This window comes from Dendrobates tinctorius, unplaced genomic scaffold (assembly GCF_039654945.1).
Source record: "Dendrobates tinctorius isolate UK_male_01 unplaced genomic scaffold, ASM3965494v1 ptg000125l, whole genome shotgun sequence".
Lineage (NCBI taxonomy): Eukaryota > Metazoa > Chordata > Amphibia > Anura > Dendrobatidae > Dendrobates > Dendrobates tinctorius.
The window spans coordinates 2,060,595-2,132,683 of record NW_027361793.1 but is presented as its reverse complement, the minus strand read 5'-3'; the positions used below and the strand labels follow the sequence as shown (position 1 = coordinate 2,132,683).

The following is a 72,089-nucleotide window of genomic DNA, read 5'->3' as shown; positions in this document are numbered from 1 at the left end:
CTACATCTGCAGTGTAGAGTTCCAAGGCAATGTGGCACCACATACCAGTCAGTGAGCCAGAAGCAGCAAGCGATGCTGAATCAGGTCAAGGGCGGATGAAGCTGTATCTGACTTTCTAAAATGGGTATTTAGAGCATTGTATTTTTATCAGCAGATCTGCCAGCTCCGTGTCACTTTTCAAAAATCATTGACCATTTCGGTTAAGCACATGAGCCAGGCATGGCACCTGTGTGAGCCAAAGAGCAGCCACCAGGTTCCACCCATTGTCACACATAAACATGCCTGGCAGTGGGTTCAACGGCCTCATCCACTGATATGCTTGCTGTTTCATAGCTGTCCACAACTCTTCAGCATTGTGGCATTTTCCACAGAAGCATATTAGCTTCAGCACAGCCTGTTCCCGCTTTGAATAGGCAGTGCTGCAATGCTTCCAGCTTTTGACTGATGTGCTACCTTTTTGAGCTGGAGGCTGAAGAGAAAGCGAAGGGGGGCAGAGCACTATGCACCCAAAGGGCCGACGCTGCGGCAAAATGCAGCAGACAGACCCGGTGACCTAGAGGCGTGGAGCCAGCTTAAGAGAAATCGGGCAAGACATGAAAGATTTTTGGCGTGGACAAGCAGCGTGTAGGAGGCTGAGTAGCATGCTCCGTCCTTAGAGCAATGGCGCTGCAAAGGACAGTTCCCATTGTCTCCCGCTACTAAAAGCGGTACTGCCATTTACCAAGGCGCTGCTTGGCCAGTAACCACCAGAGAGCGAGGCGCCATGTGCGCCTTGACCATGAGTACTGCACACATGCACAGTAGAGAGAGCCAGTTCATGCCACGTGTTCAGCGTGGATAACGAATAATGTGAAGGCACAGAGGAATGGCAGAGGATGTTGGTACGGTCAGGAAGGTACTCCCTCAGCATTTTCAAAAACTTGAACTCCATGTGAGAGTCCCCTGCGCCTCAGGGACAGGACGATGGGAGGGTCTGAGAAAACTCTCCCCAAAGTTCGCCAGTGTGCCACTGCCTTTGTTGGCTTGGAGTTGTGTCTCTCTCACCTGTAACACTTGCTTGACCAACTTGCTGCTAACGTTTTCAGATGTGAATTTTTTGGAATAATTCTGCAAGAAGGGCCCTCTGTTCCTCCAACATTTTAGTACACCTGTCTGCCTCTGGAATAAGAGATGTAAAGTTCTCCTTGTAGCGTGGGTCTAGAAGTATCACCAATCAGTATTGGCCATCACCCAAAATTTTGATAATGCGAGGGTAACAGGAAAGGCAGCGTAACATAAACGCAACCATGCGTGCAAGACTGCTAACAGTCAATACTTCAGTGTCCTCACCAAGAGGACGACTGACCATGCTCTCCTCCTCCTCCTTGTCCTCAGGCCTCTAACACTTAGAACTAACCTCAGTAATATCATTGTATAAACATCATTGTAAATACCTTCTTGTAAATACACCCCTGCATTTTTTATCTCACCTAACTCATTTTAGTTTGTAAGTTGTAACGAGCAGGATTATTTTGTTTTGGTTTAATTATTGTTATCGTTGTTACTTAGTGACAATTGTAAGCTGTCACAAGCAGGGTAGTTTTGTTTTGGTTTCATTATTCGATTATTGCTGTTGTTCTTACTGAGGATTGTTGTGTTTGAAACTGTTAAACTATACATATGTTTTCGCTCTATAATAACCCGCAGTCTTCAAATTTGAACACAGATAAGCAGGATGGAGATGATAATTATGGTGTCATTTACGCTCACCCTCTTTGTGGATTTATCAAAGTTTTGGAGGATGTTACATTTGCCAGACATGTCCACTCCTCACATGTTATGTGTGAAGACAGAACTGAATACCGACAAACTTGTTGATGATGGTAGACTATTCACTAACTGCCCTCTTCTGCTCACAAATCCTTTCCAACATCTGCAGGGTATAGTTCCAAGGGCTGGGGGCATCACACACCAGTCGTTGAGCCATAAGTTGCAAGCGCTGCTGAATCACGGCAAGAATGAATGAAGCTGTAGCTGAGTTTCTAAAATGTGTATTTCCAGCGTTGCACTTTTCCAAGCAGATCTGTCAGCTCCATGTCGCTTTTCCAAAACCATTGACCAATTTAGTTAAGCGCATGAGCCAGACAAGGCATGTGTGTGAGCTCGCCTCGCCACAAAGCAGCCATTCTGATGAGCATTAGAAAAATGCCGGAGGTAGGATGTAAGGATCTGGTTGGTACGTTCCACCTGCCCATTGGTTTGGGGGTAATAGGCGGAAGAGAAATCCAATGACACTTTCATGAGTCCGCATAGAGCTCTCCAGAACCGGGAGGTGAATTGGACCCCTCTGTCTGACACGATGTGCTGGGGGAAGCCGTGAATCCTGAAGATATGGGAAATGAAGATCTTCGCCAAGTCAGGAGCAGAGGGTAGTCCGGGAAGAGGAATGAAGTGGGCCATCTTTGAAAATCGGTCAACAACCACCAAGACCACAGTACAACCGGAAGAACAAGGCAGATCAGTAATGAAATACATGGCTATGTGCTGCCATGGAGCCGACGGAACGGGAAGAGGGAACAGAAGACCGGAGGGTGGTTGTCTGGGTATCTTGTTCTGGGCACAGGACGGGCAAGATGCTACAAAGTCTTTAACATCCTGGGAGAGTGAAGGCCACCAATAATTTCGAGAGATTAAGTCCAAAGTCTTTTGACACCAACGTGGCCGGCAATCTTGGACGAATGTCCCCAATTTAGCACTCGTTTTCGGTTATTCTCAGCCACAAAGGTTCTTCCCGGAGGTAACGTGGTTAACTTGACAGGAGCCACAGTAATTACTTTGGATATATCAATGATATGAGAGGGTTCTTCCTCTGCATCAGACGACAGGAATTATCTTGACAACGCATCCGCTCTAACGTTTTTATCGCCGGGCCGAAAATGTAGCTCAAAGTCAAAGCGGGCGAAGAATAGGGACCACCTGGCTTGCCGAGGATTGAGCCTCTGTGCGGACTGGATGTACGCCAGGTTCTTATGGTCTGTGAATATCTTGAATGGATGTATGGCACCTTCCAGTAAGTACCTCCACTCCTCCAAGGCCAACTTAATGGCCAATAGCTCTTTGTCGCCAATGGAGTAGTTCTGCTCAGTGGAGGAAAATACTTTAGAAAAGAAGCCACAGGTGACAAAACGTCCAGAAGAGGATTTCTGCAGAAGGACTGCGCCATCCCCGGTAGAGGATGCATCCACCTCGAGAGTGAAAGGTCTACTAACCTCAGGTCGGTGAAGCGCCAGAGCAGCGGCGAAGGCTTGTTTCAACGACTGGAAGGCCTCTTCAGCCTCAGAGGGCCAAGCCTTTGGGTTAGCTCCCTTGCAGATAAGGGACGAGATGGGGCGAACCAACGAGGAGAAATGAGGAACGAACTGTCGGTAGTAGTTCGCAAAACCAAGGAAGCGTTGGATTGCCTTCACCCCATGAGGCTGTGGCCAATCGAGGACGGCGGACACCTTTGCCGGATCCATGCGTAGACCTGATTCTGAGATAATGTACCCCAAGAATGGCAGGGACGTTTGCTCGAAGGCACATTTCTCGAGCTTGGCATAAAGGCGGTTCTCCCTCAGGCGCTGGAGGACTTGACGCACGTTCTTTCTGTGGACGGAGAGGTCTGGAGAAAAAACGAGGATGTCATCCAGATAGACTACCACGCAGGAGTACAGCATATCCCAGAAGACATCATTCAAAAACTCCTGGAACACCGCTGGGGCATTGCAGAGGCCAAAGGGCATGACCAAGTACTCGTAGTGACTGTCTCTGGTGTTAAAGGCGGTCTTCCACTCATCCCCGGAATGAATGCGGATCAAGTTGTAGGCCCCACGAAGATCCAGTTTGGTGAAAATTAGAGCTCCTCTAAGTCGGTCAAAGAGCTCCGGGATCAATGGCAATGGGTACTTGTTCTTGACTGTGATATCGTTCAGGCCTGGGTAGTCTATGCAAGGACGGAGGGAGCCGTCCTTCTTTTTTACAAAGAAAAATCCCGCTCCCGCGGGCAAGGAGGACTTACGGATAAAACCTCTCACAAGGTTCTCCTGGATATACTTAGACATAACTTGGGTCTCAGCAGGGGATAGCAGGTATATCCTACCCCTGGGTGGCGTAGAACCAGGAATGAGGTCAATCGGACAGTCATATGGCCAATGGAGGGGCAGAGTCTCGGCCTCCTTCTTGTCGAAGACATCTGCAACGGACCAGTAAGCCGACGGCAGACCTGTAGGTGCCGGGGATGGACCGGCAGAGTTCATCAGACGGACGGGCAACAGGCACTTCTCCTGACAGAACGGTCCCCACCGGAGTATCTCGCCCGACCGCCAGTCCAGGGTTGGCTCATGAGTCCGTAGCCAAGGGAGGCCTAGAAGAAGGGTGTAAGACATGGTAGACAAGACGAGGAAGGAGATCTTCTGCAGGTGCAGGGCTCCGATCTGCAGCTCGATCTCTTCGGTGGCCTGGGAAACGGTCTCCTGCACGAACGTACCACTGACCGAAACAATCGACCGAGGAGTCTCCAGGGATCTGACAGGAATCCGGTATTTTTTAACAGCCTCGAGTGTGATAAAATTCCCCTCCGCGCCAGAATCCAGAAAACCCTCCTCAGGATAACGCTTGGCACCGAGATTCAATAATACGGACACGAGCAGGGGAGGAGAGGAATCACGTACACCTAGGGAGGCCTCTCCTATCAACCCTAGGCGGAGAAGTTTCCCGGCTTCTTGGAGCAGGAACGGAGGAGGTGAGAGGAGCTCCTCTCTCTGGCTAATTCACAGGCACGTTCCTGAAACTGCAGGTCAATGCATGTCGCCAGAGAGATCAGATCCTCTAAAGAGGTGGGAGTATCCCGACCTGCCAGTTCATCTTTGATCCGACCGGACAGGCCACGCCAAAAGATCCCTACGAGAGCCTCGTTGTTCCAACCGAGTTCGGAGGACAAGGTACGAAAACGGATGGCATACTGTCCCACCGATAGCGTACCCTGATGGAGGTTAAAGAGGGACTCGGTGGTAGAAGCCAGACAACCCGGCTCGTCAAACACCTGGCGTAAGGTGTCCAAAAAGGTGGAAAGCTGAGAGACGAGTGGGTCATTGCGCTCCCAGAGGGGGTTCACCCATGCTAACGCCTCCCCCTCTAAGTGTGAAACAATAAAGGCAATTTGGGCGCACTCAGTGGGATAGTGCTGCGGCAAAAGCTCAAAATGTAACCGGCATTGGTTCAGAAATCCTCGACAAAACTTAGGGTCCCCGCTATATCGGGGTGGCTTGCCGAGGCGCGGCATCGGGTGCGGGGCTGAGAACTGGGCAGAAATGGATTGTATGGAAAGAAGCCGACTGTCTACCGACGCCATATAGTTGAGGATATGGGCCTGGGTGTCGCGTTGCTGAGTGAGTTCTTGCTGGAGGCCGGCCAGCTGGGAAGCATTCCCAGGGTCGGAGGACTGCATGGCCGACAAACGGGACTCCATGGATTTCAAAAAGGCCATAATCCTGGTCTGACTCTTCCGTAGGAACACCAGTTCCTTTTGGATGGAGGCGGTGATACCAGCGGGGTCCATGGCCTGATTATACTGTGACGACTCCTGGAATGGACCCTCTGGGTCGTGACACCAACCCTCCCAGCGAGCTGACCAAGTGAAGACCACCCCCTATACAGGGAGTGTCAGGGGAAAGCCCCAGGGGGTGAGGCACCATGACTGCTGGCACCAGGCAGCCGGCTCACAGGAGACACGAGTGGGTGAGTGTGTCTGCAGGAACGTGTAAAGCGTGGACACGGGAACACGTGGTATACAGAGACTACGTTCGTCTGGGTGTGAGTGAAGCAGGATGCGTGCAAGGAGCACGTCAGAGCACAGAGTCAGGCAGCAGGTGTGCCAGGAGGTGTAACAGAGTACAGGAGCAGGGTGTGTGCCAGAGAGCACAACTGAGCATAAGACAGAGCGCAGGATTGGTACGTGTGCCAGGAGGCACAACAGAGTAAGAGACTGAGTACAGGATCAGAGCATGTGCCAAGAGGCACAGCTGAGTATGAGACAAAGCACAGGGTCCGAGTGTGTGCCAGGAGGCACAACTGAGTATAAGACAGAGCACGGAATCAGAGTGTGTGCCAGGAGGCACAACTGAGTATAAGACAGAGCACGGAATCAGAGTGTGTGCCAGGAGGCACAACTGAGGATGAGACAGAGTACAGGGTCAGAGCATGTGCCAGGAGGCACAACCGAGTACGAGACAGAGCGCAGATTCAGAGCGTGTGCCAAGAGGCACAACAGAGTGCAAGGCAGGGGACCTGAATACAACGCACAGCCAGGCAGGGACACGGCAGACGAAGCCAGGAAGCACAACAATAATCAGGCACCTCCCCTAGGGGGAGGTCGTCTGATATAGCACATGACTACTACTGGTTCCGGGTCAGGACCTAGCCAGAAAGCACATGACCACTACAGGTTCTGGGTCAGCTCCTCCATTACCATAGAGAGGACCGAGCCCTATACAGTACTGACAGGAGCGCACAAGCGCAAACGTGACATGGAGGAGGAGACCCGGGGACGAGAGCTGCGCGTGCGCACCCGACAGGACCCCCGGAGTGACCGCGGCTCCGGAAGAGATGACGTCGGGACCGAGGTCCCGCCTCCAGGTGAGCGCGGCGTGACACGATCTCCCATTGGAGATCAGGAGTCATGTGCCCAGGTCCTGCTCCAGATCTCATTGGTCCATCTCGGAAACCTGGAAGGTCCCGCACGGCTATAAAAAGCGCGCATGACCGTTCGGCCATGCGCTAGTATAGACTATACTTGCTATGTGTGAATGGTGACGGATGTATGATTCTGGTCACTGACTCATTTGAAATCCCTTCCCTCTGATATTACGCATGTGGATAGGAAATTAGTGCAGCAGTCAGCGCCAATCAGTGGCAAGCCTTAGGCAACTGTGCACACCGCACCTCTACTCTAGCGTCCGACATTGCGCCTGCCTCCTAGCTTTGTCGACTAGCGGCCGTGCCCTACGCCACACTGCAGTTGCAGCCCTACTTGGCGTCTGCAGTAGCGACACCGCACACACGGTAGTTCTAGACGGACGCAGCTCCTCTGCCTTGGGTCCTGCTCCTGTGACCAGATACCATCTGTGCATTTCCCTGTCGTCTATGACACTAACAGGCTCAGCATTTTCGTATGTTTATGTTGCGGCACCTCTGTGTGTGAACAGAGCCCGCTTTGCGCACTTCAGGTGAAGTCTAACCCGTGTGCATTATACCACCATATTGCTTGTCTGTCATTACCTAGCAGCGGTGTAACGCCTACTGCACGGTGGACCTCGAGCGGTGAACGCACTTTATTATTTATTTTTATTTAGTGCGTTCCACCATTCCTAACACGCAGATCTCCCTATCTGCACCTGACATCACCTCCTTACTGACCAAAATCACACCATCTTCCCGCCTAATCATCCTTCTTTTCTGCTCGCTTTCAAAAAACGGACATGGACAAATCAGAATACTTCATCTTTCAAGCATATCATGCTGAGTACACCTGAGAGCTCTGTATGCCTCATTCGGTACCACTTTAGGCTGGTTTCACATTTGCGTTTTTTAGCGCTGGAAAAAAACGCATACCTGCGCATGCGTTTTTTCCCCTATATTTAACATGGGTGCGCATACCTGCGCGCTGGTAAGCGCATGTATGCGATTTTCATGCGCTGCGTTTTTTTGGGGTGTGCGTTTGGATTTTCCAGACGCAGCATGTTGCATTTTTTGGCCCTGCAAAAAAGCGCATGCACACAATATGCACACGTTTTGCGCTAAAAATGGCCATTATAGCCTATGGATGCGCATACATGCGCACTGGCATGCTCATGTATACGTTTTTTTGCACATGCGTTTTTTTTTTTAACCATGGAATTTAGGGGTTTAGGGTTAGGGTTAGGGTCAGGGTCAGGGTTAGGGTTGGGGTTAGGGTCAGGGTTAGGGTTAAGTATGGTTTGGTTAAGGGTCAGGGTCAGGGTTAGGGTTGGGGTTAGGGTCAGGGTTAGGATTAAGTATGGTTTGGTTAAGGGTTAGGGTCAGGGTTAGGGTTAGGGTTAGGGTCAGGGTTAGGGTTAAGTATGGTTTGGTTAAGGGTTAGGGTCAGGGTTAGGGTTAGGGTTAGGGTCAGGGTTAGGGTCAGGGTTAGGGTTAAGTATGGTTTGGTTAAGGGTTAGGGTCAGGGTTAGGGTTAGGGTTAGGGTCAGTGTTAGGGTTAAGTATGGTTTGGTTAAGGGTTAGGGTCAGGGTTAGGGTTAGGGTTAGGGTTAGGGTCAGGGTTAGGGTTAGGGTCAGGGTTAGGGTTAGGGTTAGTTAGGGTTTAGGGTTTGGGTTAGGGTTAAGTATGGTTTGGTTAAGGGTTAGGGTCAGGGTTAGGGTTAGGGTTAGGGTCAGGGTTAGGGTTAGGGTTAGGGCTAGGGTCAGGGTTAGGGTTAGTAAAGTCATGGTTTGGGTTAGTGTGAGGGGCCAACTAATGTTGGAAAAAAACGCAAACGCGGTAAAAACGCACTAAAAACGCATACAAACGCATAAAAACGCTGCGTTTTTTTCATGCATGCTCATAAAAATGCTTGAAAAAAACGCAGCAGTTGTATGCTTTTGTATGCGTTTTTTCAATGCGTTTTTTTGCGGGAAAAACGCGCTGCAAAAAAAAGCAAGTGTGAAACTAGCCTTAGTAAGAGGTTAACTTTGCCCTAGAGAAAATGATTTTCCAGACATTTACTGCCTTTTTTGAACATTTTTTGCAGCTGTGATCTCCATCTTCTTGGTGTGGATGTGGAAATTTTCTAAGTCGTCATCAATACCATCATCGTCCATATGTTGTAAAGAGGAAATCAGGTTTTTCAAAGGGTCGGGGTTATGTACGTTTTGTGGCATTCCTTTAACAATGTTGCTTACACACGGACAATTAATTTTAGACTGTGATATTTGTATATTATTGGCAATATGTATGGGTGAAGATGAAGAAGCTTGTGCCACGGGTGTGTTTATAGATACGGACGGTGCTCTCCTCTTTAAACTTAGTTTTTCACGAGCATCCATCAGTTTGTTTTGTTTTCCTCCGACACTAATCTGCTTTATATAATTCAGCATCTCACGAACATGTTGCACTTTGCCCTTTATACAGACATGTGCGTGTTTGGCATCATATTTATGCAAATTGTCTCTTCAGAGAGGAAGAGGACTAGAACTCTAGTGCCACCTATTGGAGGTAGCAATCCTAAAAGTCAATGTTGACCCTTTAACGAGCCTAGTTACATGACTTAGGATAAAAGCCAAGCTAGAATCTCCATTTACAGACACTGTGTTTCGGGGTACTGCCCCTCATCAGTGCAAAGTGACAGATCTGGTTTGGCTGTGAGAGAGGCGCAAGGAGAAATGATACTTCTTGGATATTGGTCAGACGCCTCTCTCACAGCCAAACCAGATCTCCCACTTTGCACTGATGAGGGGCAGTACCCAGAAACACAGTGTCTGCAAATGGAGATTCTGGCTTGGCTTTTATCCTAAGTCATGTAACTAGGCTCGTTAAAGGGTCAACATTGACTTTTAGGATTGCTACCTCCAATAGGTGGCACTAGAGTTCTAGTCCTCTTATTCTCTGAAGAGACAATTTGCATAATTAGCATATTTCCCAGAGGAGCATTGCGGCTTTAAGTCTCCTCACCTCGACATGCTTAGCATGTCATTCTCCGCAAGGAGAAATGATACTTCTTGGATATCGGTCAGATGCCTCTCTCACAGCCAAACCAGATCTCCCACTTTGCACTGATGAGGGGCAGTACCCCGAAACACAGTGTCTGTAAATGGAGATTCTAGCTCATAGTGTGGCCTTTTTTGGAGGGGCATCAAAAACACCTTGCAAAACTGTAACTTGGTTTCATACACAGTTGCTGCTGAGAAGGTGCAGGTTTTTTGTAAAAATATGACGAACGAATCGTTGGATGAATTGATTTGGAAAAGGGGCATGGTGATGACAGCAATGTGAAAGTACATGATTAATAACAGCAGTGGCTATGGGAGGTATGACATCCAGGATACAGCCAACATTGATTTGTTGTTTAGCCACCATCAATTACCAGAATCGGTTTCATGCCCGTCAGAAGATCGGTGTACCAGATGCGTGTGTGAGACTCTCCCTAAGAAATGCCCGTCCCAAATATGATGCCAGAAGTATCATTTCTCCTTGCGGAGAATGACATGCTAAGCATGTCGAGGTGAGGAGACTTAAAGCCGCAATGCTCCTCTGGGAAATATGCTAATTATGCAAATTGTCTCTTCAGAGAGGAAGAGGACTAGAACTCTAGTGCCACCTATTGGAGGTAGCAATCCTAAAAGTCAATGTTTCCCAAGGGGGAAATGTTTGCCAGCCCATACACTTAGTGTATGGGCATTCCAAGTCTAGGAAACCGGATCTTTTACATTGGGCATAGTTTTAAATCAGGCCTTCCTCCACGTTTCATGATCCGCCACCACTAGATCACCAGCGTTAACGTGTTCTGTGCTGCTACATCTAGTGTTGAATTCTGAACAAGGGTGGGTGTTTTTGCTGGTCATTAAATACTTGTTATGGAAAAGGTTGAGGTGTACTCCACAGGGGAAAATGTTTGACAGCCAACATACTTAGTGTATGGGCATTCCAAGTATAGGAGACCCGCTCCTTCAAATTGGACATAGTTTTTAATCAGGCCTTCCTCCAAGTCTCATCATCTGCCGCCACTAGATCACCAGCATTAACGTGTTCCATGCTGCTACAGCCAGTGTCAAATTCCGAACAAGGGTGGGTGTTTAAGCTGGGCATAAAAGAATTATTATACAAAAGTTTGAGGTGCACTCCACAAAGGAAAATGTTTGACAGCCAACACACTTAGTGTATGAGCAGTCCAAGTCTAGGAGACCCGCTCCTTTAAATTGGGCATAGTTTTTAATCAGGCCTTCCTCCAAGTCTCATCACCCGCCACCACTAGATCACCAGCGTTAGCGTGTTCTGTGCTGCTACATCCAGTGTTGAATTCTGAACAAGGGTGGGTGTTTTTGCTGGTCATTAAATACTTGTTATGGAAAAGGTTGAGGTGTACTCCACAGGGGAAAATGTTTGACAGCCAACATACTTAGTAGAGTTGAGCGAAACGGGTCGAAAAATTTCAAAAGTCGCCGACTTTTGGCAAAGTCGGGTTTCATGAAACGAAACCCGACCCTAGGATGAGGTCGGCCACGAGGTCGGCGACTTACGCGCCAAAGTCGCGTTTCAAAAGTTTGTTTTGTGCTCTTTTTCAGCCAATCAGGATCCACGGACACTGTGGGCAACGTGATGACATAGGCACGGGTCACCACCATCTTTCAGAAGGGCATGCAAGTGATTGGCTTGCTTTGGTGGGCGTCACAGGGGGTATAAAAGGGCGTGCACGCCGACCGCCATCTTACTTCTGCCGATCTTAGCATAGGGAGAGGTTGCTGCTGATTCTGTAGGGAGAGTGTTAGGCAGGGAAGAAGAAAAAAAAACTGCTTCTGCTGCTAGCGATTGTGCCTGTACAACACACCAGTCACTGTGTGTGCAGTGCAAGGGGAGGCTATATTGTGGTGAATCAGTGGTGTTGGTTGTTGGGCTGCCTTCTAAGGCTTCCTGACAGCTGCATTGCTGTTTACCCACTGCTCTGCAAACTGCTTTTTTAAAAGCAATCCCAATTTTTTTTTTGTCCTGCTGAGGTACTGAGCTGCAAACTGCTTTTTTAAAAGCAATCCCAATTTTTTTTTTTGTCCTGCTGAGGTACTGAGCGTGCATTTTTTCACACCATACAGCGGTGTACGCTCCTCACACAGTACCGTGTAACGGCTGTTATCACAGCCACAGTGAAGCTATCTGTGTCACTCTGTGAGAATAAGTCCAGGACATGTTCCGTTCTTACAGACCTGCACTCTAGGGAGATTCCTACTCTGCCCAACTCTACATACACCTTGTAGTTTGTGATACACTAGCCAATTTCTGCCTGTGACATAGCGCTGTGATATTCAGTGGGCCTCACACAATCCAAAAGTGTCCAGTGTCTGCAGAAATTCAAAATCTCCCTTATCCTCTAGTCACTTTGGTCACAGCTGAGCCATCGAGCCTGTGACATAGCGCTCAGATATTCAGTGGGCCTCACACAATCCAAAAGTGTCCAGTGTCCACAAGCGTCTGCAGAAATTCAAAATCTCACTTATCCTCTAGTCACTTTGGTCACAGCTGTGCCATCGAGCCTGTGACATAGTGCTCAGATATTCAGTGGGCCTCACACAATCCAAAAGTGTCCAGTGTCTGCAGAAATTCAAAATCTCCCTTATCCTCTAGTCACTTTGGTCACAGCTGTGCCATCGAGCCTGTGACATAGCGCTCAGATATTCAGTGGGCCTCACACAATCCAAAAGTGTCCAGTGTCTGCAGAAATTCAAAATCTCCCTTATCCTCTAGTCACTTTGGTCACAGCTGTGCCATCGAGCCTGTGACATAGCGCTCAGATATTCAGTGGGCCTCACACAATCCAAAAGTGTCCAGTGTCCACTAGTGTGAGCAGAAATTCAAAATCTCACTTATCCTCTAGTCACTTTGGTCACAGCTGTGCCATCGAGCCTGTGACATAGCGCTCAGATATTCAGTGGGCCTCACACAATCCAAAAGTGTCCAGTGTCCACAAGTGTCTGCAGAAATTCAAAATCTCACTTATCCTCTAGTCACTTTGGTCACAGCTGTGCCATCGAGCCTGTGACATAGTGCTCAGATATTCAGTGGGCCTCACACAATCCAAAAGTGTCCAGTGTCCACAAGTGTCTACAGAAATTCAAAATCTCACTTATCCTCTAGTCACTTTGGTCACAGCTGTGCCATCGAGCCTGTGACATAGCGCTCAGATATTCAGTGGGCCTCACACAATCCAAAAGTGTCCAGTGTCTGCAGAAATTCAAAATCTCCCTTATCCTCTAGTCACTTTGGTCACAGCTGTGCCATCGAGCCTGTGACATAGCGCTCAGATATTCAGTGGGCCTCACACAATCCAAAAGTGTCCAGTGTCCACAAGTGTCTGCAGAAATTCAAAATCTCACTTATCCTCTAGTCACTTTGGTCACAGCTGTGCCATCGAGCCTGTGACATAGCGCTCAGATATTCAGTGGGCCTCACACAATCCAAAAGTGTCCAGTGTCTGCAGAAATTCAAAATCTCCCTTATCCTCTAGTCACTTTGGTCACAGCTGTGCCATCGAGCCTGTCACATAGCACTCAGATATTCAGTGGGCCTCACACAATCCAAAAGTGTCCAGTGTCCACTAGTGTGAGCAGAAATTCAAAATCTCCCCTGTCCTATAGACACCTTGTACCTTGTTTTACATTACTATATAGTTTGTTGGATTTTGTGTACATTTCTACCAAAAATGAGGAAGGCTGGTGGAAGAGGCTGTGGAATTGGGCGGGGGTTGGCAGCTGGTAATGATGGTGTTGGTGGTGGATCTGATGGTAGTGGCAAGAGCAAAATAGGACCGAATGCAGGAGTTGTTGAGCCTGCGTCATCGTCTGGCTCCATAAGGCTTCGAAGGCTTAGTTTTCTAGGAGTTGGCAAACCGCTTTTAAAGCCAGAGCATCAGGAAAAAGTTTTGTCATACATTGCTGACTCAGCCTCCAGCTCTATCGCCTCCTCTTCTTCAGTTGTAAAAAGTAAAAGCACTGAGTCGTCATTGGAGACTCATGTTCATGAACCACACCTTTCCTTGTGTCCTTCACCCCAACCAAGATTGAAGGATGACGCAGGCCATACTACTGATTACTCCATGGAGCTGTTTTCACATACCATGCCTGGATTATCAAGTCAAATGGTGAATTACCCAGGCCAAGATGAATCTGACTTGGAGTGCACTGATGCACAGCCGCTGATGGATGATTCTGCTGGTACATTCACTCAGAGCACTACATTGTCCTCGCAGTGTACAGAGCCAGATTCTGACCCTGATGAGACTCAGGTGCCCCTTCCCGCACACTATACCACCATACACGGTGACAGAGAGGAAGGTGCACATGACATTGAAGAGGAGGTGATGGATGACCCAGTTGTTGACCCAGATTGGCATCCATTGGGGGAAGAGGGTGCTGCTTCCAATAGCTCAGATGAGGAGCATCCACAGCAGACATCGACATCGCAACAGCTGTTATCTGGCAGGCCCGGAGCACTCCAAAGACAGTTTCCAAAAATCAAAAGAGTTGCTGGACAGCTTGTCCAGAGGGTCAAAACATCACAGCGTGCTAGGCCACAAAATGTCTGCCAAAGTAGGAAGAGTGCAGTGTGGCACTTTTTTGAACAAAATCCTCATGATCAGGCCAAGGTTATCTGTAAGAAGTGCGCAAAGACCTTTAGCCGAGGGAAAAATCTGAAAAATTTGAATACCAGTTGCATGCTTAGACATTTAACCAGCATGCACTTGCAAGCGTGGACACAACACCAAACCTCAAGTGCCACATGTGCAACTGATCACAACGAAGGTAGTCAGCAACGCTACATTGTTTCCCCCACTGTAAGCCCAATGGTTAGCACAGCAGCAAATGTTGAGGTGTCGTTGCAAGGCCACAGCAGTCAGGGAATCCCACTGTTATATCAACGAAAGACTGATTCTAGGCCATCAGAAAGAACACCAACTCCATCACCATCATCAACCCTCTCTCAGTCCGCCCTGTCCACCGCTACTTCCACCATATGCAGCTCTCAAGTCCAGCTCACCCTCCCAGACACTATGAGTAGGTCAAGAAAGTACTTAGTCTCTCATCCGCGTACACTGGGTTTGAACGCCCACATTGCCAAACTAATCTCGTTTGAGATGATGCCCTTTCGGTTGGTGGAAAGCGCAGCTTTCCGCAAACTCATGGCCTATGCAGTACCACGCTATGACCTACCCAGTCGCCACTTCTTCTCTCGCAAAGCCATCCCAGCCCTCCACCATCATGTGAAAGACCGCATTGTCCATGCACTCAAGCAGTCAGTGAGCGGAAAGGTGCACCTCACAACTGATGCATGGTCCAGTCGGCATGGCCAGGGCCGTTACGTGTCCATCACTGCGCACTGGGTTAATGTGGTGGATGCAGGGTCCACAGGGGACAGCGGTGGTGGGACAGTGCTGCCTAGCCCACGGTATAGGAAACAGTTGGCTGTAGGCATTCGACCCTCCTCCTGCTCCTCCTCCTCCTCCAGAAGCGAAAGCTCGTCCACAGAGCGCACTCGTACGAGCACTCCATCTGCAGCTGCCACTGTTGCACACGAGGTGTCCCCCTATCGAGCAGCTAGTGGAAAGCGTCAGCAGGCTGTGTTGCAGATGATGTGTTTGGGCGACAGACACACCGCCCAGGTGCTGGCCGAGTACTTGAAGCGACAAACTGAGTCATGGCTGGGCAGTGTACATCTTGAGGCAGGCAAGGTAGTTAGTGATAACGGCCGTAATTTTGTGGCAGCCATAGCCCTTTCAAAACTCAGCCACATACCTTGCTTGGCTCACACCTTGAACCTGGTGGTGCAGTGCTTCCTCAAAAATTATCCGGAGTTAACAGCCCTGCTCCAGAAGGTGCGAAGACTGTGCGCGCACATTCGCCGGTCGCCTGTACACTCCGTTCGTATGCAGAAGCTGCAGCGATTGCTCCATCTTCCCAACCACCGCCTCATTATCGACATTGCAACAAGGTGGAACTCCACCCTGCACATGGTGGAGCGGCTGTGCGAGCAGAGGCAGGCCATAATGCATTTGTGGGAGGATACACGGCCAGGCACTTTGAGAGCAGACATGGAGTTGACAGGTGTGCAGTGGTCGAAGCTGAAAGACCTCTGTAAAGTCCTTCAGTGTTTTGAGGCATGCACACGGCTGGTAAGCGCAGACAACGCCATCCTAAGCATGAGCATCCCACTTATGCGTCTGCTCATGCAAACTTTGACACACCTTAAGGAGCAGGCTTCTGCAGCCAATGTTGATGAGGAGGAAGAGGAGGAGGGAATCCTTGATGACATTCAGCCATTGTCTGCTCAGGGACCTCTCCTGGACGAGGTGGAGGAAGAAGAGGACGAGGAGGATGATGGGGATGATTACTTAGGGGAGGAGGATGCATCTCGTGGGGCAAGTGAAAATGTTGGCATGGCAAGGTCTGGTACAGGGTTTGTGTGTGACTGGAGGGATGTGGATTTGCCAGAAAGTGCTCCTCCACCCAGCACTCGCAGTGCATCATTGACACCGGGAACATTGGCCCACATGTCAGATTATGCCTTGCAGATCCTAAAAAGGGACCCCCGCATTGCCAAAATGATGAACGATGACAACTACTGGTTGGCCAGCATCCTGGATCCACGCTATAAAGGCAAATTACAAAACATCATGCCACAGGAGAACCTTGACCTAATATTGGCTAATAAACAAGCAACTCTGGTAAATCGGTTGCTTGAGGCATTCCCAGCACACAGCAGCGGTGATGGTTCTCACACGAGCCATACGGGCCGGGGTCAGCTTGGCAGAGGTGTTCGTGGTGCACACAGCAGAAGTGGCGTTGGAGACAGGGGTTTCATGACAATGTTGTGGACTGATTTTTCAAGTACCGCTCACACAACTGGTAATACTGCATCGATGGAAAGTGACAGGAGACAGCAGTTGTCAACTATGGTTACAAACTACTTTTCCTCCCATATCGATGTTCTCCCACACAGGTCATTCCCCTTTGACTATTGGGCCGCTAAACTGGACACCTGGCCTGAATTGGCCCAATATGCCTTACAGGAGCTCGCTTGCCCAGCTGCAAGTGTGCTATCGGAAAGAGTCTTCAGTGCAGCTGGATCAATTCTGACAGAAAAAAAGGACCCGTCTGTCAACCCAAAATGTGGATGATCTAACCTTCATTAAAATGAACCACGCATGGGTTTCCAAGGATTTTGTCCCACTTTCCCCTGATGACACATAGGGTGACAGAAAAATGGCTTGCTTTGGTCCACCTCTTCCTGGGACTTTACCTATTTCACCTTTTGCATCAGCTGAATGTCCAACATCAACATATGCCACTTTCTAAAACTCCCTAACTGTGCTGCCTCCCCCCCCATGGCCGGGGTCACCACCTAGCGCACGACACTGTGCGAGTGCCGTTGCCCTGGACAGGTGGGTAGGCCGACTCTTGGGCGCGGGCACTGGCACAGGGTCCCTCATAGTGCAATCAAGTGTCTCTGACGGTGGTGGTGCACACCCGCCGTCAGACACACCGCCGTACTATGAGGGGCCCAGTGCCAGTACCGACGCCCACGAGTGTGTCCCCCTTGCTTGGGCAGGGCCCCAGCATTTGCAATCTTTACCTCTCCCTGCTCCTCCGCTGTGTAGTCTGGGCCGTCAAATCCATACTGTGCCTGACACCGTTTGAGCCTGCCTCCTGATGTATAGACATATATTTTGAATGTGTACGCTATCCATACATGATATCTGGGGATACGGTACCCTTTCTAACCTTTGTGCAATCACGTGCAATCCATACTGGGCCTAACACCGTCTGAGCCTGCCTCCTGATGTATAGACATATCTTTTGAATGTGTACGCTATCCATACATGTTATCTGGGGATACGGTACCCTTTCTCACCTTTGTGCAATCACGTGCAATCCATACTGGGCCTAACACCGTCTGAGCCTGCCTCCTGATGTATAGACATATATTTTGAATGTGTACGCTATCCATACATGTTATCTGGGGATACGGTACCCTTTCTAACCTTTGTGCAATCACGTGCAATCCATACTGGGCCTAACACCGTCTGAGCCTGCCTCCTGATGTATAGACATATATTTTGAATGTGTACGCTATCCATACATGTTATCTGGGGATACGGTACCCTTTCTCACCTTTGTGCAATCACGTGTAATCCACACTGGGCATGAGAACGGCTGGCGAGCTGTTAAGCAAGCTACAGCACCTGTGGTTTGCACACGTAAGTTTTTCATTTTTTCAGGAATGACGGTTAGGCCTAATTCCGGAACTGCGGTTGACCTGCACTTACTGGGAAATCATTGTTCGCGGGTAATAATTGTAATCAGTGATCCCCATCACTAACGTTGTTCAGCGGGTTATCTGCACCTGTAAGCGACAAACGCTGGCCTTTTCAGTGTAGCGCACATGCAGCCACGGACATGTAAGAGAATGACTGGCCAATCTCATGTGCCAGAGCCTCACGTGTCCCTCTAGTAAGCCGGACTCGGACCGCGGGGCATGACGGAGTCTCGTTCGTTAACGGAATTAAGCTTGCAATGTGTGCATCTGTTCTGTAGCTGGCATGGTTGAGGTTGCCCGTGTTGAGTCAAATTACGCCGTAGGCTCCACTCCTGGTGGTGCCCTTCTGGACATTCCTTTAAGGTTCAGCTTTGCAACCATACTGCCCACGTAAAACAAACACTTTGCCTTCACGAGCGCTGTTTGGAGGGTCATGACTCGTGGGAATAACGCCGCCCAATCAGTTAACCTGCTAGAGAGATCCTTCGTTGCTCCCAAGCATGACATCACACTCCCTAGGAGGAAGGTAATGCCACTGTGGCGACCGTACTCCTGGGGGCGACACAAGTGCACTGATGCCCAGCCACTGCTCGATGAATCTGCTGGTACATTGACCCAGACCACTACATTCCCCTCGCACGTTACACGGCCTGAATCTGACCCTGATGAAACTCAGGTTACCCTTCCTATATACAGTTCCATCTTACACGGTGACAAAGAGGAAGCTGCAGATGAAAGTGCAGGTTCGGCCCACCCGCCATCAGACGCACCACCGTACTATCAGGGGCCCTGTGCCAGTGCTGTCGCCAACGAGTGGGCCCCCCCAGCTTGCTCAGGATCACAGCATTTGCAAGGTTGAAATACTGTGCAGTGAGATGGAAGATGGGGACGACGAGGAGTCCAGACTAGTACAGGGATTCCCTAGCGAGGAGACTTATTTGATTGTTTTCAATGTTGAGACAGTAATTTTTGGGGAGCACTATACTCTGGAGAATGATAGATGGGGCCCACCATACACTGGAACATTCCAAAGGTGGACATCAGACACTGGAGCAGCATTTACAGGGCCCATTATACACTAGAGCATTAGAAATGGGGCCCATTATGTTTGGAGCATTATTTGGGCCCATAAGACAGTGGAGCTTCATCCATGGGGACCAACATATACTGTAGCATTATGTGGAGCTCATCATATACTGTTTCAAACATTATATGGGACCAATGATTCTGTATGGAGAAATAGATGGGCCTCGTCATGAGATGTAAAAAGTGAAGTATTTTTCATTGTACTATACCGCTATTTCTCTGCCGTATTGGAGCATGATGAGTTGTGGTATGTGTTAAAGGGGCGCTCTTTCGCCCAGGGCACATGAAAACCTCGAGCCAGCCCTCCCCCCCCACAGTCTGTAGCCAAATAACCCCCATTTTTCAGTGCGTAACTTGTATTATGAAGTTAATTAAGGTTGACAAGCTTAAGTAAGAAGAATTGATGCTTTTGGCATTCAAATGGGCACTGTTGGTGTATTTCCTGTCCTCCTCCCCCATGCCGACTTTTATTCCCCATTGACTTACATTGGGTTTCGTGTTTCGGGACGACCCCGGCTTTTCCCTATAATCGGACGATCTTGTTCGACCCGACTTTTCACGAAACGAAACGCGACCCTAAAAAACCAAAAGTCGCTCAACTCTAATACTTAGTGTATGGGCATTCCAAGTATAGGAGACCCGCTCCTTCAAATTGGGCATAGTGTTGTGAGTTCATTTTCCCCTTCGTCACTGGGGTCTGGTGAACTCCCTATTCTGGTGAAGGAAGGTAGTAAGCCTGATTATCAGGCACCTGAGTCTAATGAGGATGACTGGCTGAGTGGAGTCACAGACTGGATATAAGGCTGCCGACGCCCTTCTGCCCTGTGGGTGATTTCTCTGTGGACTCCTAGGACACCAGTCTGATTCCTGCTCCCTAAAGCTAAGTTTTCTGTTTTGGCTGTTAGCCTTTTTGTTTTGTTTTTTGTTTTCCTTGCTTTTCAGTATTCTGCCATCCCCTGCTGGGGTGAGCTGAATCTCCTTTTGCCTGTAGCTCTGTCTTCAGTATATTCCTGAGTGCTGACATAGCTTTTTGAAGCCTAGCGTCTTCAGGGCCTTTTTCACTGTCAGTTTGTTGGCTCTTATTTTCATAGGGTTTTTCACGGATTGCAGACAGCAGCCTTCCTGTCCTTTCCTATGTAGTTAGCTTGCTCAACCTATCTTTCTATCTGTGTTAGTATTTTCATCTTGCTTCACCGTCATTATATGTTGGGGGCTGCCTATTGCTTTGGGGTCTGCTCTGGGGCAGTTTAGATTTCCCCTTTCTTTCTTTAGGCCTATTTAATTCTCCAGCTGTGATCGAGGGGTCTAGGGCATCGTAGGAACCCCCCACGGCTACTGCTAGTTGTTGTTGATAGGTTCAGGGGTCTGCAATCCGATAGCTGCCAACTTCTCTGGTTTTCTGGACTTAGCTGGCGTTTCTGTTTTTGCCTCCTACGGTGACTCAATCATAACAGCATAGTTTTTAATCAGGCCTTCCTCCAAGTCTCATCATCTGCCGCCACTAGATCACCAGCATTAACGTATTCCATGCTGCTACAGCCAGTGTCGAATTCCGAACAAGGGTGGGTGTTTTAGCTGGGCATAAAAGAATTCATATACAAAAGTTTGAGGTGCACTCCACAGAGGAAAATGTTTGACAGCCAACACACTTAGTGTATGAACATTCCAAGTCTAGGAGACCCGCTCCTTTAAATTGGGCATAGTTTTTAATCAGGCCTTCCTCCAAGTCTCATCATCCGCTGCCACTAGATCACCAGCGTGAACGTGTTCTGTGCTGCTACAGCCAGTGTCCAAATCCTAACAAGGGTGGGGGGTTTTGCTGGTCGTTAAATACTTGTTGTGGCAAAAATTGAGGTGTACCCCACAGGGGAAAATGTTTGTCAGCCCAATAGACTTAGTGTATGGGCATTACATGTCTGGGAGACCCACTCCTTTTTAATGGGGCATACTTTTTGTTAAGAGACCCTCCTCCATGTTTCTTCCAAGGGGGGATTGGGGTTATTGGGGTGCATATGACTTGGTAGCAGGGCAGACCTTGCAGTCAATGCATTAGAAAACAGAATAGGAGTACAAAATGAATAATGTGAAGTGGATTTTCCTGTGCCCATCCAGTACCTGGGTTCAAAGGTGTATTGGGGTGCAGATAACTTGGCAGCAGGACAGGCCTTGCTGTCAATGCATAAGAAAAGAGTATGGGAGTACAAAATAAATAATGTGAAGTGGATTTTCCTGGGCCCATCCAGTACCTGGGTTCAAAGGCATATTGGGGTGAATATGACTTGGCAGCAGGGCTAGCCTTGCAGTCAATGCATAAGAAAAGAGTTTGGGATTACAAAATGAATAATGTGAAGTGGATTTTCCGGTGGCCATCCTGTACGTGGCTTGAAAAACTTATTGGGGTACATGTAACTTTGGGGCAAGCCAGGCCTTGCATTCAATTTAACATTTTTTCTGGAAGCTCTCGTGGACCTCTCGTGAAAGGGGTGTTGGGGTGCATCGTAATTCTTGGCAGCCCATCCACTCACTGCATAGGCAATAACAGTTTAGGAGACCCACTGTTTAATAATGGCTCTTTAAGTAAATTAATGCCGCCTAATACCCCGGTAAAAATAGTCTCTGTGACTTTAAGAGTCACTCCTTCATAAATGAAACAATATGGGTCTGCTTATGTGTCACATACCACATGGCCAGCTAGGGTTGGTAAATGTTCCAATGACATTTCCCAGTGAATGCATTTGTATTGGTTTAAAGTAATGTTAAAGTTGAAAAACGCTTCAAAAACGCTGCATCTGATCATAGCCCAAGTGGTAGAGGAATATTTTGGTCTGGGATTAATTATTTTGCCTTATATACAAATCATTAACCTGGAAAGGATTTGCCTTAAAATATTTCCCAGCAAAATCCGTTTTGGTTTCGTTTTGTATGTTTTTTGGTGCACCGGTAAAAAGGTAAAAATGTCATGAAACTCTGACAACATTTTTTAAAGATGTGAACTAGGAGTCAGAAATGCTTCCAGGGGTGATTCCCATAATGTCCCTGTGTCATTTGAGCAGCGTTTCCATTATTTTCAGACGTTTTTAGACCTTAAAATGACCCCCGGGGGGATTGTGGTAAAAATGGTCGGGTCTCCCATAGACTTACATTGGGCTCGTTGTTCTGTCCGAGTACCCAAGTATTTCAATTTGCTCTACACGAGCAACGAGCACCCGAGCATTTTAGTGCTCGCTCATCACTGCAAGAGACCCATACCGAGAAGAGGCCCCCCAACTGCATCAGTTCTTCAGAACAAACAGGGAGAACTTCAGTTTTAGGAAGTACCATGGGGGGCGGAGTCTATCCCTGAGACATCTATCTATATATGGCCAGAGTCATGGCAATCTCAATGACTCAGGACTTTCATAAAGCGCTGTTGTGTCTTTTAATCTTTCAGACAGGCCCTTTAAAACTGACTGCTAAGAGTAGGGTCATTCCACAGTATATCAGTAGCTTATCTATGGAACTCTGAGCAAAATTCCTATTCCGGCCGGTCTCCCTGCTGGAGCTTACATTAAACTCAGTAAGGGAGACATGATCCGGATCATCATGCACATAGTCTAGCACTGCAAAAAAACATTAACCGACTGGAGGGAAAGCGAGTTGGAAGTGAAAAGGCTCAGGATTGAGGATCTCCTTGAAGGAGAGAAATAGCAATCCGTACCTGTTGCTCCTCACTTCCAGATGAACGAGGACGAAGCCTAAAATAAAGCTTGCAGGTTTCATGAAACACAACAAATTGACCCTTTCCCCAAGAAAACCTATCCGGGAGGGTAAGCTTAGGTTCTGATTCAGCCTGACTGCCCGCCAGACCAACAGTCTGCTGCTGTGAGACCCTAGACTGCAGATCTGACAGTTCAAGCATCAGACTTTGCAATTATTTCACAATAACTGCGACAGAATCCATATCAAAATCCAAAAAATGTGGGCGAGTGAAAAAGGCACGCTGTGGCGGTCTTAATTAACGGCAAGAGGCCTCAAACTGTCCCTGGAACTGGAACTCTAACTATCCCTGTCCCAGGAGTACTCTTGAAGGTAGTGAGGTCCGGGTCACCAACCTTACTATGCTCCTGTTAAATATTCCTGTTGCGTCCCCCCACCCCATGAGGCATGGGACAGAAATGTAAGGTAAACAAGACTCAAAGGCAAAACAGGGATAACTGCAACTCCCACTTCAACTACTCAGCTTAGTACAGGAAGAAGAATCTTTCACCAGCAAAGAAAGAGAAGCCAGGAGATATTTTAGCAATAGTTGTGTGCGCAAAAGCTGAATGTTCCCATCCAGCATGTAAAGAGTTATTAACCTCTTCAGTGTGGAAGGAAAGGAATTCCATTTAAAACATGACATGAATCACACTTTCTCTAAAGAGGACCTGCGATTCATTACCCATTGTGACCATCTAACTCCAGGTCTTTCAGAGAGACATGACACCCTTAGCTTTATGTTATACCCAATCTAGCCATATAATGCATTATACATGTTTATCCTATATGGACAATATTGAATCATCTGTTTAATATATGTGGATTACCTTAATATTCAGTATATGAAATCATATAATTTACATACTGTTTGAAGCAGCTCCCAAGCCATTTGCACTAGGATCATTCATTGAATTATTGTATATTTTTAATGAAGTTTTCAATAAAATTTTTATTTTTATATAGCTGTCTATCTGAAACTTAACCTCTCCAAAACTGAACTTCTCCTGCTCCCGCCGTCTACTAACCTCCCTAAATAGGACATTTCCCTCTCCGTGGGTGGGACCACAATATTACCCCGGCAGCAGGCGCGCTGTCTGGGTGTTATGTTTGACACCAATCTCTCCTTCACATCCCATATACAATCTCTTTCCCACTCTTGCCACTTACACCTAAAGAATATCTCTAGAATCTGCCCGTTTCTCATCATAGAAACAACAAAAACCCTCACTGTAGCATTGATCCACTCCTGCCTGGATTACTGCAATGCTCTATTAATTGGCCTCCCCGTTACTCGACTATTCCCTCTTCAGTCCATATTTAATGCAGCGGCCAGGATCGTCCATCTGGCTAATCGGTAATCGGACACGTCCGCTCTTTGCTAGTCCTTACATTGGCTGCCCATTCATTATAGGATCCAATTCAAAGTTCTTGTTCTCACCCACAAAGCTCTCCACAGTGCAGCACCCCACTACATCTCCTCCCTCATTTCTGTCTTTCGGCCTAACCGACCGCTGCGCTCTGCAAATGACTTTTGACTAACCTCTGCACTAATCCGTACCTCCCACTCCCGACTCCAAGACTTCTCCCGCGCTGCGCCAATCCTCTGGAATGCTCTACCCCAGGAAATTAGGACTATCCACAATCTGCATAGTTTCAGGCGCTCCTTCAAAACACATTTGTTCAGAGCGGCCTATCACGTTCACTAATCACAGTCATTCTATGTGTAAGTGTGCATGTGTAGCCCATTCACTATCTCCATCCATCCCTCACTCCCTCAAGATGGCTTGACCATCATTGTAAATACATCATTGTAAATACACACCTGTACTTTGTATCTCCCCCACCTCATTGTAGATTGTAAGCTCTCATGAGCAGGGGCGGCTTATTTTGCTTTCTTTATTTTATTGTTAACGTTGTTACTTATGACTTGTGTTCTGAAACTGTTAAACTGTAAAGCGCTGCGGAATATGTTAGCACTATATAAATAAAGATTATTATTATTATTATTACTGTACAGACTCTTTGTAATATTTTCTTTATAATATGTTTTCAGATGCTAGGCGGATAAGTAAATTAATCTCTTGATCACTAAGTGGATCTGGAATTTGTTATTAAGCCCATTTTGTCAATGCTGAGAGAATATGTCAAGAGCTTTGAGTTGTGCCAATATTTTGCAACTTTCCAAAACTTTTTATGCCTCATATTGTTGTAAAAGCTTTCATGAATCAGGTACCTTGGATTTTTATATTGTAGAAAGAAGTGGAATACAGTATCCAAGTCAAATAAACACATTCAGAACTTTATTTAATGTCTAGGTTAAAATCCAACAGTTAAGCAGATACAGCATTCACTTAAGGTACTGTCACACTAAGCGATATCGCTAGCAATGTCGTTCTAACTTGTGACGTTATAGCGATATTGCTAGCGACATCGCTGTGTCTGATACTTACCTGGTTATCACTGATCGCGCGAGAACGTCCTGGACCGCTTCTCGTCGTCAGCTTCCTGCGGCGCTTCCTGTGGAGAGACGAGCGACGAGCGTGGAGCCGGGCGGGAGGACGTCAGGATCGCCTAGTGTGACAGGTAAGTACCCACCCCCGTCCCCAGCGATGTCGCTGGTGAGATCTGCCTGTGTGACAGCTCACTAGCCACCACTTAGCGATGCACCAGCGATCCTGACCGCGTCATATCGCTGGTCGGGATCGCTGGTACATCGCTAAGTGTGACAGTACCTTTATATGACCAATAGTCATAGCTATGACAATTTACATAATTGTGTGCTTCACTGCACCTCACTCATCCTTATTGGCAACAGGAAAGATGGATAAATTACTTCTTGTCCATTGACAATATATTGGTTCGATAAAATTAAGGTTGAGACAACAAGCAGTGGCTGGTCTCATGAGGCCAAAACTCTGACCACTATGATAGCCAATTGCCATGTGGTCACAGCCATAAATATTTGTTACATCATATTCTGAATGTATATATATATATATATATATATATACACACACACACACACAGTTACATTGTTTTTATATGTACTTTTATGTATAATGTGGCAGACCAGCTAAAAATTGTAGGCTTCGGGGGGGGGCAGTTGAAAAACAGCTTGCTTCAAAGGATGAATCTCAATCTCCATTTTACCAAATTCCCCAAAATAAAACATGAGCATCATTTTTTCTCAACTTTTATTGTTAGAAATAAGATGTTACATTGCTTTGATAGTAATACACACAAGCAAAAGATGTGCACATCATAATTTGTGTGGATCGTCTACGCGTTACTCGTATTGTCCTTGTATTTTCACAGAAAACATAAAATGCAGTATACTATATTGATGCAACAGGTCAGCCTAAATACAATATGTGTTTATTTTTTGGCCCATATTATGGCACCAATTTCTGAAACAACTGCAGAACTAATCACCTCCATGAAAAAAGTCATAAGCTATGATGCTGTTAGTTCAGGATATCAAATCTGGGGGTTTGCTGGCTTTACAGTTGTAAATTAGGTGCTAAAATAGACCCATTTAACATTTGTGTGAATTGGACTAAATATGATGCTTTATCATGTTACAAACTATTAGCATGCAAGGATGTCTGCATAACATGTTATGTAATTTTTGTACTCATACCTCTCAAGATCCTAATTTTTCATATTTAATTTTGTAAAGATTCCAAAAAGCTTCAGTTGGTCTCCTATGGAATTTTACTTCATGTGCACCAGACCTGAAAAGTGGTTCCGGGTTTATTTTGGTAAATAATATTATGATATAATATTATAATATATTACAACTAGGAATGTTGGATGGTTTGTGATCATGACAGTGACACGATGCAATAGATGCATTTCCTAGATAGGATGTTTACATTGATATACGCCCCTTTCTATTTGATGAAGATATTTGCAACACTTAGGGTCCGATCAATTAAAGAAGCACTCACGCTAAGTTTTTTATTCATTAAATGTATGAATATAGTCATGTAATGTAGTGTTGCGTGTGTCCAGTGCGGTTCTCTTCCTCTTGCCAGACTGGCTGGGTCAAGCTACGCACTGTGTGATCTGAAAGTGACTTTACAATGCAGGTTTACGGAGAATTAGAATGAAGGTCCATAGCTTTCATTGTAAAAGAGACTTCCATCCGAAGCATGGAGCATAGATTGACCCAGCTAGTGGCAATTGTAGTGACGTCACTGAGAAGCAGAGAATAACTGAGCTGGATCCAGGAGAGAGCAGTGATAGATGAGAACATTATTGCACTCAGACTCCACTACATGCACATATACATAGTGGGAGTGCATCTTTAATGCAGGTGTTTGATATGCCAGTATTAATGATGGGCATACTAATTCATTAAGAGGTACATGCGATTTAATGAATTAGGTGCATCCTATCATTAGCGTGTGCCTCCATGTTCCTCAGTAAAAAAAATTAATTTGCTTCTGTCAAGGACTGGGATACATTTGTGGAGTACATTACACAACTAGAGTGTCATAACTTTTAAAGAATTTGTTGGGCAGGAGTTTCTACGCCCCATCCCATCCATGCTACACCCACTTTGGCATATCTGTAATGCTGTAGATAAGCCCCCGATGTAACCTGAAAGTTAAGAAAAACAATATAGATTATACTCATGGGGGGGTGGTCCAGTGTGGTCTGGGCCCGATGGGTGTCACAATCCGGGTCCGGTGAGTGCAGAGCAGAGTACGGCAGTGCGCAGGCACTTGGAAAGGTCAGAGAGTTCCGGCGTCTGCGCACTGCAGCACTCTGCTCTGCCCTCAACAGGGCAGAGAATTACACCTGCGCAGGAGCCGCAACAGAAGCAAGGAAGAGGACGTCATTGCTAGAAGATGGCAGGCACCGGACCCGGTCCGCGACATCCATCGGACCCGGACCGCACCGGACTGCCCCCCCCTGGTGAGTACAATATAACTTGTTTTTCTTATCTTTCAGGTTACATCGGGGGCTTATCTACAGCATTACAGAAAGATGTAGATAAGCCCCTGATGATGGTGCCAGCAGCTTATATGCGAAAAAATAGGTGAAAGATTCCACAAATGAACAATTTTCTTGAGTGCTTTGGATTTTGATCACTGTTTAGTCATTGTGTTGATTTTTTCCATTCACTATCTGTCAGTTTTATTACATACTAGAAGTGTTTCTCAAGCTCATCCAGTTAAACAAACGAACACACGAATGACACATAGATGGTATCAGACAGCTGTGTGATTTTTATTTATGCACCATTAGGTGTGCATTGGCAAGTTCGATCCGTGAATTAGATCAAAATAGGACGTCTTTGGGTTTTGATGTGGACCTATGAACAGCCCAATAATAATAAGTATGAGCTACAACCAGCTACAACCAGGAGAAACATGGATAGAATTTGTACATGAAACACTGATGTCTGAGTGAGACGCAATAGTAGATTTCGCCCTTTTAGAGGAAACAAAATGTGTAGCAGTAAACATTGAAATTTACACTTGCCATCCTGCAGAAGTTAAACAACCACCAATTTACCACGGACAAGATGATCCATGTTTGTTTCATGACTTTTTAAACTTTTAAGCTTGCTGAAAAATTATTTTTCTCAGCATAAAATGTCCGGTAGAAACATTTTCTACTAAGAATAGAGATACTTTATAAACACAGAACACTTGCATTATAGATTATTCTGCATGTGACATTGCAGTTGGGCAGTCTAAAGAGGAAATTAAACAGTCACCTATTAGGTAGGTTACATGTAGCCAATCGGCAATGGTTTAACAGCTACAGGTTGGCAAGTATAAACCCAAACCCACCCTTAAAAATTATTTCACCTCACAAATTATCAGTTTTCTTCTTTTGTTGGCTGATTTGAAGCCTGTTTAGATTAGCCAACAATCAGTCTTGAGATGAGCAAAAAGATTTCCACTACCTACTCCGAATCAATTCTCCTTGACAACTGGACCGCAATAGTGTTCACTTTTGCACTATCAATCCTCTGTGGACTTCTGCAGCTTACTAGTACCCTACAACTCATGTGATGACATTCCTTGAGCCCTAGTCACTATACCTTACCCAATGTTATGACATCATATGAGTCTTGTAAGTGGTCAAGGCAGCCAGGAAGCCAGACAAAGAATTGCTGGCACATAAGTGAACACTTATGCTATGCTATGGAGGATTGGACTGGATACCCAATCAGTGTAGTTTGAATAATTTTACTCATCTCTTTTAAAAAGGTCTTCTCAAGTTTAAAAATTACCCCTATTCATGACAGAGGGGGTACATTTTTGATCGCTGCAGGTCCAACTGCAGTGGACTCACCAATTCCAAGAGCGGGATGGAGTGGAAGTCAGTCATGTGCACTACTGCTGCATTCATTCTTCATGGTAGCATAGGAGATTGTCAAGAACAATTCTTGGTTAATCTTTGGTGCTCCTATTAGAATGAGTTGAGTGGCAGGGCACATGATCAACCTTAGCTACATTAAATTGGGGCTTCAGGAATTGATGGAGCCTACGGCATTCATAAACCTAGTGCTCAGAAAGTTATTCCCTTTCTCTTGGAAATGAGATAACTTTAAAAATTGAGAACACCAATTTTAAGGACAAGATATAGGCTGGATAATGCTTTTACAGCAGAGTCAGACAATACAAATCCTGCATAAATGAACTTTCAGACATATCACCATCAAAAGTGAAAAACTTTGGAAATTAGAAAATATATCACTGGCTACAAGTTCAATAATTATGAAAAGATGATAATCAGTGATGAGTGAGTATACTCATTACTCGAGTTTTCCCGAGCATGCTCTGGTGTCCTACGAGTATTTTAGTGTGCTCGGAGATTTAGTTTGTGTCTAAGCAGCTGCATGATTTGCGGGTCCTAGACAGCCTGAATACATGTAGGGATTCCCTAACAAATAGGCATTCCCCACATGTATTCAGGCTGTCTAGGACCCGCAAATCATGCAGCTGCGTCGACACAAACTAAGTCTCCTAGCATGCCAAAATACTCGGAGGACACCCGAGCATGCTCAGGAAAAGACGAGCTATGAGTATACTCACTTATCACTAATAAAATGTGTTCTGTGCATTAATATTATTATCTGATGAACATGTTGTAAATCATTTTAGGTAATTAACCAATAATGACCATGAAAATTATCGAATGTTATTGTAATCGATAGATACATTTTTGATCACTTTCAATGATTAAAGAGGCATGTCAACATTAGTTTCTACTGATTAATTTATTAAAGTTTAGTATGAAAAAATAATAATTATATTAGGAAGCATAAGTGTAAGCTTAAAGTGAACGTCTACCTTTTAGCGTCATGTGATTGCTACTGCTGTTACTTATATCCTATATATGTATAGTGCTCAGAGTTCTATTTTTTATGATGAGCCGGTATAGCCATATAAAGATGGCCATAATAAAATTCTGAGTACAAGTAGAATTAGACATTATCGCTACAAGCCTGGTAAGGAACACTGAAAAAAATGGAACTGCAGTGGGATAGTTTTGACTAAATATTTCATGTTTTCTTTTTTCAACAAATTTCCTTCTCTTATCCCATTTTTTTACATTTCAAACAACCCCTTGAATTTCAATATATAACACTATGTATTAAATATTAATTATTGTTCATATTTGTTTCAACAAATCTGTAATATGGACCAAAATAAAAACAGCAACATATCTGAACTGAAGAATATGCTTCCTTCTCAATTATTAGATGCCTCCCCTTTTCCTAAAATGCCTATTGTACTAATAGCTCACTTTTAAAGCATATTAAGAATAGGTGAAGATGAGAGAGAAACAAAAAGAGAAAGAAAGGCACTTTTGCTGCTTAACGTAATTGTTGTACTTTAGCTGGAGTTACAGCTACCCTGCTTATTACTGCTGTGCTTCATATTTCTGTTCCGTATGTGTATATACAGTACAGTAAATGGATTAAGGAGAGCAGGATCTTCTCATTTTCTATGTAATTCTTATGGAAGGTATAACAGCATAACAGCAGCTTGTTTCCACCCTTTCTGAAGCTATAGTCAGAGAAAACATAAAGCGATGACATGTACAGAAGGAGAAAACTTCTGAAGTCATCTAAAAGCCAGAAATATTATTTTTTATCATGTATACACAACAGTCTACTACGGAACATTACCCAAAATAATAGGTACTCTTTTAGCATCTGTTGTGAATGTAGGCTGTCAACATTTTATCAGTTGAAGGGGTTGTACTAAGATTACAAATTATCACCTAGCCGCAGGAGGGTCAAAATTCTATCAATCGAGTTATGCCGCATTCGAACATGCTATCAGTTATCTCATGGATAGATGGTAACTTGCAGTCTTGGAGCTGACAGTGTAATTTACGGAGAGGATTTGGAAATCTTGTAAAAAAAAAATAAGCTACAATCCTTATGAAAAAAGATGGTTAGGTTACTAAGCAGAGCATTATACTATGTTTTCCAGTAAAAGTAGAAGGTTAAATAAACATGTTACAGGAAAGTGACAGACTATAATGTGAGTAACTGTGATAAATACAAAATAAGCGCTAAGTCCTATGGCAGCATCGGCTCAAAAAACTTGGTGTCCCGTACCATCTTATGACATATGGCACGAGCACTTTTCAAATACCTTTTTGTGTTGCCATATTATCCATTAACCCCTGACATATTTCTACAGACAGGAAAGCCTTTGCTAAGCACGTTATTCTTTCTGAGGATTTCCGTTGTAAACACCAAATAAACATGGTTTATAAGTGGCTTTTGGCTACAACATACTGTACCTTATAATTAGATACCTAAAATGATCTGAAATATAACAATCGTTCCGCAAAAGAACATAATGTAACTAGATACTGTAAAATCTGATGACATTCTGCACAGTAAAGCTGAGGGTTCACACCTTTTTCAAAATTGAACATAATAAGGGTGATAATTCTTGTCGTGAGATTGTAGTATTTGCTCATAGTATCCAATATCCCACCTTCTCTTTCTTTTCTGTAAAATGGAAAGTAAGGGTAATGAGTATAGAAATAACATATTGGCCAACAATAAAGTATGGTAACACTCAATGTAGGAAAGGTTATGTAAACCACCAAACATCCGACAGTGTAAATGACAGCAATTCAGGACAGATAATGCATTGGATTAAGGGATCCATCAACAATGTTATGTCTATGGGTGCTTCAAGCACTACTCTTGCATTTTTTTTTATTCTTTTTTACCACTGGAGTGGAATCATTTATCTAAGTTGCCTGCCCCCAATGTTATACTCGCTAACGGCTGTTTCCTTCCATTTTCCACGCCACTCCGATCAGTCTGCCACAGTTTGTGACCTGTCGGATCAATTCAGTGTTTGCGGGGTGTGCCGGAGGTCACTTCTCAATGTAAGTCTATGAGAGGAAGAATGAAGCTCTAATAGACTTGCAATGAAAGCTTGTGACCATTATCTCTAACTTCTGGTCAGTCAGAAGGTGCAGTCACAAAATGGTGGCGCAGGACAGTAGATGCACCACGAACAGCTGAAAACAGAGCCTGGTGAGTATATTAGTCGGGGAAGAGAACACAAATTAGTGGCACCACTCCAGTGCTGAAATTAAAAAAAAAAAGCTGGAGTGGCGCTTTCAATATTTTAATGTAATGAATAGACTCACTTCACATATGCATTGATGGCTCTCTTAGAAAACAAAAAGAACAAAAAACAAAAGATGCTGAAACAAAAAGCCAGATATGATTACAGAAACATGTCAGACCCCCTTATAATCAACGACGTTATTCAGGTTCTGCTGGTACAAGGTATGCACAGAGTCTGGCACTACAATTATCTTTGCATTTCACATCCTATACAGAACAGAAATGCAGAAATACTCTTGCAAATGAGAACAGAGACTTTGCTTGTGTAAAAAGTAAGTAGGTTGGAGATGAGATATCTATGAGCTAATAGGCTGGCACGCAGAATATCCAACGCTCATTAAGCCAAAACAAATAACAATTATTCAAGTAATTACTTAAGTCTTTCATATGTAAATTGAAAGAAATGTTATATTTACATTGAAAATTAACTTTATCTGTCTTCATTTTTCATTTAGATCATAAAAGTTGATTTTTTTCTTTAATCTTCATATTTCTTAGAAAATGATTGTATCTGATAGCACGTTTACTAAGGATGCAATCACATCACACCACATCCTAACCATAAATAAACACTACTATAACTGACATATAAAATGATGTATTCCTGAAAAAAATCCTATCTAAAAGGTCTCACTTACCTTGCAGAGAAGGATGCCTGTGACTATTAAACTATACAGCAGCAAGACCACAAAGACTATGAGCAATGTCCATTTGTACATGTTGTCCTCTACAGGCTCTATTGATTGTGCACATTGGTATGTCAAATCTATGAAAATAAGAGAGCAACTGTGTTACATCCATTGATCAAAACAAGATGACATTTGATATTCTTCAAAAGATATAATGGTTGGTAAAAGTACATCTGACTTACCACTAACATAAACAAGAGTCGCATTCCCTTCAGAGGATCGATAAGGGGGTGGATACATAACTTCCATCCTACAAGTATACAGCCCTGTGTCCTCTGCCGTTAGCCCCGAGATGTTAAAGGTTACATTGTGTGGACTGGGAACGCCTAAACATCTGATGGTGTTCCCAATAATAACATGTTCATATTTAGTGTTGAAAGAGAAAACACAGATCTCAGATATGTGTTTGTTCGTTTTCTTCAGGAGACTGAAACGTATCTCTTCCACCATTCCATAAACACTGTAGTCACATATCAGAGTGGCTTCTCCATGTCTATTCGCGACTATCACAGCTGGCTGAGTCACCTTAGTTCCTGCGTCAACAAATAGTTAAACAACCCACTTATTACCATTGTGTAATATGTGCACCACAACATATTTCATAATTACGAAATATTATATCATGTCCATTTAAAATGTTATTTCATACAATTCCCAATATAAAACTTCATCTTTCCATAAAACAGTCATATGTTTAAGAATAAAATGCTATTGCTTGATGAAGTCAGTAAACCACCTCCCAAAAATAGAAAATCCCATTTCCTAATTTCACCTACCTTCTGACATCCCGCTATAGATGCAGAAAATTGCTATGAAAACTTGGTGAAGCATAGTGGTAAAAAATACAAATATCTTGTTTTGTTGTACTTAAATCAGAAAAAAATTTTTTTAGCACCATGTAAAGCCTATGGTGTCATTGATTCCAAGAATGTTTCAAGAATGCCTGGATAACTGAAATGTTAAAATCAAATTTTGCTGTCAAAATATCTGAGGGTATTATCACTTTGAAATGAAGTTTAGGGTTCACACATCTGCATATATAACCTCAAAATCAGAAACGTATTCATTGTGTAATGTCTTGAGCTTACAAGAAAGGAAGTAGTAGGCTGGAACTGTTACGTATAACAAGAACCACATTAAGAGCAGTAAAATTCAGTGTGACCAAAACATGCCTATTTGGAACGGAAAATAAAGATAATTTCACACAACTTATATTCAGCTTATTTTATTCTAGGAACTTAATTCAATACATAAAGGCACGCAATGTTAACACTTTATGAGCCAACACTTGAAAATAAAAAATATGACATGGTAATCTGAAAACCTTTTTTTTGCAGTTATCTGTTCTCAGTCATAGTTAAACATTTTCTCAGTTCTAATACTGTTTTCTGTTTAATTTGTGTTATAAATGCCCATTAGTTCCCATTAACTTTTCCAATGTTACAGCATGCATTGTACATTTTATGCTTCTCTGGAACAACTGATTAAAGTGAATGTATCAACAGAGAATGGCCAATTGTTCAAATCATTTTACTATTATTATTTTATTTATTTTCCGTTTATAGTCCAATAGGCTCATGATTCCTTGTCTGTACACATTACTTTACAGCAGTCTCATTATCATAACAAACTGGATTACAAAGAAGAGTAACATATACTGTAATTGATCACATAGGATCCACCATTCACGATAAATGATTTAACAGCTCCTTTCCTCCCCTTCCCTTCAAAACAACCTTATTCTACATTAGAACATACCCAGTTTGTACTTCTATAAAATCAAATAGGATTGAGGGGTAATAGTGATGTTTGGTGTATTGTTCTACTGTGCCATTACCTTTTTATTATGCTGATAATGAAGAGTTGCCAGCTCTCTCACCTTCATTTAGACAGAAAGACCTTTCAGCACCTCCAGAACAAGATACCACCAGCCATTTTGTTGACTCCTGTCTCTGAACCACTGTAAGCCTACTTGCATGTGGACAAGGCAGCTATGCGTTGCTCATGCCAATATAAGACCAAGCCGCTTCCGCTTCAGACAGAGATGACTGTGCCTATTGGAATGAAGTCACATGACCCTTCTGCTTGTGGACTCTTTGATCAACCTGATCTCACAGGTATAGAGACTTTTGTCAAAAGACAGGATACTGATAATGCAAATAGCTCCAGGCCTCAGTCTACTTTAGTGCGGAAACTTCTATCCCTCTGCTCCCTCACAGGAAACTGACATATTGAATCAGACCAGACATGATTAGCGATCCACCCATGGCTTTTAACATGTTTAATGCTGCTGTCAATCTCAGCGGCATTTAACATGCACGTGCTGGAAGCGCGTCACAAACCCAGACCACATGACTGTGGTAGCCGATGGGTTGGCATGACAACCCAGGGTCTGCAGGAGACCTTTGTGCTTGTCATGGCTGGATAGCTATGAGCGCTGCCCAGCGATCAGCACTCATAGCAGGTGATCATTTTAGAAGAAGAAGACAAAAAGCAGCGCCAAAAGAAAACAAAGGGTGCAAAAAATCTTTCCAGGTATGTACCAAACCTCATGCTATAGTCCAAAAGAACTAAGGCAGCACTCCAACAGAAAAAATAAGAGCGATTTATTTGCCCATGTGCGACGTTTCGGTCCAAGATGCTTGAGAAAGGTCCACATCTTGGACCAAAACGTCGCACATGTGCAAATAAATCACACATATTTTTTCTATTGGAGTGCTGCCTTCCTTCTTTTGGACTATAGCATGAGGTGATCATTTTAGCTACACACAGCAGGGCTTCAGCATAAGATTGCGTGGACTACCGGAAACATTATATGTTGATAAATTCTCAGGGAACTATATATAAAAATATAAATCTGAAAATTGTGATATGTTTTCAGCCTCCCAAGTCAACACTTTGTAGAATCACCTTTTGCTGTAAAAAGGTCTGCAAGTCTTTTAGGGTGTATCTTTGCCAGCTTTGCCTATCTAGGGGCTGAGATCTTTACCCATTCTTATTTGCAAACTAGCTCTAGCTCAGTGAGATTGGATGGAGAGCTTCAGTGAATAGCAATTTTCAAGTCTTTCCCCAGATTCTCAGTGGGATTTCGGTCTGGGCTTTGACTGGGTCTTTCAAACACATGAATAAGCTTTGATCTAAACCATTCCAATGTAGCTCTGGTTGAATGTTTAGGGTCGATGTCCTGCTGGAAGGTGAACCTACTCTTTAGTCTCAAGTCTTTTGCAGCCTATAACAGGTTTTCCTCCAGAATTTCCCTATATCTAGCTCCATCCATCTTCCCATTAACGCTGACCACCTTCTCTGTCCCTGCTGAAGAAAAGCATTGCCACATAATGATGCATCATTTTTGATGGTGGTGATTGTGTTTTCAGGGTTATGTACAGTGTTTCTTTTCTGCCACACATAGCATTTTGCATTTATCCCAAAAAGTTATACTTTGGTTTCATCTGCCTAGAGCACCTTCTTCAATAAGCTAACATAAGATGATACATAGGCAATAATAATATATAACAAAATAATTTATTTTATTAGAAAACGATTAAAAACATATACCAAGATATGGGGAAAGAAGGGGGTGGGCTAGAGGCTCACCGCCATGATCAAAAATCGACATGCATGTCCAGGCAACGGACAGTACCATATAAAGGGAATAATATGTCTGCTATGAATATCTAATCAATAACATGTCATTAAGGAACAAAAATTCTTTCACAGACAAGACCCTCATCTACACCTAATAACAATAATAATAGTACCTGTGTACCCTGGATAAACATATAACATTAAAAAGTTTTTTCTTCCAATGGTAAAATTACCTCCAAGGGATAGCACAGAGGTACCGCTGTTAGCTGGGGGCTGCACGTCTACCCCGACGCGCGTTTCGGTCTCCTTCCTCAGGGGGCCTGTGACTGGTAATGTGATCGGCATCTTTATAAAGCCCGCGAGCGGCAAAAATTGGCCGCAAACCGGAACTGATACTCCTAACCCGGAAATGACGGGCCGCGTTGTCAAGCCAACCGGAACGCCAGTCAGCGGCGGCGTCAGGCGGGGGGAGGAGCCGGGACAAACCCACAACCCGCCCACCGCTATGTGACGCCGCAAAGCCGGAAATGATGCTCCTAACCCGGAAATGACGGGCCGCGTTGTCAAGCCAACCGGGACGCCAGTCAGCGGCGGCGTCAGGCGGGGGGAGGAGCCGGGGCAGACCCAGACAACCCACCCACCGCCATGTGACGCCGCAAGCCGACAGACGCAGCGGTGGAAGACAACACGCTCGTACAGGGCAGGAGCACAATTTGGCCGACACAATTACCAATACATAGAACCAGCTACAACAATGGTGGATAGGATGCGGATTGCCCACAAATTACAAACTATTAACATGACGGACAAATATTATGTATATACACACTATAACCCATAAGGATAACATAAAGCCCATCAAAAAACATCAAAAAACATCATCAATTCGGACGCATAACCAATATCAGAATCACAGGTTATATACATATACATAACAGAATATTTAATGTCACCATAGTTACATATGTACAATCATTTTTTAATAACATAACCACATAGTGTACATAATAAATCTGTCAACATAACCCACAAGATTCATTCTTGCATATAGTTTAAGGATGATTCCAAGGATGCCGTCACGAATATGTAAACAACTGGGAACCGAATACACCACCATTAGAGTAGCGATCTCGAAATATTTCTGTTGACAGATTTATTATGTACACTATGTGGTTATGTTATTAAAAAATACATAATATTTGTCCGTCATGTTAATAGTTTGTAATTTGTGGGCAATCCGCATCCTATCCACCATTGTTGTAGCTGGTTCTATGTATTGGTAATTGTGTCGGCCAAATTGTGCTCCTGCCCTGTACGAGCGTGTTGTCTTCCACCGCTGCGTCTGTCGGCTTGCGGCGTCACATGGCGGTGGGTGGGTTGTCTGGGTCTGCCCCGGCTCCTCCCCCCGCCTGACGCCGCCGCTGACTGGCGTCCCGGTTGGCTTGACAACGCGGCCCGTCATTTCCGGGTTAGGAGCATCATTTCCGGCTTTGCGGCGTCACATAGCGGTGGGCGGGTTGTGGGTTTGTCCCGGCTCCTCCCCCCGCCTGACGCCGCCGCTGACTGGCGTTCCGGTTGGCTTGACAACGCGGCCCGTCATTTCCGGGTTAGGAGTATCAGTTCCGGTTTGCGGCCAATTTTTGCCGCTCGCGGGCTTTATAAAGATGCCGATCACATTACCAGTCACAGGCCCCCTGAGGAAGGAGACCGAAACGCGCGTCGGGGTAGACGTGCAGCCCCCAGCTAACAGCGGTACCTCTGTGCTATCCCTTGGAGGTAATTTTACCATTGGAAGAAAAAACTTTTTAATGTTATATGTTTATCCAGGGTACACAGGTACTATTATTATTGTTATTAGGTGTAGATGAGGGTCTTGTCTGTGAAAGAATTTTTGTTCCTTAATGACATGTTATTGATTAGATATTCATAGCAGACATATTATTCCCTTTATATGGTACTGTCCGTTGCCTGGACATGCATGTCGATTTTTGATCATGGCGGTGAGCCTCTAGCCCACCCCCTTCTTTCCCCATATCTTGGTATATGTTTTTAATCGTTTTCTAATAAAATAAATTATTTTGTTATATATTATTATTGCCTATGTATCTTTTGTTGAGCTTCATCTGTATTTCGATGATAGGCGTATTTAATCCATATGCACATGATCCATGAGAATTATTGGTAAATATCATGTGTACTTGTCTGATTTGTTGGTTATTAATAAGCTAACATGTAAACTGCAAATGGGACTCACTATGGCTTGCATTAAAAAATGGTTATCTTCTTTCCACTCTTCCATAAAGGTTGGATTTGTGGCATATTCAACTAATAGTTGTTCTGTGGACAGATTCTCCTCCTGGAGCTGTAGATCTCTGCAGATCCTCCATAGTAAGAAATGGGTCTTTTGGCTGCGTCTATAATTAGTGCTCTCCTTGAATGGAATCTCAGTTTAGGTGAACAGACATGTCTTGGTAGGTTTGCAGTTGTGCTACACTTCTACTTTTGGCTGATGGATTGAACAGTGCTCCATGAGATGTTCATAGCTTAGGCTCTTTCTATTCTTTTATAAACTAATCCTACTTTCAGCCTCTACACAAATTTATCCTTAACTTATCTTGTGTTGCTTGGTTTTCCTGAGACTGATCCTTAATGCTCTTAAACAAACTTCCAAAACCTTCACAGAACCACTGTAGTTATATGAGAACAAATTACACACAGGTGGACTCCATTTACTAATTGCACTGTTCTACTTATTTTCAAAAGTTGTCAGGTAGTGATAAGCGAGTATACTCATTGCTCAGGTTTCCCAGACTTTCCCATGCTCGGGTGGTCTCCAAGTAATTTGTAGTGCTCCGAGATTTAGTTTTCATCGCCTCAGCTGCATGATTTGTGGCTGCTGGACAGCCTGAATACATGTGAGGAATGCCTGTTTGTTAGGCATTCCTCTCATGTATTCAGCCTGCCTAGCAGCCGAAAATCATGCAGCTGCGGCGACGAAAACTAAGTCTCCGAGCACTATAGAGCATGCTCTGGGAAACCCAAGCAACGAGTATACTCACTCATCACTAGTGTCAGGTTCAGTTATGAAATGAGCCATTTATTAATGATTTTAACCTCCTGAATTCAAATCTGACAATGACATATTTTAGTTTGCTCTTTTTGCTATAATATCAAAGAGTTTTCCTTTTACTGCTACACATAATTAATGCATAAAACTTTCACTACTCTGAAACATTATTATTTTTGAAAATATAAAGATGGAAAATATTTTGTTATGACAATTTTCTGATATTTTCTATTAAGGAAACTTACCAACAATTCAAATAATGAAAACATGTATAAACACTATTGCGAATTATGACAGTTACAAAAATTGCACTACAAAATGTGGTCCTCATTCAGTGACAACTCTTTTTTGTTTGTCTCTTGTGCTCCTCCATCAGATTATCTTTTACAAATGTCCAATAGTAATGGGCGAGCACTAAAATGCTCGGGTGCTCGTGTCGAGCAAGTTGGAATGCTCTGGTGCTCGACCTGAGCAACAATCCCAAAGTAAGTCTATGGGAAAACCCAGCCTTTTTGATTCAATCCCCCATGGGGGTCCTTTTAGAGTCTAAAAATGTCTGAAATCGATGGCAACAGTGCTCAAATGACATGGGAGCATCATGGGGAATATCCCTGGAAGCGTTTCTGACTCCCAGGTCACAGCTGTGTACAATGTTGTCAGAGTATTACGCCACACATCCACACACTATAACATACAAAAACGAAACCAAAATGGATTTTCCTGGGAAATATGTTAAGGAGCATCCTTTCCAGGGTAATGATTTGTATGTAAGGCAAAATAAATAATCCAAAACAAAACTGTTCCTCAAAACCTCTTGGGCTATGTTCACATGCAGCGTTTTTTATGCGTTTTTCAACTTTACCGTTGCTTTCAACCAAGACAAATGCATTCACTGGGAAATGTCATTTTAACATTTTACAACCTTATTTGGCCATGTGGTGTTTGACACATTATCAGACACATCCTGTTTCATTTATGAAGGAGAAACGCTGAAAGTCACAAAGTCTATTTTTATAGGGCCAGCAGTCTGCCCTCACTTTTCTTAGAGAGCCATAATCCGGCTATGCTTGTTGTTCCCATTATTAAACAGTGGGTCCCTTATACCGTTAATGTATATGCAGTGAGTGGCAGGGCTGCCCAAAACTTGGACGCACCCCAACAACCTATTGAACAGACGTCATGGATGACCACATGCAACTAAAGTTCCAAGTATTCATTTGGTACTCCCATACTATTTGCTTATGCATTGAATGCAAGGCTTGCCCTGCCCCAAAGTTACACACACCCCAATAAGCCTTTGAACCCATGTACTGGATGACCGCAGGAAAACCAAGTTCACATTATTCATTTGGTACTCCCATACTGTTTTCTTATACATTGAATGCAAGGCTTGCCCTGCACCATAGTTACATGCACCCCAATAAGCCTTTGAACCCACATACTGGATGGCCACAGGAAAACCAAGTTCACATTATTAATTTGGTACTCCCATACTGTTTGCTTATGCAATGAATGCAAGGCCTGCCCTGCACCAAACTTACACGCACCCCAATATGCCTTTGAACCCACGTACTGGATGGCAACATGAAACCAAAGCTCCCATTATTTGATTTTTTTTAAGTCACCTGAAGTTTGTCCATGAAGTGAATACAAGTTCTGCCCAAAATTTGCACACACTCCAATCCCCCAAGGAAGAAATTTTGAGTATGGTCTCCGAAAAATGTTTTCCCAGTTTAAAGGAGCGGGTCTCCTATACTTGTAATGTCCATACACTAAGTGTATGTGCTTAAAAACTTTTTCCCCTGGGGGGTACACCTCAACATACTGTGGAAACATTTTTGGATTGGGCATTAAACACCCTTGAAAAAAATTACTTGGCTGCTGCATCACGGACCAAGATTACCCTGGTGATCTATTGGTGGTGTTGTAAGAAACATGGAGGATTGCCTCTGAAAAATGTTTTCCCAGTTTAAAGGAGCAGGTCTCCTATACTTGTAATGCCCATACACTAAATGTGTGGGCTGAAAAACATTTTCCCCTGGGGGGAGTACATTTTCCCCTTGGGGGTACACATCAACCTACTATGTAAAGATTCTTTTTACGTAAACACCCTTGCAAAAAAGTATAGTGGCTGTTGCATCACGGAACACATTCACCCTCATGTTCTAGTGGTGGTGTCTGAAGAGACGTGGAGCATGGCCTCCGAAAAATGCTTTTCCAGTTTAAAGGAGTGGGTCTGCTATACTTGTAGTGCCCATACACTAAGTGTATGGGCCTAAAAACTTTTTTCCTGGGGAGTACACCTCAACATACCGTGTAAACATTTTTGGAATGGACATCACAAAGACCCTTGACATGCACTAACAGAGAAAGAAAAAGGCCTTTGTGCAAGAACAATATATGGGCCTTTTGAAGCCAAAAAGCTCCTAAAAATTCAAAATATTAAAAATTGCACCTGCTTGGAAGATAGAAATGGGCCCTCTTATCTCTTGAGCCCCTGTGCGGCCACACAGGTTGCACCAACGATATGTTGACCCCTACTTGGATGACCTCGACTTGAGTAGCGAGTATAATACAAGCCAATGGAAAACCTAAACATGTTTCTGTAAGACTCTAACAGGAGGGATGGGGAGGCAGGAATATTGCTGAAATGGATGGAAACAGCACGCACCTGAAGTCACTGGTAGATTTACTGCATATACTCAAGAATAAGCCGAGGCACCTAATTTTGCCACAAAAAACTGGGTATGCTTATTGACTCTAGTATAAGCCAGGTATGCATTGTCCCGTCATCCTTGATCTGGTATGCATAGCTCCCCTGTCCCTGTATGCATGGCTCCTTATCACCTATCCTTGTATGCATGGCTCCCCCATCACTGTCCTGATTTGCATGGCTCCTCTGTTCCTGTTCTTGTATGCATGGCTCCTTATCCCCTATCCTTGTATGCATGGCTCCTCAATCACTGTCCTTGTATGCATGGCTCCCCCATCGCTGTCCTTGTATGCATGGCTCCTTATCCTTGTGTAGGGAAGGTGACCTGACGGATGGACGGACTAGTCAGAGTGAAGAAGGAAAGGTTTGCACAGTGTAGGAAGGTGTCAGTTATTACAGTGGGGAAACAGCTAGGAAAGTGTAGTGGACGTGCAGTACCTTGGGTTGACCATTAGATGGCAGGGAGGAGTGTGAGCAAAGGACTTGACAACAGCTTAGGGCTTTAGAAACCGTTGGTCATGGGGGGCGGGGTTACAGTGACAGGGGACCGGGAGAGCTATAAATACTGAGGGAGGGTTCCAGAAGGTTCCAGTCCCCAGGGGGAGCTCCAGTGACAGGAGGACTGCGGCAGTCTGTGCGCTGTGAGGAGAATCCAGACCAGTGGGACTGAGGAGAGAGAATGTCAGGGGGGTGGTCCTGACAGGAAAGTACCGCAAAAAGGACGAGACAGAGGCGAAACACACCGTGTGGAAGAAGACGTCTGACCAGTAAAATTACTGTTGGTGTATGGGCCTAAGGCGGCCACAGTGACGGACCTGTCAGCAGCGTCATCAAGTGAAGTAGGGACGGTACGTGCATGTACGTCCCTGGTGCTAAGGTACGGTGTGTAAAGCGGGCCTAGAAACGGAGGCCCAGGAAAGTGAAGTGAATTGAAGTGAAGTGCGGTGTACTTCAGAGACCGTCAGGCAGACGGCAAGCGAATAAACCTGGACCTGTTGTACCCGAATGTTGCCTCAATTGTCTCTGTACGTCTCTGCGCAGTATAACGAGGGATCACCCCCCTAGTCCGGCCAACCACCCCTACATTTGGCGTAGTCGGCAGGATCGCCGCCGCTAATACCCCATCTTCTGCGGCAGGCCTGCCTCAAGTAATGGAGAAGGACTTGGACTGTGCTGCTTGGATAATAAATACCTGTGGATTACAATTGGCTTACCTGTGGATTACAAATTGGGAGCGCTGTGGTGACTCCGTGGTGCTGACAGAAGATCCGGGGCGGTATCAGGTGCTGCGCAAGATGGCGGCATTACTACAGCGCAGGGGAGAGGTCCGGGTGTTTGCAGTCGTGTTGAATGGACTGGGACCCCTTCCAACGTACCCCCGTGGACAGCAGTATGTGCCCGGAGGCCGACGCTCCCATGTACTGGACCCTAACAGATGGGTGGAAAGGCCTGCCAATGCCCCACCCAGCAGAAGGAGTGGCACGGAAAAAAACTTGGCTGTAGCTGTCTGGCGCCATTCGATTGCTGCCCAACGGACGGTATGAGACGCTGCGGGTGTCGGGGCATCGGCCGCCTGGAGTGGCAATGGAGGCAAGAGAAGGAGCAGAAGTCGCCCTCAGAGTCACGGGTGAGCCGCGGAATACTGAGCTGGGGAGCGGAGCCTGAGCGGAGTCATCGAGAGTGGCCGCCACCAATACCAGCAGAGGACTTCGCAGCGGAGCCCTCGAGTCCGGAGGAATGGCCCGCCAGACAGTGGAGCAGGGAACGGAGGCTGCGGGTGCCACCGCGTGATGATGGGACGGAGGCTGCAGCGAGGGGGAAGGTGAGAGTACCCCCGGCCCTATCAGTGCCTCCGCAGGCGGCCCCCACCATTCTGCTGCAGCACGCGGCCCCCTGCGCACCGGAAGGCCTAGTTACCACGGGCCCCGTGGTGTATGCGGAACTGAGCGAGGCCCCCCTCAGGTCCCTGAGCTACCCTGCCCGGAGCTACCAGTGCGGCGTTCAGCCGAAGAAGACGCTGCTGCGCTCCCCTTGGCAAGAGCTGCCTTGTTGGAACCGGCCGTTACTCCGGCTCCGTTAGAAGTTTTGGATGCGGCCTACCCTGCGGCCACGGTATTGCCAGCGTTAGAACCGGCTGCGGCCTGTTTTACAGGACCTGTTACTCCAGCCCTCAAGGACCCGGCTGTCCTCACCCGGCACCCGGCCCCAGCGGCTGCTGGGCCGCAGATTTCATCAGCCGCCTCTGCCCCACTCGCTTTTACAGCGAAGTCCTGCCCACCGGACTCTGGGACTGGCACGGCACCCTCCGTTTGGGTCGCGGAGGTGATTAAACAAAAGAAAGTTCTGGAGCAGGAGGTATGGAGCCTGCTCCACTCAAAGGGGGAGGCTGGCATGGCGGTGGAAAGATCCCGGGGATGGCTGGTATACACCAACATTGATAGAGGGTACGGTTTCATTCGTGACCAGTCTGGCCAAAAAGTGTACGTGAATGTAGCATCCATACGTCATGGCCGGGCCCTGAAGGAAGGGGACTTCGTCTCCTACTATAAAGAATACTGCCCCCGCGGGTATTATGCGGTGGCTGTACTGGCGGAGCCCGAGCAAAGCGGACCCCCGTGAAAAAAAGGACTGATGTGGACACTCTCGGTTCCCCCAGGAGTTCCAAGGCTGTGGAGCCCTCACCTCTGTCCATTGAGAGTGGGATAGACTGTCAGGAGTTCGATGCACCGTTGTGCAGGTTATAAGGACAGTTGCGTTTAGAAAAAATGTTTTTGTTGTTATTTATCTGATGCAACTATTTTTTCTCTCTTTCATTCTTCTTTCTATGTTCCTTGTATAAGTAAATATGTTTGCCTGACAGAACGGGGATACGGAAAAGCGGAGGAGTGTCCAGGTCCAAGGAAGGGGGGAGGACGAAAGGGGATCTGCAATGTTATGTTGGTTTTAAAAGTAAAGAAAATGAGCAAAAGAAAATGAAAAAAAAAAATATAAAATTGGGTGCTTGTGATATTGTAAAGTTGTTTTGGTGTACAATATGCACAAGAAAATGCAACAGGTCCGGGTAAGGGAAGGTCTGCGGGACCAAAGGAAAGTGTGAGATCCGGTAGGGATCTAAGAGTTGAGGAGGTCTGGGAGAACGGGACGCTGACCATGACATGTTATTGAAAGAAAGGAAAATTAGTTGGAAGACGTGAGGAAGACAGCCGTCCTAGGTCAGGTCCCCAACACCACGGACACCCCTGAAGGAGGAAGGCGGGCGCTGGTAATGATCTGGAAGGTAAGGGACCTCGATCATGGCGTACCGAATAGTGGAAGGTGACAGTAGGGGAGAGTAGGGGAAGGTACACGCCATAGAGAGAATATGGGTGTACCTAGCCCAATTTGAAAGACGTTGTCATGTGGCGTGCGCGCTGGTGAGTAGCAGTAGGCTGCTCAGAGCATGGTGCTCCCAGTATGGTTCGGCCCCCGCAGATAGTGGGTTTGGCTCAACAGCTGGTCCGACAACAGAATGTAGGTGTAGCTTCAGAACGACGAAGGCAGGGATGACGATTGTCGAGGACGACAATGGACAAAGGAAGGGAGAGTGTAGGGAAGGTGACCTGACGGATGGACGGACTAGTCAGAGTGAAGAAGGAAAGGTTTGCACAGTGTAGGAAGGTGTCAGTTATTACAGTGGGGAAACAGCTAGGAAAGTGTAGTGGACGTGCAGTACCTTGGGTTGACCATTAGATGGCAGGGAGGAGTGTGAGCAAAGGACTTGACAACAGCTTAGGGCTTTAGAAACCGTTGGTCATGGGGGGCGGGGTTACAGTGACAGGGGACCGGGAGAGCTATAAATACTGAGGGAGGGTTCCAGAAGGTTCCAGTCCCCAGGGGGAGCTCCAGTGACAGGAGGACTGCGACAGTCTGTGCGCTGTGAGGAGAATCCAGACCAGGGGGACTGAGGAGAGAGAACGTCAGGGGGGTGGTCCTGACAGGAAAGTACTGCAAAAAGGACGAGACAGAGGCGAAACACACCGTGTGGAAGAAGACGTCTGACCAGTAAAATTACTGTTGGTGTATGGGCCTAAGGCGGCCACAGTGACGGACCTGTCAGCAGCGTCATCAAGTGAAGTAGGGACGGTACGTGCATGTACGTCCCTGGTGCTAAGGTACGGTGTGTAAAGCGGGCCTAGAAACGGAGGCCCAGGAAAGTGAAGTGAATTGAAGTGAAGTGCAGTGTACTTCACAGGCCGTCAGGCGGACGGCAAGCGAATAAACCTGGACCTGTTGTACCCGAATGTTGCCTCCACTTGTCTCTGTACGTCTCTGCGCGGTATAACGAGGGATCACCCCCCTAGTCCGGCCCACCACCCCTACACTTGTATGCATGTTTCCTATTAAAAAAACAAACATCCTACTTACCTTGCCTGCGCACCTTTGCTGCATCTCGTTCCAACGCCAGCAGCTCTTCCTGCCGAGTGATCATGTGGTCCCGTTTATTAAGGTAATGAATATTCACTCCACGCCTATGGGAGTGGAGAGGCGTGCATATTCATTATCTTAATGAGCAGGTTCCGTGATGGCTCTGCCGGAAATGCTGCTGGCACCAGAATCAATGAAATGCAGCAAGGGCGCGTAGGATGACTTCTGGAAGCAGGCGGCTACGAGTGTCACTGTGCGTGCTATAAGAGAAATGAATATTAATTTCTCTTCAGCAGCGGGCACAATTACAGCCGCAGCTGCCGGCTCCTGCTTTCTGTGACCCGCTGCTCCGTCACTCCCCCTCCAGCCTCCTGGGACAATTGACTCGTATATACTTTAAACTGAGGGGTCGTTTTCAGCACAAAAAATGTGCTGAAAAACTAGGCTTATACACAAGTATATACGGTAATTTTAACATCTTACTACTTTATTGCATGCCAAGCAATCCCCGCACGCTTATTGGCTAACAGATGCAAAACATGCTGGGAGGGGACTTGAGCATGACGCTTGAGCACCCGCGATACTCGACTGAGCAACAAGCATACCTGAGCACCCTAATACTCGATTGAGTATTGAGCAGTGTCGATTGTGCTCGCTCATCACTATTCAACACCATTCAAGAATGATTTGTCCTTTAACTACTGGCTTACTATTTGCAGATTAGACACCTAGCACACTAGCACAATCCTTTATCAAATATGCTAATTTTTCACTCTCCACCTTATTTGAGCATCTATGCAAACAAATCCTTCAACAAAAGGACATATCATAGACATTTATAATATTCTTTCAACTCCCTCGAAACACAAATAGATGAGACACGTCTATATGAATAATTGGGAATCCTATTTAGAAATGGATCTCACTTTAGCTAATTATCTGGTCTAAAGCAGCAAAATCTCTATCCTGCACACCATATTAAATTAATCAGAATAAAATACTGATGTACTGGTAACACACCCCAGAACTCCTATGCAAATTAGTTCTTTCCACATCAGACTAGCGATTGGCAGTAGGGAAGCAAACAGAAGACATACATTGCTGGCTCACCCTTATTCAAGTTAAACACCAATATCCACAAATAATGCTAAGGGCACTTCTTTTAAACTGAAATAACACCATAAACTCAGGCTAAGTGTACAAGAGTATAGAAGAGATCCATAGCTAAAAAATTATATTCATTGAAATAAGATGACCAAAAACAATAAAAAAGCAGAATGTCATACAGGGGACACTGATTGAAGAAAATGAAGGATATTACAATATAAATGGGGTATTTAAATAGTAAGAACGCTATGACCCCCCATCCACATGAACACTTATGTAATGAACCTGGGATATCATATATCTAAAACAAGGCATCACTAAAGCAAATCAGGTATATGAACAGTATAAATTAGCACATGATCAAAATATATGGCCCATAACTATTCAAAGTCAAAAGAGAATCCTATAGTTCACATATAACATTACAGTGAAATAAATACAAAGTAGTAGCATGTGCATAGGATAGGTATAGGACCACCAGATTAGGGATTGTGTAACAGCATAAGGGCAAATAAGTACAAAACTAGTACCGGTAGTATCATGAGCAATATTGTAACCCAGTAGAATCCCAACTTGGTGATCAAAAGTGGGAAATGATCTAAACAATAAGCATACCTTGTAATGTAGGTGATGACAGATAGCCAGGGATAAGATGCTCAGCTCAGCGTCCTCTCACCCCGGCATGCGTTTTGCCTCCAGATTCTTCCCGGACATGAAGAAGCTGGTAGTGAAATGGGTGTCGTGGTGAGGGGACTCCATTAAAATCCAGTTTTCTTGCCATAGTCATTATATTTATACATATACACTTTTTAATATTCCTTAACCCCTTCACGCTTTTGAGTTTTCGTTTTTTGCTCCCCTGTTTCCCAGAGCCATAACTTTTAGATTTTTCCGTCAATATAGCCATTTGAGGCATGGGCGTACCCAGGGTCCAAACTAGGGGGGGGCAAGCCATGGTCATCCAGGTTGTAAAATTTTAGAACGAAAAAGGTGAATGAAACTGCTCCATACAGTATAATGAGCCCCATTCCTGTATATACATCATCACCAGCTCCAGCCCACTGAGCCCAGCACCTGTATATACATCAGCCCAGCCACAGCCAGCCCCTGTATATACATCAGCCAAGAACAGCCACCCCCCAGCCCCTATATATACATCAGCCATAGCCAGCCCCCAGCCCCTGTATATACATCAGCCACAGCCAGCCCCCAGCTCCTGTATATACATCAGCCACAGCCAGCCCCCAGGCCCTGTATATACATCAGCCCAGCCACAGCCAGCCCCTGTATATACATCAGCCCCACCAGCACTCACTCACCCAGACCCGGAGTGACATCACTGACTGAATAGAATGACAGCAATTGCCTCAGGAGCATGCAGGTACTAGGAGCTCCTCCGGATGCCTGATCTGATACGTTCAGCAGCGTGCTAGAGCCAGGGGAGAGAGACAGGAAAGCAGAGCCCTCTCTCCGCCCACAAAGAACGCCCTTATGTTCAACGTCAGGCGTTCTTAATCCCTATGTGCAGGGCACCTGTGGCGCCCCTGAGGTTCAGTCACCACAGAGGTACTGCACCTTCTCCTAAGGTGTAGTGCCCCACCATCCAGGTAAGGTGGGAACTCCTTTCCACACTCCAACGCTCGCACCCCACACAACAGGGTAGTTCTGCACAACCACATTGCGGCTCCTTGCTCAGAGGTTAGCAGAGCACCTTTGGTGGTTCCCTGCTTGGAACACTGGATGTGCTGGGAGGTGGGTGGAGTTAAGATACTTAAAAGAGTGGGAACGTGTAGGAGGATAGGTCAGTCTGACAGAAGGTCAGTCGGGTAGGAAGTCACTCAGACAGGAGTGAAGATCCCTGGAAGAAGGGATGGAGGAAGGAGTGCTGCAGCTGCCTCAGTGATCTGAGCTGGTACGGAAAAGGGAAAAGAAGGATAAAGATGTAGAACTGAAATCTAAGCTTCCATAAGAAAGAAAGACAAGTATGGTACGAAGGAGTAGAGAGAACAGAGAGGACATGGGTTAGAGGAGGAACCCTGCCTATAGGATCTCAGCGCAAGGCCGGGTCCCGGTCCCCGAGGTTGTTTGGACACTTATGGTTTTGCAGCAGACACCGGTGGAGTAGTTGGCTGTAAATGCACTACTCCCATCTAAGACTTGGGGCACAACAGCAATTGGATAGAGAGCCGGGACTCAGGAGAAGGGAGTCCCCGAAGCAGGCTACAGCTGTCTGCCATACAAGTAGAGTTCTTGGAAACATCGCACAGGAGGAACTCCAGTGTAACTCAGTACTAGGAGATCTTCATACTTTAAGGTGCTATAGAGGAGTCGTTCAGAAAGGTACATGTTGGCGGAGTGTTGGAGGGGAGAATCCTAACTTGCCCGGAGGTTGATTGAGTCTCTGACCCGGAGGACACGGCCCGGAGGCAGGCACCTGTGTGTGTGTACAATGGACTGTGAGTAAAGCTTTGGAACTACAAGCCCCGGTGTCCTCCATTCATTTGTGCGCTAACACATTCAGCACCGCTATAGCTGGGTACCATTCTCCATACCGCCTGCACCTCTCCTCTTCCATTGCATCCACGCTGCCCTGGGGCTACAGCTTCACCTGGGGGGAGCTACACCATCTAGGCTGCAACACACCACCAGCCCCAGAGGATCTGCAAGCAGCGTTGGCCTAACATCCTACTTGCAAAACACCACAGGTGGCGTCACGAACTATTCCATTAACTACGTTGCACCATTTACATTCCCCCATTGATTTGGGCGCCCAGGGCCACGGACCAGGTCACCGCTACTGTGACATATTCCCCTGAAATCGGCCGGGTATGAGTACCCCGCGGCCCTGGGAGGGCGACCCACACCCGGCCACTGACTCACTGATGCTTACGTGAGCACATGCACCTGTAAAGCCGCCGTGCCTGAAGATTTAAAGGGACACAATATTTCCTGGTGGTATGAATTTCAGAAACAACTTGTATTATATTTATTGAATTGCTGAATTCCAGCCTGTTTATCGAATGTCACTCTTTTTCTATTTTGCTACTTTTTGCAATTAATTGCTTGTGTATTCTGATTGGTCCAATGGTACTATATTATCAATGTGCACTTTGTTTTAACATACCTATGACTAAGGGTGCCCTAGCGCACCGGAAACGCGTCAGGTGTTTTTTCACATTTTAAATATGGCTTAATAGCCCAATAAAGTTTTGCATTTTTTATACTGGTTGGTGTGCCATTTTTTTTCATTTTTTATGGATTCTTGCTGTTTTCACCAGCGAAACGTGCACCCAACTGTTTGAGATTGGACCCAACCCAGGGTGGTTTTTATGTAGATACGTTGTCAGCTCCCAGACCTCCTTTCTTCTGCACCAAATATGTATAGGTAATTTTTTTTTAAGTGATAAAAAAAATACAAAGTTTGCAAAAAAAAGTCACCATTTTCCGAGGCCAGTAGTGTCTCCATTTTTCATTATCTGGGGCTTGGTGAGGGCTTATTTTTTACGTGCTGAGCTGATTTTTTTATTTATGTCATGTTGGTGTAGATACGATCTATTGATCGACCGTTATTGCATTTTAATGCAATATTCCGTCGACCAAAAAACCATAATTCTGGCATTTTTATTTTTGCCTCGTCACACCGTTAATTTTGAATGTGACAATACCAAATATGTGTATTGTTTTCTTTTTAATTGTTTTATTTTGAATGTGGCAAATGGGGTGTGATTTAAAAGTTTACATTTTTTTAATTTTTAAATATTTAAAAGCATTTCTTTTTTACTTTTTACTGGCTTCAATAGTCTCTATGTGTCTGTGATTATAGCTAAAATGCTCATCTGCTATGAGCGCTGGCTACTGGGTAGTGCTCATAGTAGTTTGAAGATGATAACAACAGGGGTCTCCTGCAGATCCCGGGTTGTCATGCCACCAACCCATCGTTGACCAGTGGTTATGTGAAACGAACGCTGATGATCAGGGTTTGTGACGCGCTTCCAGTGCGAACATGTTAAATGCCACAGTCAGAAACTGGACACATGTTGGAAAAGTTGCGGGCTAATCATTGAAGTTCGCAACAAACAGGGGGAGGCTCTAGTGCTCAGAGATTTAGTTTCTGTCGCCGCAGCTGCATGATTTGTAGCTGCTACACAGCCTGAATACATGTGGGGATTTCCTAACAAACAGGCAATCCCCACATGTATTCAGGCTGGCTAGCAGCCGCAAATCATGCAGCTATGGCGACAGAAACTAAATCTCCCATTACATTCAAATACTCAGAAATTATCTGAGCATGCTAGGGAAATCTCGAGCATCGAGTATACTCGCTCATAACTAGTTAATAATCATTGTGCTTTAAAATGTTAATGCATAGTTAATAAACTTTATATTTTAGTGTGGATTTGGTGTGAGAAAACCAAAACTCACATTATTTTAGCAAAGTTGCTAGTTGCACCAAAATTATGTGAGTTTTGAAAAGTTTTTTACACCAGAACACTGGCATAAAAGGTTTGATGAATCAGGCCTATAGTGTACATACAGTGGGGAAAAAAAGTATTTAGTCAGCCACCAATTGTGCAAGTTCTCTCACTGAAAAAGATGAGAATGGCCTGTAACTGAAATCATAGGTAGACCACAACCATGAGAGTCAAAATGAGAACACAAATCCAGAAAATCACCTTGCCTGATTTGGCAAGATTTATTTTGCAATTACGGTGCAAAATAAGTATTTGGTCACCTAAAAACATGCCAGTAACTTCTTCTTTAAGAGGCTTCTCTGTCCTCCACTCATTACCTGTAGTAATGACACCTGTTTGAAATTGTTATCAGTATAAAAGACACCTGTCCACAACCTCAAACAGTCACACTCCAAACTCCATTATGGTGAAACCAAAGACCTGTTGAAGGACACCAGAAACAAAATTGTAGCCCTGCACCAAGTTGGGAAGACTGAATCTGCAATAGGCAAGCAGCTTGGTGTGATGAAATCAACTGTGGGAGCAATAATAAGAAAATGGAAGACATACAAGACCACTGATAATCTCCCTCAATTTGGGCTCCATGCAAGATATGATCCCGTGGGGTCAAAATGATCACAAAAACGGTGAGGAAAAATCCCAGAACACCTAGTGGGACCTAGTGAATGACCTGCATAGAGCAGGGACCACTGTAACAAAGGCTACCATCAGTAACACACTATGCCGCAAGGGACTCAGATCCTGCAGTGCCAGATGCGTTCCTCTGCTTAAGCCAGTACATGTTCGTGCCCATCTGAAGTTTGCTAGAGAGCATTTGGATTATCCAGAATAGTATTGGGAGAATGTCATATGATCTCATGAAACCAAAGTAGAACTGTTTGGTAGAAACAAAACTCGTCTTGTTTGAGGAGACAGAATGTTGAGTTGCATCCAAAGAACATCATACCTACTGTGAAGCATGGGGGTGGCAACATCATGCTTTGGGGCTGCTTCTCTGCAAAGGGACCAAGACGACTGATCCATGAACATTAAAGAATGAATGGGGCCATGCATCATGAGATTTTGTGTGCAAACCTCTTTCCATCAGCAAGGACACTGAAGATGAAACATGGATGGGTCTTTCAGCGTGATAATGATCTCAAGCACACTGCCAGGGCAGCGAAGGAGTGGCTTCAAAAGTAGCATATGAAGGTCCTGGAGTGGCCTAGCCAGTCTCCAGATCTCAGCCCCATAGAAAACTTTTGCAGGGACCTGCATGAAGGAATGGGCCAACATACCACCAACAGTGTGTGCCAAGCTTGTGAAGACTTACAGAACACGTTTGACCTCTGTCATTGCCAGCAAATAATATGCAACAAAATATTGAGATGAACTTTTGTTAATAACCAAATACTTATTTTCCACCATAGTTTGCTAAATAAATCTTGCCAAATCAGACAAGGTGATTCTCTGGAGTTGTTTTCTCATTTTGACTCTCATAGTTGTTGTCTACATATGATGTCAATTACAGGCCTCTCTCATCTTTATAAGTGGGGGAACTTGCACAATTGGTGGCTGACTAAATACTTTTTTCCCCACTGTATCTGCTGTGGTCATTAATGGCATGTTATTTCTTCAGAAATGCGAATCTGAACAAGAGGGGATCAAAGCCACCATTTGTGCTTGATCACAAGGGGAACTAAAGATAAATATAGACGTGTTAGGATTTCAAATGACATCTCAGCTGTTTAAGTAACCTTTGAGTTTTTATATCACATACTCAACCACCACTCATAATCTCCTCCTGAACGCAGTTGTAGGAGTCAGGAGAAAATATAGAAGCAAACAATGACAACAATGATAAACTATGTTTATATAAATATTAGTAATTAAAATTAGCGATAAGCGAGCAAGCTTGCCACTACTTGGTACTCACCCAAGCATCGCACTGCTCAATATGCTCGGAGCTTGCCTAGTATTTCAGGGGTTGCTCGGCGGGAGCTCGAGTCCCCTTCCTGCATGTTTGGCGCTCTTTAGAGAGCCAATGGACATGCAGGGATTGTCTGCCACACACTGTAATTGGAGAGACATTTGTCTCTCAATACCATTGATAATAAATCAGCCACTTTCCTGACTAATCAACATCCGGTTACTCCAGTATTTTATATCCTTCTGAAAATCCACAAATCCCTAGTTAATCCCACGGTGCACCCTATAGTAGCCTCTACTGATTCCATCCTGGCTCCTTTATAAATTTTTCTTGATAAAATATTAACACCACTTATTAAGAACACCCGCTCATTCATCCTGGATACCGGACATTTCCTACAAATAACCAAACAGATTTCAGATATTAAGAATGTTAGTCTTCTTGTCACCATGGACGTAAATATTCTATACACCTCAATCCAACATGACCTTAGTCTATCAGCAGTACAAAGATTACTTGAGACATCAGAACATTCTAACAATGCCATGGGACTTTGTATGGAACTCTTATCCACTGTTCTCCATGAGAACTATTTTCTGTTTTGGGGACCAATTGTTTTTATAGCCTCAAATGTAGCCCCCGCGTATGCAAATTGTTACATGATTGTTACACTCCTTTGAACAGGAGTTCATATACACAAATAGTCTTTTTCTTCAGACTCCAAGTGCTGGTTATGATATAGCCATGATATTTTTTGCATATGGACTGACACCACTGAAACCTTATTTCAGTTCCACCAATACTTAAATTCCATCCGCCCTGAACTTCAATTTACACTTAAATATAATTTCCACAAGATACCATTTTTAGACACACTGGTTCATAAAGATGGCCATGCTAAACTCATGACAGATCTCTACACCAAACCCATCGACTGAAAAAATCTTTTACATTACTCAAGTTGTCATCTCAGATCCACAAAAAATAGCTTGCCCCACTCTCAATTCCAACAAATCTCTCAGATAGTCTCGGACAAGACGCTGCTTACCACCTGCCTGGATGAGATGACATCAAAATTCATTGACAGAGATTACCCAAGTACCATCTTGACAAAAGAGAGAATTAGGGCACTTAATACATCATCTGTACCTACACCCACCCATCAATTGGATAGAAATCCATTCGTCCATACGCATCATCCAATTATGCCCAAAGTTTACGGTATCATTAGAAGACATTGGCCACTTCTCAATAAGGCTTATTCACATATAGAAGCATTTAAATCATCTGCGTTAATGTGCACTAGGAAACCACGCAATATTAAAGATCACCTAGTGAAAACTGACATTGGAAGCTTTACTAAAATTCTGACTCAGAGCTTTAACGACTCTAAGCGCAATGGCGCATTTCCCTGTCTAGGTTGTGCCGCTTGTTCCAATGTCATCAAATCGATGTGACATCATTCATCGCCAAACGGGCAAACATTATCCAACAAAAGGCTTCTTTACCTGCGACAGCAACTTTGTGGTCATGCTATAAAATGCCCTTGTGGCATTCTATACATAGGCAAAACAACTCAACATGTACATGACAGAATAGCAAGCCACAAATCTATTAGGTGCAAAAAGACATGGCTCCCTTTACCCCATTATTTTTTGTCCATGAATCACTCTGTTTCACAACTGAGGTTCCAAGTCCTGGAACAAGTTGCCAGACCCAGAAGGGGTGGTAATCATGTCAAATTACTCAAGGAAAGGGAATCATCATTTATGCTCTTCAAACTTCGGCATCTAAAGGTCTCAATAGGGAACTTGATTTTTTGATTTGTTGATGTATCTATTGAACTTGTTGACTTCTTTCTTCTTTTTCATAGTTTCAAGAGAGTATAAGACACTTTGTCCCAACACAACTACAGTTGTTTCCCATAGTTACATTTGACCTTAACTTTTTCTTATCTAATCATTACCTTTATCTTTACAGATGCATTGACTCTAATGAAGGGTAAGTACTTACATTCCCCCCTTTTTTCCATTTTTTTCCATATTTTTTTCAATTTTTTTCAATTATTTTTCTTTTCTCTATTTTTTCCACCTTTCACCTTTTATTTCCTTTAATTTTCAATTTTAATCTTCGATTCTTTATTCTTATTTTCTCTTATATTTTTTTATTTTTTTCATTATTTTCATTTCATTTTTTATATTTTTCATTTTGTCTACTTTCTTTTCATTTTTTTAATTTCCCTTTTTTTCTGATTTTTTTTATTTTTTTTTCAATTTTCCTTTTTTCCTTTTCCATTTCTTCATTTTTTCACTTTTTCAATTCTTTTTTTTATTTAAATCTTCTTTTCCATTTAATTATTCTATTCATTACTTTTATTTTTATATTTTATTTTTTATTTTTATTTTTTATTTTATCTATTTATTCTATTTTTTTCATTTTATTACTCCCATTAAACTCTATTTTCAATAATTTTATTCTTATTTTTATTTATATTCATTTTTATTTTGATTATTTCCTCTTTTTTTTCTTATTTTTTTTCTTATTTTTTCTTGTTTTCTTGTTATTATATTTTTGGGATCATTTTTTCCCTTTTTTCTTTAAATTTTTCCCTCCATTTTATATTCATATTTATTATTTTGCGTCATTCTTTTATTACCTTCTCTATGCTCTCTTTTCTCATTTTCTGCCATTCCATAGACCTTTATTTAGACACTAAACACCTCTTTCTTACAATGAATGAACCTTGGACCAGCTTTATTTGCATAACTTTATTTTGCATCCCCTTGCCCCTCATGGTGGCACCCTCACGCCACACTCAGTACATCTGTGAGCACGATGTCTTCATCACTGCTACTCTGCACAATGAAATACAATCCGGACCTGATATGCGCATTTGCATAGAGACATGCGTTCCAGATCTCATCTTGGGTGCCATAGTGGCCACTTTCAATACTCAGATACCGGAAGCGCGGCTTTCACATGATATATAAGCTGATCTGATCCACTGCCACCAATATCCCTGCACCACCACTGATCCTAGCACACATTTGTGCGGTGCCACAGACCCCAGGACACGTTTGTGCAGTACCAATAGGCCACCAGGACCTACATCCAAGGTCAGTTATATGTCCCAGCTTGGTTCCCTTATAGCTCTATGTACCCTATTTATTCCTCATTTTATATACATTTTTACAGCCTCCTCCCCTGCCTTGGGAACAACGTGGCAATATTTATAGACATAGCACCAGGTATCTGGGGCCAGGAATAACTTTTTTTTGGATCTTAATCCTGATTATTTGCCTAAAACTGCAATCCAGAGAACAATGGTTTTCTGCTCCATTTGCTTGTTGGCACTGCAGAATACAGCCAGATCCTTTCCATATTACCGTGCTAAAAATCCATCTATTTAAAACTGTGGTTTGTCCTTCACATGGATCACATAAGTGAGCTCAAAATTCTGCCATTTCTGGCCTCCATTTAAATATTATTGCAGTGTGTTAGCGAAGTTATTAACACCAGTTAGCTGTTAAAATAGTTACCTACAGGTCAGCTATTGAAAACTGTGGTTTGTCCGTTACACGGATCACATATAAGTGCGCTCAAAATTCAGCCATTTGTAGTGAACGTGGAAAATATTGCTCTCCATTTAAAATGGGAAAGGGGCATTGCAAAGGACGGGGAACTGGACGTGATGGTGATGGTGATGGTGCATGCAGAGGCCGAGGCCATGGGCAAGCTGAAATTGTGCCATAACACTGCTTCTTCCACTGTTGTGCGTGCAAGCCAATCGCCTGTCAATGGTGCATGCGAAGATGCCTCCTGCCCTGCACCTGTCATTGTACATACTCAAATAGCACCATCAGCAAGCACATCCACGTCCATGTCCCAGCACAGCTTTCAGTTGTGCATACTCCAGTCCTTGGAAAGCAAGCGCAAATACGAAGCCAACACCAGACAGGCCACATTACTAAATTCCCACATTTCGCTACTGCTTGCACTTGAAATGTTCCCTTTTAGGCTCATGGAGATGGAAGCTTTTCACAACCTGATGGTGGTGGCCATCCCTCGGTAATCGTTCCCCAGCTGCCACTATTTCTTCCGGTGTGCCGTCACTGCATAACACAAGCACGTGTCCCACAACATTAGCCGTGCCCTCAACAATGCAGTTACTGGGAAAGTCCAGCTAACCACGGACATGTGGACAAGTGCATGTGGGCAAGGAGGGTACATCTTGCTGACGGCACACTGGGTTAACATAGTGGAAGCCGGGACCCAGTCAGGCCTTGGGATGGAACATGTCCTCCTGACACTGAGGATTGCGGGCCCTAGGTCAATCTGGGTTGCCCCCACAGGCTACAGCTACTGCACCTCATCCTTCTTCTACTCCTCCTCTTCAGCCTCTATCTTTGAAATGACCACATCAGTCACAAGATGGAAGCACTGCAGGACTGCCTGAGCCAAGCGGCAACAGGCTGTGCTGAAGCTAATAAGCTTAGGTGACAAACTGCATAATGCTGAAGAGTTGTGGACAGGTCTTAAAGAGCAGGCAGATCTGTGGCTGACACCGCTGAACCTACAGCCAGGCATGGTCGTGTGTGTGACAATGGCCAGAACCTGGTGGCTGCTCTGAGGCAAGGCAAGCTCACACACGTACCATACCTGGCCCATGAGCTTAACCTCGTGGTTCAGTGGTTTCTCAAAACCTACCTGGAGCTGCCAGATCTGCTTGTCAAAGTACACTGCCTGTGTGCCCATTTTGGAAAAAGAAAGTCAGCTACAGCTTCCGCTGCCCTTGCAGTGCTTCAGTAGTGTTTTCAGGTTCCGGCTCACCTACTGGTGTTTGATGTTCCCACGCGTAGGAACTCTACACTGCAGATGTTGGGAAGGATTTGTGAGTAGAACAGAGCAGTTGTTGACTACTAGCATCAACAAGGCCGTCAGTATTCAGTTAAGACTCCACACATAAGACCTCAGAAGTGGACATGGATGTCAGACATATGTACCTTACTCCAAAACATTGAGGATTCCACCAAGATAGTGAGCGGTGATGACGCCATAATTAGCATCACCATCCAGCTTCTCTGTGTTCTGAAACGCTCTCTGCTCACAATCAAAGAGGATGCATTGCAGACCGTGCACGATGAGATAGAGCAAGGAACTATACAGGGTGATTACACACAGCCCAGCCTCATCTCATCCCAATGTGAATAGGGTGACAATGAGGAAGAGGAGGAGAATGAAGAACAGGAACTAGCTTTATGCGCTATCAGCGTCGGACTGGAACACCTTGGGCCCACCAGAGAAAATCATTCTTGGGGCCCACTATGCAGCTGCATAGAGTTAAATACCAGACCACCAATTATGCGGTAAAACACGCTAATATCCGGGTATAATATAAGGTTGTACATGTCTTAATTATGTAGCTGGAGTTGGGGTAGCCCCCTCATAGAATATAAAGCAGCCCCCTCACATAGTATAATGCAGCCATCTCATAGAATATAATGCAGCCATCTCATAGAATATAATACTGCCCCCCTCATAGGGTATAATACTGCCCCCCTCATAGGGAATAATGCACCCCCTCATAGGGTATAATGCACCCCCTCATAGGGTATAATGCACCCCCTCATAGGGTATAATACTGCCCCCCTCATAGGGTATAATACTGCCCCCCTCATAGGGTATAATACTGCCCCCCTCATAGGGTATAATACTGCCCCCCTCATAGGGAATAATGCACCCCCTCATAGGGAATAATGCACCCCCTCATAGGGTATAATGCTGCCCCCTCATAGGGTATAATACTGCCCCCCTCATAGGGTATAATACTGCCCCCCTCATAGGGTATAATACTGCCCCCCTCATAGGGAATAATGCACCCCCTCATAGGGAATAATGCTGCCCTCCTCATAGGGTATAATGCTGCCTCCTCATAGGGTATAATGCTGCCTCCTCATAGGGTATAATGCTGCCCCCTCATAGGGTATAATAATGCCCCCCTCATAGGGAATAATGCACCCCCTCATAGGATATAATGCTATATAGATATATAGATATATAGTTAGATAGATATAGATAGAAAGATAGATGTAGAAATAGATAATAATGGATAGAAAGTAGATAATGGATAGATATAGATAGAAAGATTCATAGAGATAGATAGAGATAGATATAAAGATAGATATAGAAAGATAGATAGATAGATCGATAGGTAGATAGATATAGAGATAGATAGAAAATAGATAATGGATAGATAGATAGATATAGAGATAGATAGCTATAGATATAAAGATATAGAGATAGATAGATATATAGATAGAGATAGATAATAGATAGAGATATACAGATATAATAATAATAATAATAATATAGACATATATAGATAGATATAGAGATAAATATATATAGATAGATGGCTATAAATAAAAATAGATATAGAGATACGTATATATAGAGATAGATATAGAGATAATAGATATAGAGATAGATAGATAGATATAGAGATAGATATAGAGACAGATAGATATAGAAAGATAGATATAGAGATAATAGCTAGATATAGAGATATGTATAGAGATAGATAGATATAGAGTTAGAAAGATAGATATAGAGAGAGATATAGAGATAGATAGAGATAGCTAGATAGATGGATAGATATATATAGATAATAGAGATAATAGATAGATATAATAGATAGATATAGAGATAGATATAGAGATAGATGGATAGATCAATAGATAGATAGATAAAGAGAGAGATAGAGATAGATAGATAATGAGATATAGAGATAGATATAGAGATATAGTGTTAGATAGAAAGATAGATATAGAGATAGATAGATAGATAGATAGATATAGAGATAGATATGGATATAGAGATAACAGATAGATATAGAGATAGATAGATAGATATAGAGATAGATAGATATAGAGATAATATATAGATAGATAGATATAGAGATAATATATAGATAGCTATAGAGAGAGAGATATAGAGATAGATATAGAGAGAAACAGATATAGATATAGAGATAGATATAGAGATAGATAGGTAGATAGATATAGAGATAATAGATAGATATAGAGATAGATAGATATAGATATAAAGATAGATAGATAGAGATAGAGAGAGCGGTAGATAGAGAGAGAGATAGATATAGAGAGAGAGATATACAGAGATCGATAAATAGATAGAGAGATAGATATAGATAATAGATAGAGATAGATAGATAGATAAAGATAGATAATAAATATAGAGATAACAGATAGATATAGAGATAGAGTAAGATAGAAAGATATAGAGATAGGTAGATATAGATAATAGAGATAGCTATAGCTAGATAGATAGACATAATAGATAGATATAGATATAGAGATAGATAGAAAGATAGATAGATGTAGAGATAGATAGATATAGAGATAGAGCGATAGATAGAGATAGATATAGATAATAGAGATAAATAGATAGATAGAGAAAGATAGATAGATATAGAGATAGATATAGAGATAGAAAGATAGATAGATATACAGAGAGATAGATATAGAGATAGAGATAAATAGATAGATATAGAGAGAGATATAGAGATAATATATATATATATATATATATATAGAGATAGATAGATAGATATAGATATAGAGAGAGATAGATACAGAGAAAAGATATAGAGATAAATAGATAGAGAAAGATAGATAGATATATAGATATAGAGATAGAAAGATAGATATAGAAATAGAGCGATAGATAGATATACAGAGAGATAGATATAGAGATAGATAGAGATATATAGATAGATAGCTATAGAGAGAGATATAGAGATAGATATAGAGAGAAATAGAGATAGAGATAGAGATAGATATAGAGATAGAGATAGATATATAGATATAGATATAAAGATAGATATAGATATAGATATAGAGATAGAGCGATAGATAGCGAGAGATATAGATATAGAGATAGATAGATACAGAGAAAAGATATAGAGATAGATAACGGATAGATAAATAGATAGATAGGTATAGAGATAGATAGATATAGATATTAGATAGAGATATATATAGATAAAGATAGATAGATATAGATGGTAGCTAGATAGATATAGATGGTAGCTAGATAGATAATAAATGTAGAGATAATAGATATAGAGATAGATAGAGATAGATAGATATAGAGATAGATAGACATAATAGATAGATATAGAGATATATATAGAAAGATATAGAGATAGATAGATAGATATATAGATATAGAGATAGAAAGATAGATATAGAAATAGAGCGATAGATAGATATACAGAGAGATAGATATAGAGATAGATAGAGATATATAGATAGATAGCTATAGAGAGATATATAGAGATAGATATAGAGAGAAATAGATATAGATATAGAGATAGATATAGAGATAGAGATAGATATATAGATATAGATATAAAGATAGATATAGATATAGATATAGAGATAGAGCGATAGATAGCGAGAGATATAGATATAGAGATAGATAGATACAGAGAAAAGATATAGAGATAGATAACGGATAGATAAATAGATAGATAGGTATAGAGATAGATAGATATAGATATTAGATAGAGATATATATAGATAAAGATAGATAGATATAGATGGTAGCTAGATAGATATAGATGGTAGCTAGATAGATAATAAATGTAGAGATAATAGATATAGAGATAGATAGAGATAGATAGATATAGAGATAGATAGACATAATAGATAGATATAGAGATATATATAGAAAGATATAGAGATAGATAGATATAGAGATAGATGTAGAGATAGAAAGATAGATATAAAGATAGAGCGATAGATATAGAAATAGATAGATATAGATAATAGATAGAGATAGAAAGATAGATAGATATAAGAGAGAGAGAGATATAGAGATAGATAGATAGATAGATAGAGAGAGAGAGACAGATAGAGAGAGCGAGAGATATATAAAAAAAACAAACAAAACACAATACTCACCTCTCCTCCTCGCTCCCACGCTGATTCCGGCAGCCGGCTTCAGTGTCAGGAGCTGCCCCCTCTGCCAGACACACAGCGGGTGCGCGATGTAGTGACGTCATCGCGCACTGGCTGTGAGCCAGGAGCAGAGAGGACTGAGGGCGGCGCCGGCCCTGATTTACAGCTGTAGTCTGCAGAGCGGCTTACTGGGCTGGGGGCGGGGCCTCTGGGGGTGTGGAGACCTGAAATGATATTCACTGCTTCGCAGTGAATATTCATTTCTCTTTAGCAGCGGGGACAGGGGCTCCTGACACCCGCTGCTGCTCCGCTGGCAGGGGCCCCCATAGCAGCTGCATGGTGTGTGACACACCACTGGCTGGGGGCCCCTGGAGCAGCGGGGGCCCTAGGCAACTGCTGGCCCTGTATGCCAGCAGGTGCCAGGGCCCACCGGAGAATCCTCCGGTTCTCCGGTGGGCCAGTCCGACGCTGTGCGCTATAGACAGTACTACTTGCACAACTGTCATACTGCCTGTTCAGCGTGGATGGCCTGAGGACAGGGAGGAGGAGGAGGGGGAGAGCATGGTCAGTCATCCTCTTGGTGAGGACACGGAAGTCTTGCCTGCTAGCAGTCTGGCACACATGGCTGATTTTATGTTATGCTGCCTTTCACATGACCTTTGCGTTCTCCAAATTTTGGGTGACAGTCATTACTGGTTTGTGACACTTCTAGACCCACACTACAAGGAGAACTTTCTATCTCTTATTCCCGAGGTGGACAGGTCTACTAAAATGGGGCAATATCAGGAGGCCTTTGTTGCGGAATTATTTAAAAAATTCCCATCTGAAAACACTGGCGGCAGAGGTCACAGTTCGTGGACTACCAAGGAGAACAGGTGAGAGAAACACAACTCCACTCCCGCAGAGGCAGTGGAACACTGTCAAAGTTCTGGGAGCATTTTCTCAGACCCTCCCATCGCACAGGCCCTGAGGCTCGGGGTACCCTCACGAGGAATGCAAAGCTTGGCAAAATGCTGAGGGAGTAGCTTGCTGACCGTACTAACGTCCTCCATGATTCCTCTCTGCCTTATAATTATTGAGTATCCAAGCTGGACACATGGCATGAACTGTCTCTCGATGCCTTGGAGGTCCTGCCCTGCCGCTAGCGTTTTGTCAGAGCGGGTTTTTAGTGCCGCTGGTGGAATTATAGCTGAAAACCACATCCGCCTGTCAAATGAAAATGCTGAAAGCCTGACTCTCATAAAAATGGACTGGATTGGGCCAGACTTCTCATCGCCACCGAATGATAGCAGCGTAACGTAAACTCAAATGTGTCTTTTTTTGAGAGGTCTATTCCCATGCACCTCTGCACACCTACCCATGGGTATACACTTCCTGATTTTGGCTATTTGCTGTGTTCCTCCTCCTTCTCCTCATCCTTATCCTCCACCACCATATCACCAGGGTGACTGTGGTCCGTGATGCAACGCCCACATAATTTTTTAAAGGGTGTTTATGATGCCCGTAGAAAAGTGTTATACAGTATGTTCATGTATACCTCCCAGGGGTAAATGTTTGTATGCCCATAAACTTAATGCATGGGCATTACAAGTATAGGCGACCCACTCCTTTCTAATGGGAACATTTTTATATGAGGCCCTCCTCCACGTGTCTTCCAAGGGGCATTGGAATGCCTCCAAAATGTTGGCAGACTTTGCATTCACTGCATAGGCAAACACTATGGGAGACCCATTTCCTAATAATGGGAACATTGTTTTCATGAGGCCCTACTGTACATCTCTTCACAGGGGTATTTGGGTGCGTCCAAATTTTGGACAGCCCTGCCTGTCACTGCATACGCAATAACAGTATAGGAGACCCACTGTTTAATAATGGGAAAATCAAAGCATAGCCGGCTGATGGCTCCCTAATAGTGAGGGCCGACTGCTGGCCCTTTAAGAATAGTAAAGGCAGCCTGATGGCCCTATAAAAATAGGCTTAGTGATTTTCAGAATCCCTCCTTCATAAATGAAACAAGATGTGTCTGATGATGTGTCACACACCACATGGCCAGATAAGGTTGTAAAATGTTGAAATGACATTTCCCAGTGAATGCATTTGTCTTGGTTGAAAGTAATCCTAAAGTTCAAAAATGCATCAAAAACACTATGTGTGAACATAGCCCCAGGTGTGGAAGAGGATTTTTGGTTTTGGTTATTTATTTTGCCTTATATACAATACAAGTCATTACCCTAGAAAGGATGTTCCTTAAGATATTTCCTAGGAAAATCCATTTTGGTTTGGTTTTTGTATGTTTTATTGTGAGTCTGTAAAAGCGGCGTAAGACTCTGACAACATAGCTCACAGCAGCAGTGACCTGGGAGTCAGAAATGCTTCCAGGGGTCATCCCCATGCTGTTCTCTTGTCATTTGAGCACTGTTCCTATCGATTTCCGCAATTTCTAGTCCTCTGCAGACCGACGGGGGGCCACCGGAAAAATGCTCGTTTCCCATAGACTTACATTGGGCTAGTTACTCGGGTTGAGCACCCAAGCATTCCAATTTGCTCAACCCGAACAACAAGCACCAGAGCATTTTAGCACTCCCCCATCACTATTGAAAAATATATATTTGTCTTTGTGCAATTTAAAGATTAGTAAACACAAGTTTAAAGCCTTGAAAGTGGTGTGATTTTGAATAGTACGCATACACTACCTTGATGAACAAGTAATACTCATTGGCTGGGGTTTCACCGACCACAACTAAAATTAGATCAACTAAATGGTGGTCTTGTGGTCGGAAGCTAGTTAATGTTGAAAAAAGGTTATAAACACAGATATAATTTGTCAAGAGACAAAGATATAAATCTGCAAACATGACACAATAATGTAGAAATCGATCAAGACATTATGTGATATTGAAAAAGTGTCCGATATTCTTGGTAAAATATTTCCGGGCTTCGTAACAGTGATATCCTCAAGTGTCTCAAAGTAGATATCCTTATAACACAGCATCAGCATGCACTTATGGAATCCTGTTAACCATGGGCGTACCCAGGATCAAAGCTGGGGGGGGCAAGCCATGGTCGTTCAGGTTGTAAAATTTTAGAACGAAAAAGGTGACTGAAACGAAAATGAACAAATGACTGCCATACACAACACAATCCCCTATACCAAGACCAATAATATGACATACAAGGGAGAAATGCCACCACACCATGTACAGATCACATAGTGACTAAATAATACCACATACAAGGAGAAATACCACCACACCATAACAAGACTACATATTCCACCTCATAGTGACCAAAAAATAGCACATACTAAGAACAAATACCGCCACACCTTGACCAGATCACAAATTACCACCACACAGTGATTGAATACTACAATACTGATCATGAATACAAACCACAATACTAATAACACTTATAACCACCAGTGCCATTATACACAGAATCACTGCACATAGTGTATAGGTAATACAGTGAGCACCAATGACATTATACACAGTAGTTCTGTATATAGTGTCAGTGTACAGGTAATACAGTGATCAGCAGTGACAATATAGACATGAGCTCTGTATATAGAGTCAGTGTACAGGTAATACAGTAATCATCAATTACCTTATACACAGAAGTTTTGCGTATAATGTCAGTGTACAGGTAATACAGTGAACACCAATGACATTATACACAGTAACTCTGTATATAGTGTAAGTGTACAGGTAATACAGGGATTCACAGTGACATTGTACTCAGGAGCTCTGTATAAAGTGTATAGTGTGTGTGTACATGGAATACACTAACTCACCAGTGACGTCTGCAGTTGAAGTCCTTCGTATTCGCTTTTCTTGCAGCAAGGGCTCTTCTCTGCAAAATCTAACACAGTCGTCAATAGCTGATCGCTTCCATAGCACATTCCCCACTTTTTTCCCTGACTTCAACACTATGTCAGATGAAAAAAAAAAGCAACATAGTGCCACATTGTAAACAAATTAGAACAGAGTACATTGTAAATATATTGCAAGTGATCCAAAATTAGATCAAATTATATGAGGACCAGGGAAATTTCCCAATGGGTACACTCCATCAAACATGATTATCAAAAAAACTGAGTGTAAATCCAGATATTAAAATCCAAATTTTATTTAATAAATAGATCATACAAACATTAAACAAATGTAATTAAAGACAAATTCATGAAAAGAGGGGAAAGGACAAGCAAATAAATGATACCGGGCCTTAGATAAGCATCAAGAGGTGGGAACAGTGGTTATAAAAATACTAATTAATTGTATCATGATGCACGGCTTAAAGTGCAAGTGCCCATTTTTAAACCATGAAAAAACAATTCATTAGTAAGCCGCAGCATATTACAGGGCCTTCTAGCAGATCCCTGACCATAATCAATAATATGGAAGCTAACCACTCTTACCCATTATCCCTCACTAAGGGTTCTTGGAACACACAGCCCCAACGTGCGTTTTGGGGGCTCCGAGGAAGCCAACGCAAAATGCGCATTGGGGCTGAGTGTTCTGGGAACCCTTAGTGAGGGATAATGGGTAAGAGTGGTTAGCCTCCATATTATTGATTGGGGTCAGGGATCTGATAGGAGGCCCTGTAATATGCTGTGGCTTACTAATGAATTGTTTTTTCATGGTTTACATTTGGGCACTTGCACTTTAAGCCGTGCATAATGATACAATTAATTAGCATTTTTATAACCACTGTTCCCGCCTCTTGATGTTTATCTAAGACCCTGTTTCATTTATTTGCTTGTCCTTTCCCCTCTTTTCATGAATTTGTCTTTAATTACATTTGTTTAATGTTTGTATTTGTATGATCTATTTATTAAATAAAATTTGAATTTTAATATCTGGATTTACACTCAGTTTTTTTGATAATCAAAAATAGTGCCACAATGTATAGTAACAGGACCCCCATTTTGCTCCCTTTATGGAAAACAGTATCCTAAAAAGTAAATTATATGACAGTAGTAATAATATCCCTAATTGGATCCTTAAGAAATTATGTTCCCGACTAGAGATGAGCGACTTTGCCTTTTTTCGGGTCGAGTCGGGTTTCACGAAACCCGACTTTCGCAAGTCAGGTCGAACGAAATCGGCCGATTATTGTGAAAAGTCGAAGTCCGACTGAAACATGAAACCCAATGTAAGTCAATGGGGAGGAAAAGTCGGCAGTGAGTGGAGGACAGGAAACACACTTAGAGTGCTCATTTTAATGCCAAAAACATCAATTCTTATTCCTTAAGCTTGTCAACCTTAATTTACTTTATAATAATAGTTAGGCATTGAAAACTGGGGGTTATTTGGCTAAAGTTGTGGGGGGGTAGTGCTGGCTCCAGATTTTCGTGGGCCCAGGGCCAAAGAGTGTCACTGGGTTCCTTTAACACATGACACAATTCATGATCCATTGATACGGCAGAGAAATAGCGGTATAGTACAATGAAAAATACTTCAATTCTTACATCACATGACTGATATCCATTTTAAATTCTCCAATAGCTCCAAAAACAGACAGTATATTCCTCCATACAGTATTATGGCCACCGCATAGTACACCATACAGAGCAATGAGGCCCATTTATTTCTCCATACAGAATTATTGGTCCCATATAATGTTCGATACAGTATATAATGAGCTCCACATAATGATACAGTATATGTTGTTCACCATGGATGAAGCTCCAGTGTCTTATGGGCCCAAATAATGCTCCATATATAATGGGCCCCATTTCTAAAGCTCCAGTGTATAATGGGCCCTGTAAATGCTGCTCCAGTGACTAATGTCCACCTTTGGAATGCTCTAGTGTATGGTGGGCCCAAGATATCATTCTCCAGAGTATCGTGCTCCCAAAAATAGCTCCCAACCTTTAAAACAATTAAATAAGTCTCCTCGGTAAGGAATCCCTGGACTCTGGACTCCTCGTTGTCCCCATCTTCCATCTCTCTGCTCTTGGACTGTTTAGGCAGACGGCGTACAGACGTGATGTCATTGCGCTCTTTGACCAGAATGTCACTGTCAGGAAAAGTGTTTGGTTTCCGGGGGCAGTATGGCTGCAAAGCTGAACCTTAAAGGAATGTCCAGAAGCGCACCACCAGGAGTGGAGCCTGCGGCTTAATTGGACTCAACAAGGGCAACCTCAACCATGCCATCCACAAAAAAGCTGCACAGATTGCAAGCTTAATTCTGTTAACGAACGACACTTAGGCATGCCCCGGCGGTCCACGTCCAGCTTACTAGAGGGACACACGAGACTCTGGCACGCGAGATCGGCCAATAACAGTTCTGTCATGCCCTTACATGTCCGGGGCTGCACGCGTGCTACAATGAAAGGACCAGCGTGTATCGCTTACAGGTGCGGATAACACGCTGAACCCTGTTAGTGATTGGGATCTGGGATTACAATTCTTCCCTGCGAACAAGCATGTCCCAGTAAGTGCAGGTCAACCGTAATTCTGGAATTAGGCCTAAACGGCATTCCAGAAAGAATGTGAAAAAATTAAGTGTCCAAACCACAGGTGCTGTAGCTTGCTTAACAGCTGGGCTCCTCTGCTGAGTAGCACAGTTCTTACATAAACAGGCGGCATAGCTTGGTTCATGGGTGGCCAACTCTGCTGAGTAGCATACACAGTTACTAGCCCCAAAGTATTAAGTGGTGTAAATGCAGTCAAAAACTGGTTCTTTCCTAAACAGGCGGCATAGCTCGGTTCACGGGTGGGCTCCTCTTCTGAGTAGCAGACACAGTTACTAGGCCCAAAAGGATTTTCAGGAAAATATGCGGTAAAAAATTATTAGAAACACACACGGTGTAGCTCCTTCACACGTGTACTACACCGCTGGCTACCAGACACCGCTACTATGCCCTAAAACTGTCTATTATCATTGAAAACCATTATTAATGTGAAAAAAAGATACACTTTTGTTTAACGAAACGTTCTCGAATGGAAACTCGAACAGCCGAATTTTAATCAAAGTGTTGTAGTTCGACGGACGGATCTAACACCGCCCAAAACAGCTAGAATTTGAACTTGGCCAACAGTTCCACTCAAACACTACTCATCTGTAATCAGGAGGCAGACTCAGACGGTCTCAGGCACAGTATGGATTCAACAAGATTGCAGAAAGTTAAGAAAGGGTATCTCCGGATAACAGGTATATATAGCATAGTTTAAACATTTAAAATCTCCGTGTCTATTTCCGGAGTCCGACAAAGACACTTACAGCTTCAGTATGGATTAGACAACAATCTAAAAAGTAGAAAAAAGGAAATGTTTTTGAAGCGTTCACCAGTATACACTGTTGGGGTATTTTTAAATCTTCATATATATTTCTGTCTCAGTAAGACAGTCCAGACTCTCCGCAAGAGGAAACGAGATGGATAAAAGTACAGACATAAAGTCGAGTGATTTCAGAAATTTAGGAATTACTAATCACACGAAAAACTCCCGGGAGAATTCTCAGAGGCGAGGCTGACCTTAAATAACTTTGTGTGTGGAGACAGCGAAAACAGTACTTTGTGAAGAAAGGGTTGCTGTATCACAGTACCGTTGATCCCATCACCGTTACTCATCTCCATCAAATTTTGATCACAGGGAGAGATGTAGACATGGTCCTCACTGCCTATCATGATCTGTCAGGTAACTTTGGAGTGCAAAAGACAGAAGCCACAGGCTGCAGGCGATTCTATTGGATTGGCATGAGAGGGCACATTTAAAAATGTGGGCAGGAATGTCACACATCTGTGATTAGGAAAGCTGATGATAAACCACCACTGCATCTCATTGTGAGTCGACGTCCATAAGAAATGGAAGCCATTGATCATCTGAAGCTAGAGCCCGGCCAGCAGGACAGGACATAGCTACGTCTTAACCATCATTTATCAGTTCACCAAATTTGTAGCGGCAGTCCCAGGGAAGGATTTGACAGCCCAGACTACACAACGGAGGAGCAGGGAGAGGTAAACATTTCAAATGCTGTGGCCCTGCCCAAGCAAGGGGGGCCCACTCGTGGGCGTCGGTACTGGCACTGGGCCCCTCATAGTACGCTGGTGTGTCTGACAGCGGGTGTGCACCCTCACCGTCAGAGACACTACATTGCACTATGAGGGACCTTGTGCCAGTGCCAGCGCCCAAGAGTCGGCCCACCCACCTGTCCAGGGCAATGGCACTCACACGGTTGCGTGCGCTAGGTGGTGACCCCGGCCATGGGGGGGAGGCAGCCCAGTTAGGGATTTTTAAAAAATGGCATATGTTGATGTTGGACATTCAGCAGCTGCAAATGGAGGAATTGGAAAAGTCCGAGGAAGAGGAGGACAAAAGCGAGCCATTTTTCTGGCAACCTATGTGTCATCAGGGGAAGGTGGGACAAAATCCTTTGAAACCCATGCATGGTTCATTTTAATGAAGGTTAGATCATCAACATTTTAGGTCGACAGACGAGTCCTTTTTTCTGTCAGGATTGAGCCAGCAGCACTGAAGACTCTTTTCGATAGCACACTAGCAGCAGGGCAAGCGAGCTCCTGTAAGGCTGTGATACAAATGGGATATGCATGAGTGAGAGACTGGTATAGATAGGCATCCAGTCAATAAGGTAGTGATTGCAGTACATTGAAACATCCATTTGGATACTATGGATTGTGACCGGAATCTGAAC

At 44.0% G+C, this 72,089-nt stretch overlaps 1 protein-coding gene across 1 annotated transcript; it reads right to left on the bottom strand.

Moving 5' to 3' along the window:
- Positions 1-30,088: 30,088 nt before the first annotated feature.
- Positions 30,089-34,213, bottom strand: CTLA4 (cytotoxic T-lymphocyte associated protein 4). Its single transcript, XM_073541923.1, has 4 exons — positions 33,970-34,213; positions 33,376-33,726; positions 33,143-33,270; positions 30,089-31,868 (listed from the first exon to the last, which is right to left on the bottom strand). The coding sequence occupies exons 1-4, from the start codon at positions 34,022-34,024 to the stop codon at positions 31,779-31,781; spliced, it is 624 nt and encodes a 207-aa protein (XP_073398024.1). The 5' UTR covers positions 34,025-34,213; the 3' UTR covers positions 30,089-31,778.
- Positions 34,214-72,089: the final 37,876 nt, after the last annotated feature.

What these genes read in the sequence shown, in the direction of transcription:
- CTLA4 (XM_073541923.1), bottom strand. Translation starts at nt 34,024, where the DNA reads ATGCTTCACCAAGTTTTCATAGCAATTTTCTGCATCTATAGCGGGATG. An exon ending in CTATAGCGGGATGTCAGAAG is followed by an intron (nt 33,727 to 33,969) that starts GTAGGTGAAATT and finishes TTGTTGACGCAG; the next exon opens with GAACTAAGGTGACTCAGCCA. An exon ending in GACTCTTGTTTATGTTAGTG is followed by an intron (nt 33,271 to 33,375) that starts GTAAGTCAGATG and finishes TTATTTTCATAG; the next exon opens with ATTTGACATACCAATGTGCA.